A 72,089-nucleotide genomic window follows, 5' to 3' on the forward strand; every position below is an offset into this window, starting at 1 on the left:
TCGTTATAATATATAGTTTGAATGTATGCATATGAAATATGTTATTTATTTTTCATTACTTTATTATATATAAGTTTTATATATATGTAGTAATGAAATGAACATTGCATGATGTATGACATTACTTTAGGTAATGTTACAAGCGTTATAATTTTATAAAGTATGTCATCAATGCAATGTAGGTTTTAATTTATTTCATTTACTTTATAATAGTTATAAATAAATGAAATTAGAAACTAAAATCAATAACTAAGAGTTGCATGCAAACTTAGGTGAAATCATTTTTTAAAATAGTTTTAAAATATAACTAAGATAGACTAAGTTCACAACTTTCTAATAAGATTATAAATTAGGTTAATCTTTTTAAATCGGTTTAATAGGATTAAGTTGATTTCAATAAAAGATTAAATTTGTAGCAAATATATCTATAAGAGACCTTTTGTCTAAGACCGGTTCTGGCTAGGCTGGGGTACTTAAGTTGACGAAAACGGAACACCTCTACCTGGGAACCTACCTGGAAAGGTGAATTAGATATATTCGCTACAAGTATACAATTGTTGATTAAAATTTGTTGAAGTGTTTAACGAATATTAATCAAAATTATTTAAGTTTTCAAAGTAAGTGTTACTTTTGGGCAAACTTAAACAATCACTTAGTAAAAATAATTAGTCGTATTTTTCTTAAATAAATTAAACCCTAGGTTGTGAAAATACTCAGTGGGAGGAAAAGATATATATGATATGTCATTTTTGTTGGGATTGGTGTCCTAATTCTCCCGGAGTCTCGTTGTTTGTAATGTTGCACATTGTTTGATGAATAAAATAATTGTTATTTCATTCTGACATTTATTCTTATCCAATAAACAAAGCTCCTTGGTTATCTTATGTGAACTTAAGCATGTATATGTGATATACAAGTGGATCATGCCTTAAGTGATAACCTAAATAGGTATGTAGTATAAGATATAAGGTAGGATACTTGATCCTGGTGACACTACGAATACGACCCGCTTTGTAGACACTACTACAAAAATTGGATTACTTGGCATTTTTCCAGTGTCAAGTAAATGGTATACTTGATACTTATAAAAGCGTCAACTATTCGAGTGTCAAGTATAGTGTGATAACTTGACTCCGAAATAACGTCAAGTAATATGTTTTTTTTATATAATTTTCGTGTCAAGTAAGATAATACACTTGAGATTAGTGGTATGTCAAGTTTATTCGAGTGTCAAGTATAGTGTGATACTCTTTGACGTTTTTTATGTGTTAAGTATATGTCTTTTTGTTTTCAAATTAATGCCCCAATCGATATTCTCATTTTCTACCTTGCATTCCAACAATACAATTACATCAAATAAATAAACATTATACATTTAAGATCTATCAACTGAATATATTCACTAAAAATCCACATGTTCAACTATGAACACTGCTCATAAATTACAACAATATTTCTCTTTCACATGTACATGCACAAAATAAAATCTCAACTATTGCTTTTGTATACAAAACTCAACTTTCAACAAACACAAAAGTGACAAATTGTTTAATAAATAACCTCTCAACAAAGTACATTATTTTAATCTATACATTGAGTTTTGAAGTCTAAAGATCGAGAACCAAGGGTCAGGCAAACCATGTTTAAGCAAGTCAACCTGCAAAATAGAATAAAGAGCGATAACATCAAATTTCAAAATATATAAATAAATGTTAAAATACAACAACGTAATCCAACCTACGAAAAGTTCAATAATAATGGTTACAAAACGCAAATTCCAACAACTATGTAATAATTCCAAAAGAGTTTCAAGGCCTTAATACCTATCAAAACGTCCAAACATCATTAACTTTGTTGGATAGTGGCTCCAATCCCTTGAAATCTTTCAATTGAACATCAAAAATTGAAAATAACTCAATTATTAGACCAACACTTCAATGGATAACAAATAACTATTAATACTAACCTCCAAACTTACCAAAACCTTGCCAAGATCGGTCTCAAACCTATTGGACAACAACTCAACTCCTTCCAACACTTCAATCTAACACCAAAAAAGTGACAGATATTATTAAGTTAATGTCAAAACTTATTGAGTGTTAAAAAATTTTCAAGTAAAACTACTAACACCAACCAAAATATTGAGGGCAACAATGGAACAAACCTAATATCAAACAGCAAACAAGATATACCTCATATACTTATCGAAAATCTAACCGAAATCAATATCAACCTGTTGGACAACACATTAATGTTCTCTGAATCTTGAATCTAAAGCCAAATCACAAAGAGCATCAATCAATTTGGGTAAAAACACTTATGGGTATTAAAAAATATCCAAGAAAACCACTAAAGTAATCAAAACTCACCAATTTACCAAAACCTTACCCAAAAATACAAGATTCCAGTGAGATGGAGTATAGATCTGACGAGATAGAGTGAAGCCCACACTTGAACAGATCTGTTACAAAGCTAGACCTCAACGAAGACGTGGACGACCTTGACAACAACAAGCGGATTTAGCTGGACCAACTTGACTGAAGCGACAGAAGCGGTTGGGGGCGTTCGGCTACAAATATGGGTAGAGCTGAAGTGACGGAAGCGATGGAAGCGTTTGGCTACAGATCTGGGCGCGACTAAAGCGATGGAAGCGGTTGGAGGCGTTCGTCTACAAATCTGGGTGAGGCTGAAGACTCGCGAACGATGTGCACAGCTAGTCGGCTGGTGCATCTGAACAGACGACGAGGAAGAGGGTTGGCACGGCTTAGCAGACAACGGAATGAAAAACTCAATAACAGTGGCGCGAACAGAGGCGAGGGGAGAATGAAGGCTAACGACGGCTAGGACTCTCGAGCACATGGAAGAAGAAAAAATTGGGGGGAAGGGGAAGGTCGTGAGTGAGATGGTGAAGGAGGAGAGAAAGAGTTTTTAATTTGAGAGTGGGAAATGAAAATGGGAGAGGGAAATGTTATTTTATTTGATAATTTTGGTAGGAAGGAAATCAAATTTGAGAGGGAAATGAAAATTAACGTCTCTGCACGACCGTTGAGTAAAAAATAAAGTCTCTACACGATCCTTTAGCTCTACTACACGATCGCTGAGTAAAACTAGACGATCGCCAATCGAATGCTACACGATCGCTGAGTTCGGCTACACGATCGCTTAGCTCTGCTACATGATAGCTGAGTAACAAAACGTTATACGATCGTCTACCCAATGATATACGATCGCCTACCAAATGCTACACGATCGCTGAGCTCGGCTACACAATTGCTGAGTAACAAAATGCTATATAATCGCCTACCCAATGCTATACGATCGCTTACCAAATGCTACACGATCGCTGAGCTCAGCTTCACGATCGCATAGCTCTGCTACACGATTGTTGAGTAACAAAATGCTATACGCTCGCCTACCCAATGCTATACGATCACCTACCAAATGTTACACGATCGCTTAACTCTGCTACACAATTCCTGAGTAACAAAATGCTATATGATCGCTTACCCAATTCTATATGATCGCCTACTAAATGCTATACGATCGCCTACCAAATTGGAGGCCAATCAAATATCCGAAATATTCCGTCAACCTCTGGTTTTTTAACCCTTTTACTTGACATGAAAAAAATGTCAAGTAAGAGCTTCTTATACTTGACATGTGAAACGTGTCAAGTAAGACCTCATATTACTTGACACGAAAATCATGTCAAGTAAAGGTTCGCGTGAAAATATCCGAAATATTTCGTCAATCTTCGCTTTTTTTAACCCTTTTACTTGACACGAAAAAAATGTCAAGTAAGGAATTCTTATACTTGACACGTGAAACGTGTCAAGTAATACCTTATATTACTTGACACATTCGTTTCAAGTAAAGGTTTATGTGAAAATATCCGAAATATTCCGTCAATCTCCACTTTTTTAACCCTTTTACTTGACATTTTTTTTTGTCCATAATCATATTACTTGACGTTTTTTCCACAGAAACGTCAAGTAATTAAAAACTACAAGTTTCAAGTAATTGAGTTTAATTGGATCTATAAACGTATCAAAATCTGAGCAACAATCTAATTTTTTCGTTAAATATTTGTACCCGAATTGATGAACAACCACTACCAATATTAGTGTTTATTAATGTTGAATATAAATGGGGCGTGGCCAAGTGGTAAGGCAACGGGTTTTCACGTGTAGACATGCAAGTGGGGGTGTCCTATACAAAGAGTTTGTATAAGACCGAACCACAAAATGACTAGACTCTGTATATAACGCCATTGATACTAGAGACTTACATCTCACCTAAACGACCGTAGGTGACACGACCTCAATCCTTAGTGTTTGGGAACTTCTACCTTTGAGGGTGGTCCTTTGATTAGTATGGGTGAGAATGGGAAGATTGCCAACTCAACATGCCTACCTTTTTAGAGACTTGTCTGATCTGAGAGCTGGAAACTCAATCCATAAGATGGAATTCACTCATTTCCCGAAGTAGAAATAAGTAGAGATATCGCTCCCTTAAGGATTGATTTTAGGGCTTGAACATAGTGGCCACAACTTCTCTTTGGAAGAGGGGACACAGTCATAGTAGGACTATGACTTATGTTCATTAGAGGGATCAGTGGTACTTAAGAAGTTAGATGTAACTACAGGGGTGTAACGGTTATTGGCCCAACTATACTTACGAGCGATCTGTGAAGGGTTGTCGCACTGCTGATTGGTTAAGATGGACACATAATATATATATGGTAAGTAGAGCTCTGTTATCGATATTTAGTGGAATGCTTGGTAGTTAACGGATGGTGAATCCTATGACTAAAGAGTTTATTCAGTTATTCACGTATCGTTGGAGCTTCGAGCTACAGGTTCATAAGGTCCCCTTGGTAGATCAATGGATTCAGTTGAGGATCAGTTCTTGGTGTTGATTTGAAATGTTCAAATTAACAACGAGGTAATTCGATTATATATGATATGATCGCTATGATGTATGAGATACATTTAGTGGAGGATTAATGTAAATGAGATTTATATTAAGTGCCATGGAATAGAAAAAAAAGCTATGGTTTATATGTTTCATGAGATGAAATATTAAAACTATAAGTTATAAATATAGTATGATAAGTTGGTTATCATTTATATATATAATAATATTTTATTTATTGGATAATTAAATCTTTTTCTCTAATAACCAATTGAGTGAGAGGTTATTGGTGGTTTTATTGTAACCGTGAGATAAAAGGAAAATTGTTTTCCTAATTTTAGTAATATTGAATTTGTGATTTTTCTCTCAGAAAATAAGTTGTCAAGTAAATATGATTTACTAAGCGACAACTTGACAAAAGTAAACGATCGTGTAGTGTTTGTAGGCGATAGACACGCTGCTAAGCGATGAGCTAAATGATCATTTTGCTTTTGCTAGATGATCGCTTAGCTTTTGCTAAATGATTGGGCATCAACCTATACGATAGGTTTAGTCATCTCCCACTTGCTTAATCGTTTGCACGATTGATGTTTCCTTAATTCTTCTGTCTCAATCCAAGTCAACACAGAACCCAAACTCTGGATTCTTATATCGAGAATACCAAGGTAGCCTTCTTGGTGGCGTCATACTCAATTCAAAACCGTCGAGGTTCTGTGGAGGCCATTCGTGTTGTTGGTGTGTTCGTGACCGAGGCGATCGCTGAGAACCAGTGTGCGGTGTTCATGTTGTGTAGCGGTCGTGTTGTTCGAGCGTTCGTGAGCAAGAAGCGTGGAGACGAGTTGAAAAATGTTTGTAGCATTTCTCCTTGTTCATTTGTATTTTCATGTTGTACTGTATTGATTGCATAATTGCATGTTTTTGTTTTGACTTTAATTGTAATGTTCATACATGATTGTAATTTTGAATGATCTTTTCCTCTGCTCATAGAAATCCTCGTGGTCGATTTTCTTCAATTTTTCACTCATGTTTCTCCATTAATACTCATGCAGTGAGGCTCATGTTTGGCCTTGAGGCACTCTGGGAGCATCCCCCTTCGGATGGTATTTGCATGGGTCAATATCAAGGTGAATGGAGAGAGTATTTATAGTAAGTGGGAGAGGGATGTGTGTCAACATATCTTATGGTCTCTTTCATTGATTTGCATTGTGATACCTTCTTGCACGGCCTCGAGCGATCCTGGGAACTTCCCTTTTTGGATGGTTTGTGCAGTTGGTCAATATCAAGGCGAACTTCAGAAATGGATAGAATCGCCTTAGTTTTTTCCGCAATAGGTTTTTCCCTTCGGTTGGCTCATTGGGGAGAAACTCTATGATCTAAAATGGAGGGTCATACTTACGGAAAATTATTAAGCAAGATAATGATTTATTGACTAAATAAATGATGACTGATTGCTATAGGAATAAGAGTTATTTTGGTGTAATGATTGGTTGAAAGAGTCTCAATTCAGTGAAGGGATAACTAACTACCTTTCGGTGGTTTTTGTCCTAAATCACTGAAGCGTCATTGCAAAATTAGATGTTAAATGGGGTTCATTTAGATTTTGCTAAAACTGATTGGATTTTTTTAAGAGTTATGCTAAAATCTAATGTAGATCAATGTGTTTGTTATTTCAGCAAATATGTCATATAGCGATTTTCCGTTAGTTGTCTTTTCTAGTTTGACTGATTTCAATTACACGGTATAGAAAGAATCTATTAAAACATTTTCGTGGTAAACGACTTCGAAATTGTCATAATTGAGGATTCTCCTTAAGTCCTAACCCTTGAGGTGTGGATGAAGGCTGGTTCGAAGGCCCGAGTTCCCATTTTAGCAATCATACCTGATGCGTTGGCCAAAAGGTTTGAGAACATGGTCATTGCACATGAAATCGAGTGATTGTTGAAGCTTAAATGAGTACGTATGGAATTATGAATACAATATAATCGTAGAAGCTTCAATTATCAAATTATGACCTAACCAATTAAAAAAAAATTGAGCTTCCTTTCTGATTTTTCTTCCTCGAATTTAAATTATCGAGTTATATTTTATCTAACTACTTTTCAAATTAATTATATTAAAAAAAAAAAAAGAAAACTTCTTAATTGTTCTCTCCAATTTTTATTTGAAATTATCTTTTATTATCAAATTTGATTTTATCTAACTAACTTTCAATTTGTTTAAATATCTGTTACAAATTCAATTGTATTTAAATATTTTTTTCACTATTTTATACATATTCTCATCGAATTATTTTGATCTTTTTTTCCTTCATATTTTCAATGTTTTAATGTGTGTGTCTGTGTAAATATATATTGTTACTAGATTCAATTTTATTTTATTTTATTTCATCTTTTTTCAATTTTCATGTATGTTTGTATCATATTTTATCTCACCTATATTATTATATTATTATATCGTTTTTAACTATTTGAAATACATCGTTGGTAATCACTATCTTAAAAAAGGTGTTTGTTCTTGACACATAAGTAAGTATTCAATTTATATATTACATCTTACTGATTTTCTCCACCGATATCGGTATGTTCTGATTATTAACTAATATATATTTACACATACAATGTAACAGTAATATGAAGCTGTGAGATTTAACTAATTTATATTACACACACAATGTAATTATAATGTGAACTTATGAGGTTTTAACCGTCGGTTATCGTGATTACTGATTATAACATTATATTGTATCTTGGTGATATTTTACCACCAATATCGGTGTATTATGGTAATTGAATAATATACATTTACACATACAACGTAATAGTAATATGAAACAATGAGATTTAACTAATCTACATTTACACAGACAATGTAATTGTACTGTAAAGTTATGAGTTTAAACATCCCGAGTTCTAGGTTATGTATCCCTTTAATTTTGTTATTATTATTATTATTATCGTCATCGTCGTCATCATTATTTAGCAATCTAAGTAAAATAAAATAACAAAAATCCTAAATGTCATATTATTCATCTCCTTCACTTAGATGTCCCCCAAATCTATCTCTCTCCTTCTCAATCTCATGTATGGTTCATCAACCCTTGCTTGAATTCCATCTCGTCTTGGCTAGCTTTTGACGACCACTCTCGTGAGGTTGCTGACCATAGTTGCTCGGACACCATGTTTTCTACTTTTGTTTCTACTTTAAACATTATTCCAACAATGATGTTTTGGGATTGGTAGAGTTTAATGTTTAGCTTTTAAGATCCTATGGGCAAACTAGTCACATAGAATGAAAATGATGAAACTTTTTACAACTGGTTTGGTATTCAATGCAATCCTATTTCCAATAGTCACATCGTTCTGAGATTGTAATTTTTCAAATATTCATTTACTAACAACAACTTCACTGGTACAATCAACTTTGCTCTTTCTCACCTTGGAGTAAGTCCATTAATGTGGACATCCATAAGTTTCTCACTACCCCGCCACATGGTCGTCGGCTTCTCTTGTATACATGTGTTTTTGTAGGCATCCGAAAGCGCTAAGGACCATATTGGGTGATTTTTAATTTTTGCTTCTGCAATGTTTAAATAGAATGTATTTATAGTTATAAAATGTTTAGATAGAGCATGTTCGTGGCATTCGAGTTGTTTTTTAAACCGTGTATCTTTGCATTATGGTTTGTACTTAATTTGAATGTTTTTAGGATAGTTTTATCATTTATTAATTAATTTTTTATATTTTTTTTGTTATTTTTATAATTTCGAAATCTTTTTACTATTTTTCTTAAATATAACTTTAAATTTTGCTATTTTTCTTCTCACGTAAATTTTATGGAACTCGTTAGTTTTTGTTAGTATGGAGTTGAATGCATGGGACTAACATGGAGTCTAAAATAGGAGCAACACCAGGGTTTGGAACAACAAAAAAAAAAAAAAAAAAAAAAAAATGATGAAAAGAATGAAGAGAAGAAGATAGATTTTCTTAAGTTAAGCCAGCCGCCATCGTTCACCCCGCGGTCGTCGCCGGCAATCGAAACACCGCTAGACGCCGTTCGCCGTCGCTCGAAGGATAGTTTTGGGTCTCTCTCCCTCTCTCTAGGGTCCGCTTCTCTCTCCTCCACTCACACTTCTTCTTTCACAGATCGAGCCGCCACGTCTCCCCCGACTGTTGATCACCGTAAACCGCAGCTGCTCTGGCGTCTCCACCCAGTCACTGTCGAGACCAACGGCAATGGGCATCTTCGTGACGGTTCGATGAGTTTTCTTGTTGGTTATTGTTACCCATGGCAATCTAACTCCAGTCTCAAGTTACCCACACTATTTTGATAGTAGATTCGAGAAGTTTGAGGAAGTTTAGCGTGCTGTCCAGCAATGTTTAAGGGCATTTGGCGACTTTTTCTGGTTAGTTTTGGGTTCCGGTCAGTTTCAAATCCATTATGGCTATGGTAGATTGAACTCTAACCTCTGATTTTATTGTGTTGAGATCGGGAAAATTCATTGAGGCCAAGGGACAAAATTTTTGGAGTTAAATCTATCTGGATAAGTATTCTAAGCACGCTGTTTTTCGGTTAATTTGACAACTTGTGTTTGGGCTCTTAGTATTGAAGAAACTAAATTAGAAAGTTTGTGCTATAACGAGGTTTTCATAAGCTCAAAGAGACACAGCTATTGGAATGCTTTAGTGCTCGCAACCAAGATGTTATAAGAAATGTTTGTTGATTGAGCAATGTAGTTTATGTGTTGACTACGAAAATTTATGAATGACCTTCATGACTAGTTGTATGTTTAGCATGACCAGAGTGTTAGAAATTATGTTGGCCCTCATGCATGGACAACGTTTTAATCAACTTCAAGAATCAAAGATTTTCTTAAGCTAAATTTACGAGTTAGGAAGGTGGATATTCCAAAGACTATCTTTGAGATCAGGTTTAATCGTTATGAGTATTTGGTGATATGTGTTAGACTCACCAATGCTCTGCAGTTTCTGGACTTTATGAACTGAGTTTTGGAAAAGCTTTCTAGATTCGTTTGTAACAGTGCCTAAAGAACTATATGACTTTGTAGTTGGAGGAAGTGGGAATAGAAGAGATAATAGAAAATAGTCATAATCAAGTGTGGGAAAGGCTGACAGAGTTAAGAGAGACATTCTGGTGGAGAAAAAAAGGACTCATTTTGACCTATATTTTACATACAGGAACTTTACGATAAGTTTTATTGCGTGGCCATTTGTTCTTAAAACCCTGGAAATTGTGTTCAAAATCTTCCTTAGAAGGCGATGAACTCGCAAGTAAACACATGCACACTCATTCTCTCTGATTCTATATTCTTTTATGAAACTTCATTTTAAGATGGCGAAGATTTATGTGGAAACTACTTGTTATATTTTGTAATTTTACTTAATGGTGAAAAATCAAATGCGACATCATGTTTAATTGAGGCCAATCTTTTTGCTTTTCCTTGTATTGTCTGATAAATCCAGCTTCAGTGATCCTGGAATTGTAAAGTTGATATGAAATTCAGAGTTTTGGATTATTTCAAGCACCGCTATTTACTATCTTCTAGGCAAGCATTTGTTTCCATATTGGTGAGCCAACCTCTAGAAGCTTGGCAAACATTAAAGGTTGCCACTTGTTCAACGGTGAGTGTCAAACAAGTTGAAAAGGAGGTGGGAGAAGGGGCTTTAGCACATGCCAATGACTTTACCGAAGTTTTCCGGAGATGGGGTTGTACTGATAATGATATTGCACAAATCTTTGCACGTGGGCCTTCTCTGCGCAGGAGTGACTTAAACCAACTACAGAATAAACTCCACCTGCTACAAGGCCTAGGGATCACATCTCCCGACCTTGTGAAGATCATTAATTGTCGTCCACGGTTCCTCAAATGTTGGATCAACAACAACTTCCATGAGCAGATTGAGTCTTTCTTGAAAATATTTGAATCTAAAGAAGTTCTTGTCAAAGCCATTGTAAGGAACCCCTCACTTTTGACTTATGATTTCCATAGTAGAGTCAAATCTGTAATCTCCCAGTATGAAGAAATGGGTCTTAGTAAAAAGGATTTGATTCTCATGCTTATATCTCGCCCCACATTGATTCCAAGGACTTCCTTTAATGATGAGAAGATGGAATACATACAAAAAACAGGGCTCTCACAGGGTGACAAGATGTTCAAATATGTTGTTACAATCATTGGTATCTCACGACTTGAAACGATCCGTCATAAAGTAGCCAATTTGGAAAAGTTTGGTTTCACAGAAGATGAGATATTTGCTTTGCTTGGGCGATCTCCCCTTATCTTGACTCTATCAGTCGATAAAGTGCAAAGGAACATGACTTTCATCTTGTGCACGTTGAAGTTACCTGCTAAAGTTATTCTCAACTATCCATTTCTGTTATATTTTAACCTGGATGCTGTCTTGAAGCCACGGGTGCATCTCCTAGGGAAGATGGAGGAAATGGGTCTCCATATGCAGATCAAAGGCCATCCACTGCTCAGGGCCCTTAGGATGACAGAGAAGAGATTCTTGAAGAAATTTATTTACAGTCAACCAAAAGATGTTGCTGATGAGTTGATGCAGTTCTATCAAATTGCAAAAGGCATTAAGCGTTTGGGAGAAACCTCAAGGAAGATCAGTTATAGGGGATTCCCTTTCTAAACCTCTCTCTTTTGACATTTTCAAGGTTAATCTAAGAGATATCTGGCTTGGAGGTTAGACCAAATTTATGACGCTATGTTTTGAATTGTAATTGATTCATTAACAAAATGATAATTTTTGTCATGTACAGCACTTCAGTTCCTGCATTGTTGTATCATTTGTCAGCAAGAATAAAGTTCAAAACCCATTTGCGTGAATACCTATTAGATTTGGAAATGTTTCTCAACTTATCCTGTTTGTGCTGTAGATTACCTGTTCTTTATTTGGAGGATGAGCTGAGAACATGTAACTTGTTGTCTTCTAATTGTCATTTATTAACATTGCATTCTCATAAGCTCAGGAAGATTATGGAGGTTAAATTGTGGGATTTTGATCGTTGTAGGAAGATTGGACAGAAGAACCAGTGAGGATTCTACCTTATCAAATATTAAGTAAAAAAAAAGCTTGTTTAGGATTTCATTTATATACATTTTTTATTTTTTACAGCAATTGAACAACAGCGAACTGCTTGGTTCCAATGCCAAGTTTGAAGTACATCTGCCACCAACTTCAGTAGGATTAAAGACGATGACTGAAAATGGCAGCTGACTCTAATGGCCACCAGGTAATTAATTGTTACGAGGCTTGATAGTATGAGTTCGTAGGTTCTTTCTTTTTTATATAAATAATTTTCCTACAAAACGGAAGAGCTAAAGTTCTATGATGAGTAGTCATTTACGAATTACAACCATCTCAAAATGGAAGGAGATTGCAGAATCACATGGTCTTTAGGAATCAAAAGGCCTAATTTCACGGGAAGATTTAAAATGTTTATTGAACTATAACTATTGATGTACGAAACTTCCATGATCTGTACTTCAAAATTTTGTCTTTGTGTTAACCAATATGATCGTCATACACTATATCATATTTTCTTTTGTTCTCACTCTATTTATCAATTATGGTGTTACACCAGTTTATTTTGCATGTACTGCTTTCTTTTCATAATTATTTGGCTTCTAGTGAAAAATAACACCATATTTTGCATGTACTGCTTGCTTTTCATAATTATCTGGCTTCTAGTAAAAAAATGCACCATACCTTGATTTTGGTGGGAGGTTTATAATTCTTTCTGCTGAGTTTGACATTTCCAGCTGCTACTGTTTGATCACCAGCTACTTCAATATGTTGAACTTTATGCACATTGCCGTTCTTATTCTCTTTTCACTTGGCGCAAGGGATACGCTATTAGAATGAATGAGAGCAGCCGTCCCATCTTTGCGATGGACCTTGTTTCTTTCTATCTACGGTTAGCAAGTACATTGTTTCTTTCTTTCTATCAATGTGGTCTGATTCGGACACCTTGCTTATTGATGTAGTCGATTCTAAGCATGTTTGGTTTTTGTTAAAGGATAAATGATGGGACAAAATAGCATGCTTAGTTCGATTATTCTGCCATGTGAGATTGCTATCTAAGTAAAAGATTGAGGCGTTTGAAGTTATGTGCATTATGCCAAAGCATATAAAACCCTTGAGAAAAATACGAGCAGTCAGAGAACGGTAGTAGAAAACTAACATCTCCACAATTTGTTGGCTTGACTATATTTTTTGTTTTATGTTTTATTGATATTTACTTTTTGAATAATACTATTGATTTAGTCCATTGCATAGCTGAATTGGTTGTTAAAATAATCGAAACTTATAAATTTTATTGAATTTCATAGTTATTTATATCTACATTTTCTTATTTCAACAAATTGCTGTCATGGCTTAAAGTATATGTTATAACATGTTAATATAGACATGTATTCCAACCACAGATCAAAATTGAGTGGTAGGCAAACACTATTTATTTATTTACTTATGAAAAAGGAATATACAAATCGACAATATAACTCCCTAATTTGAATTCAATGGTTTCAAAGATGTGATGATTTGCAAGGAAAAAAGAGCAAACATTGCTAACAATATTATACATATAAGAATAATTAAAAAAAATAGCATAAATTACTTCTGAAATAAAAAAAAGGACAAAAAATCATCGGAATTATGCAATTTTGCCTTGTATGTATGAGTGTCATGGAATCAGTGTTTGAGACGACTAACCATGCAATCTTGCTATCAAAGAGCACCAAGTAGCTTGTGTCTATTCAAGACACTTAGATACACGCCTTAGAGGTTTAGAGAGTGTTGGACAAGTGAGTGAGTTTGGAAGAATATTGAGAGGCTTTATTAAGGAATGATGTTGAGTGGGTTGACTATGTTGCCTATGTACAAATGAGGCCCCCTCTTGGGCTATTTATAGGTGCCCCAACTGACCTAGGCCCCCTCAAGGTCGGCCATGGAGGTTTCTAGACACTTCAAGGTGTCTTGGACATGTCCCTAGGCCATTCTAGACCCTTCTACATCTTTCCAAGTACATACATGAACATTCTAGACGCTCCTAGACTATTCTAGACCATTACGGAGTAATCTAGAGTATGTACAAGAGTGTTGATGTTGGGACGTTCTAGATGGTCCATGAGCCTTCTAGAGTTATCCGTGATGTTCTGGTGTTGTCTAGACCCTTCTAGAGCCTTTCGGGACTGTGTGGGGCTGTCTAGCACATGTTGGCACATTCTGGCACTGTCTAGGCCCTTCCAGCACTGGGTGGGGCTGTCCAGAGGCTTCCAGACATGCCTAGAGGCTTCTCGTGGGCGCTGGCATTGTCTCGTGGCTTCCATAAGCTTCTAGGGCCGTCTAGGACCGTCAGACGCCTTCCCGTGTCTTCCCGAAGCGACTGGGTCGTGGGCGCATACGCAGGGCCTGCCGCACGCTTGTGCCTGGGCGTCCGTCTGTGGGGCGCGTGGGCATGCATCTGCACGCGCATGCTTGCGGGCGCGCACAGGCATGCGCATCTGGAACTCGCGCACTTCGGACAAGGGTGTGTGCTTCGTCGCGCGTTTGTAAATTTCCTTGGCCTTGCCTCTCCCGAGCATGTGTGCGTGCTTGGCCACGCACAGCCTTGCGCACATGGGCATTGTCCTTGGCATCTCCTACGCTGTGGTGCCTTGCCACGCCCTTGTATGCCCCATCCTTGGCACGTGGGTGCCGCCCAAGACACTCATGTCATGTCGTGTTGCCTTGCCACACCCTCGTATTCTTTCACCCCAGCACGTGGGTGCCCTGACCAAGACACACCTATCAACCTTGCATGTCCTTTGGATGCCTTCTGATGAGTCTTGACTCCCTCTTGACCATGCTATTGGAGTCTCATGCCCCTTGGTGGCGCGATTTGAAGAACCGTTTTTGTGGGGCGTGACAATGAGTTTGACATTCACTTACATTAAAATGTTCATCAGATGGTAAAAATGATAAGCATTCCTTGTGTCATAGGTTTTTGCCGCTCTTATTGTCATTGCATATGATCCCACAAACAGAATCTTTTACCCTTTGTGATTGAAAAGGAAAAGGTTGAGTCAAAACTTGTGAATGGAGAAAGTTTGAAACATGTCGAATCTTTTGTCCTCACATGACCAATGCCTCCCGCCTTGTCCAATATTAGCTTGCTAATGACTGATGTGCTTGCATGTCTATGGTCATGGTTCGACAATGGTAAGGAGCATGAGTGAATGTTGGAATACTTTGAGACCATAAATATTTAACATCACTCCATTCTAATATTCCAGATGGTTGGGCACCCACAACCATAACATTCCGTCACACATTGACTTTTTTTATAGCACTCTAAGGATGTTTGGGGCATTGAGTTGAGTATTATAGTAAGTTATTAACATAGTTTGTGGGCTATAGTACTTTATAAGTTATAATTGTTTGTGTTTGGGGCAAGACTATTTTAGTTTGGGTAGGAAATAATAAACACTTGAACAAAGAGGGAAAGAGAGGATGCGTAAAGAATAGTAAACTCTATAACTCAAGAGTAAATACTATGATAAAGAAGGATTTAAAATTGTAATATTGTAGTTAATTGTATAACTATTATAATTAGAGTTCCAAATGTGGAGGGAGTCATGAAGTTGAGGGCTTAAACACTCCCTAATAGGTTTTCTACTCTAATTAATATTAATTTTGAAATATTTATGAAAAATCAAAGATAATATTGTAGTTTTTAAAAGAATAGATGTATTTTTAAGATAAAGTTATATTTTTTTATGTATATGATTTTAGCGATGATTTTCTGTTATCGGCGGTCATCTATCAACTCGCTTTTGTAGAACTTAGAAGGTATGCCTACGGTCGTCTACCAACATTTTTTTGTTGGGTTGGCATTCCACCAACACAGCTCGTGTGTAGAAGATTGAGTGGTTGAAAATTTTCATATATTGCATTCACAAGGTCGAGTGGGTAGAAACTCTGCCAACGCAACTTTAATCAACAAATACTAGCAACGGGACACCTTTCCTATATTGCATCAACGAGACAAAGGCCAAGGTTCCTTTTGTGTTGGAAGTTGAGGATGCCTTTTCTTATTGAAGCATTGGATGCACCAATGACCAAAATAGTTATCGCACCTACGCAAGGGCATAGGGCAATGACCCTTATTGCACTTACAAGAATGTGGCAGGGCAGCAGAAGGCGGTGGGAAAGTTGGTCATGGCAGTGCAACTAAAGTAGCAGAAGCAACTTGAGAAGCAGAAAAAAAAATCGTTCATCGTTCATGTAAAGCACAAAGAACAAAGTCTCTCAGATTTGAATGGAAGTAACTAAAAACATGAAGCAACATGTTAGAGCAATGCACAATTCCAATAGTGGTGGAGCCTCGGGATGACCTTGCTTATTGAAGCAATGGATGCACCTACAACCAAGATCGTCATTACACCTCTTACTCACTCTTACATAAGGACAGTGACTATCATTGCAATTTCTATTGCACCAATAAGATTCTAACAGACTAGTGCAAAGGGGTAGAGAAGTTAGACATGGCAGTACGATCAGAGCAGCCGCTTGAGAAGGGAGAAAAAGGAAAAAACAAAGAACAAAGTCTCTCAAACAGATTGAAACAGATTGGAATAAAGGTGACTAAACATATTAACCAATAGATTAGACCAATGCGTAACTCCAAATAGTGGCAGAGCCTCAAATGATCTTGCTTGTTGAAGCATTGGGTGCTCCTACAACCAAGATCATTATTGCACCCATTACCTGCTCTTACAAGGGTAGTGACCATTTTGCACTTTCTATTATACCACCAAGATTCTAGAGGACCAGCGGGAGGCGATAAAGAAGTCGGAAATGGCCGCACTGTTGGAACAGGCGAAAGAGCTTGAGAAGCCTGAAAAAAAATCATTCATGTAAAAAACAGAGAACAGACTCTCTCAAGCAAATTAGAGTGAGAGTAACTAAAAACATGAAGTAATAGTTTAGAACAATGCACAACTCTAAACGGTGGTAGATACAATTAACGTATATACATACATACGTATATATGTACATACCTAAATGTATACATATATATGTATTATGTTGTAAGATAAATTAGTAATTAGGAATATCCACAATTAATTTGTATTCTGATCAATATTAAATTGGTACCAAATTTGATATTACTTTAAGCCTCGTTTGGTAACTTGATATTACTTTAAACCTTGTTTGGTAACCATTTGGTTTTTTTGTTTTTGTTTTTGAAATTTAAGCCTATTTCATCTACATTTCTTACAATGATTTGCATCTTTCTTAATTACAATAATTGAATTCTTAGCTAAATTTCAAAAACAAAAACAACTTTTTGAAAGCTATTTTTTTTAGTTCTCAAAATATGGCTTGATTTTTAAACCATTGATGAAAAGTAGATAACAAAGGAAGAAATTTAGAGCTGAAGTGAAAGTAGTGGTCATAGACTTAATTTTAAAAAATAAAAATCAAAAATCAAAATGATTACCAAACGGGACCTAAATAAATTAATGTATAGAGGTCTTTTATTCATTTTTATTTTAATTTGTTAAAATTAGTATGTGAATCAACAAAATTTGAGTAGACCATAGAATTATAAATATTTAAATAATCATGTGGTATGATTGGATGAAACTGAAATTCTTAAAAATTAATATAAAATGACAAGTTCAAAGGTAAAATTTGATTTTCAAGTTATCTGAAGACATATTTACCATTGTTGGAAAAAAAGAGTTAGAGATTTACAAACTTAAATATTAATTTAAAAAAATTTAACCACAATTGCAATTTTAACCTCCAAACTTCGAAAAGTGTTACAATTTTAACCATCTAATACTTTCTCGTTCACACACACAAAAGATATGAATTTAACATTATAATTTTTTTTGTTTTTTTTTGTTTTTTTTGAGATTTATGAATTTTAAGTATGTTATCCAATGATTAATTTGTACAATCATATCCATTTTTACGAAACTTTATTTTAGTGAAATTAATGAGTTTATAAATTTTTTTACCTTGTCTTCTTCTATTAAAAATCAGTAGGTGAATTAGCTTAAATTACATCAAAGGTTGCGGTTATAATTTTTAATATAACTTTATGGTCAAAATTGATTAATTTGAAATTTTTAATTAAACTTTATGCACATTTATATTTTAACACCAAAATGGATGCTTTTAAAGAAAAATGTTAAACAATCGCTTTTGTTCCCAAACTTTCATAGAAGTAACAATTTAGTCTTTATATTTTATAACGATTTAGTATCTGTATTTTTAATTTTGTAACAATTAGTTCGTAAGCTTTACTATGTAAAAGTTTAACTCTTGTACTTTAAAATTTGTAAAGATAAAACACATTTTAAAGTTTAGTGATTTAGTTTCTAATATAGAAGTTAATGTTAATGTTTAATGATATTTCTTACACAAATAAATTGATAAATTAATTAGAGACTCAATATTTTTACAAAATACAAAATTTACATCATAAAATAATAAAAGATGATAACTAATTGTGATAGTTTTTTTTCGGTAGGGACTATATTGTTACAAATTAAAAGTTCAAGGATCAAATTGTTACCTATTAAAGTTCAGTTAGTGTTACAAAATTAAAAGTATATGAACCTATGAAGTACAGATACTTCAAAAGGTGCAGAGAATCGGTATCAAATACGTATTTGATACTGATACGTCTAGATACGTGGTAGATACATGTCAGATATGTGAAATGGAGTATCTAATATATATATATATTATCTTAATTTTAGATACGCGTATCCCCTTCAAGATACGTGAAGGGGATACAGCAAGCTAAAATTTGCTTATTTTTCCTCTCCAACCCAAAAATCCATTAAGCCCAATAGCCCATTAACCCAAAAATAAGTTAAATAGTCCACTTACTACTTAGTTTTCTAATTTTATTAATATAATTATTAGAAACAAAAGTCTAACTAAAATGAAAAATCGAATTCCTAAACTAAAACAAAAGTAAAACTTAAAACTTAAAACTAAAACTAAAAAAGAAAAGTAAAGAAAAACCCTAAAAGCTAAAAGTCGACCGAGTTGGTCTTCCTTCGACTTCCCTTCGTCTTCGACTATTCCTCTTCACTTCACTTCACCAGTTGGTCCAGTTCACTTCTTCTTCATCAGCCCAGCCGCCGACGACGTCGACCGCTCCAGCCAGCAGATTCCAGATTCCGATTCGTCTCAGGTCAGCCCAGACGACGACAATTTCGATTTTGACTTCGACCGGCCCGCCATAAACATTTGTTCTTCCTTCCTTAATCCTTCTGTTCAGATTTTGATTTCCATTTCTTTTTTATCAAGTTTTCAATTTTTCATTTTCGATCTCTGAAATTTCCATTTCTTTTAGTTTGAATCTTTGATTTTAGGCGTTTAATTTAAATTTTTAACAGTAATATGTTTCCTTTGGTCTGAAATCTGAATCTTTGATGTTAATTTTTAGGTGTTTAATTTTAATTTTTAACAGTAGTAAGTTAAAATTTAATTTTCCAGCTCTGTTCCGGTTTAAATGGCATCTGCATCAAGTCGAAGTCAATCATTTAATCCTTCTATAAACTCATCCTCCTCCATTGTTGAAGTTGATACAAAACCTCTTTGGAAATATGTGACCAAAATTAAAAAATTAGGCGACGGGGGTGGAAATTTCTTTTGGCAATGTAACCTTTGTAATATTTCAAAGAGGAGCTCTTATACATGGGTTAGAGCTCATTTATTGAAGATAAGTGGTCAAAGAATTGGACTTTGTTTAAAATTCACTTCTTCCATTTTGAGTGAAATGCAAAAATTGGAAGAAGTAAAGACTCGACTAGAAAAAAAGGTCCAAAGAATGTTCCCTTACCACCTCCGGTCATGACAATTGGTGGTGTTAATGTTAGTAATTCTCCTATTACAAGCAAATTGGACTTTGAAAAGAAGAGAAAGTATAGTAGTAGTGATGCAAGTGCAATTGAAAAATCATTCAACAATGCATCACGAGACCAATTACATTCACTAATTGTCAGAATGTTTTATTCCGCTGGTTTGCCATTTCATTTATCGAGAAATCCACACTTTAGAGGAGCATTTTCTTATGCAGCAAATTATTTGTTGTTAGGATATTTGCCTCCTGGATATAATATGTTGAGGAAGACTCGTCTTCAGAGAGAAAAGACAAATATTGAGCGATTATTAATTCCAATTCGAGATGGATGGCGTACTAAAGGGGTGAGTATTGTGAGTGATGGATGGAGTGACTCACAAAGGAGGCCTTTGATCAATTTTATGGCAATTGGAGCACATACTCTTTTATTAACTCTCTCAAAAGGAACAAGTTGACACCTCAACGTGCAGAAGATTTGGTATATATTCACAGCAATCTACGCCTTTTGTCAAGGGGTACTCCAGAATATTCAAGAGGAGAGACTAAAGCATGGGACATTGCTGGAGATAGTTTTGAAGATGTTGGTATGTTTGAAGTAGCCAATTTATCTTTAGATGAACTAGAGTTAGAGGCTGATGTTTTGGGAGATCATGGCGGTGGTGAAAGTGATAATGATGTTGATGATGATGATGTTATGGTGATTTAAGATTTGAGTATTTCAAGTTTTTCTATTTTCTAGTCTTTATGTTACTAATTTGGTTTGTACTAAGAACTTTGTGGTAGGACAAAGTGATAATATTTCAAGTTTCTTTAGTTTGTCTTTGTACTAAGAACTTTTATGTTATTAATTTGATATCTTATGTTTTGGACTACATTTTAGTATCTTTCTTTATGGTTAAATTTATATATATAAAAAAATAAAAATAAAAATGACGTATCCTTAGATGTATCCGTATTTTAGTTTTTTAGAAATTGACGAATCACCGTATCTGATCGTATATGTATCGCATATCTGTATCCATGTCTATGCTTCTTAGATATGGACTAAATCGTTATAAACTAAGTACATGTTTGAAATGACTACATAGGAAAAAGTGTTTTCAACAAACAATCCATTGTCATAATTATTTTTTTTAATAGAAATTAAGAGATTTTTTTTTAATAAAATAAATTGCAGTGGTCATCAAGTGAATTAAGTCATTCACAGCTGCTTTCTCGGTCTCCGTCAATTTGCCGGTCGTACATTTCAATGGCAGCCGGAACAGGATGTAGCAGCAAAAGCTTGGATTCGGACCCGATGGAATCGTGCAAGGGAATGCAAATTGAAGGATACCCAATTAAGGGCTTGTCCATTGGAGGCCATGAAACTTGCGTCATTTTCCCAACCCTCAGTTTGGCGTTTGATATTGGTCGCTGCCCTCAAAAGGCCATAAGCCAGGACTTCCTCTTCATCTCCCATGGTCATATGGATCACATTGTAAGTTCATGCCCCTCTCACCGCTTCATTTTTCAACCATCTCATTGTCGTCTGAGCTTGTTCCCATGGCGGGAGACCTTACGGTCGTTTGCGTAGTAGATATCGAAGTGGAATTCTGTTGATTTAGGGCTTAGGATTTGAAGTCTAGTAATTACCTGTGGTTTTGTTGCAGCTATCTTCAATCAATTCAAGTATCTATTTGATTTGAATCTAGTTTTACCTTCCCAAGTTTGTTGGGAAGTTCTAATATTCAAGTCAAACATCGATCGCATTTTGTTCATCTGCAGCTTATCGGTAGCTTTTGTGCTTAATAGGGGGGACTTCCTTTGTATGTTGCTACCCGTGGATTATACAAAATGAAACCGCCAACAATTATTGTACCAAAATCTATAAAGAATGATGTAGAAAATCTTTTAGAGGTACACAGAAGATTGGATCAATCTGAGCTGAGATGTAATTTGATTGGCTTGGAAGTGGGTAGCGTCCCTTATTGAATTATCTTATTTTCTCCAATGAATAATTTGGTGTATTTTACCCAATTTTCGTGTTTCAGTGTATTACATTCTTCCATTCATATATTTTGTTTGCAGGGGAAGAGTTGTCATTGAGAAGGGACCTCAAAGTGAGGGCGTTTAAGACATACCATGTCATTGACAGTCAGGTAACCTATTTATTGCACATATACTTTGATTTTACTATTATCTTTTTTGAGTCCAAGAATATGGAGTGGGAGATTTGAAATTCTGACATCTGAATTGATAGAAGGTAGCTTTTGCCCGTTGATAAATTGTTAGCATATTTGATGATTTTGTTGTTCTTTTTTGTCCATAATCTACCCATAACTATGGCAGGGTTATCTACTTTACTCTGTAAAGCAGAAACTTAAGAAAGAGTACTTGGGACTATCTGGCAATGAGATCAAGAAACTCCGGTTATCTGGTGCGGAGGTGTGTCTTGACTGTTATATTCATATATTTCATGGTTTTCCTCTGATTATACTTTTTCTTTTACGTTTCTCCATTTTTTAAAGTTCTCCTTAAGTACATAGATCTTGGGTTCTCCTTAAGTACATAACTATCTTGGTTATGTTGCTTTTGTGCCAGATTACTTACACAATTACCGAACCTGAAGTGGCTTTTACTGGAGATACCACATCCGACTTTATAGTTGATGAAAATAATATTGACATATTGAGGGCAAAGATCCTAGTTATGGAGGTTCGGTACTTGAAGACTGCAGCATTATATCTCAATCTTATGAATGCGTCCTAGCTAAAACAAAATAGATGTTAGCATTATAATGCTAATTTCTTGTTTGTTTATATAGGGTTTTACATATTCGTGGATTGATATAAGACATACTTGGTAATGATTTTGACATGATTAAACTCATTTTTGTCAAGTAAAAAAATCTCACTGATAATTATGCAATTAATCAGTTTATTTTGATGTTTGATTTTAAACTTTTAATTATAATTTTCCTCTCATCAAAATTGATTTTGAATCATTAACATAGCTTAGAGTAATTTTGAATATGATATAAGGGATTTGGAATGAGAAAAATAGTGTTGGTTATCATCTTGGAAGAGTGGGTTCTATTGAGGTTTAATCCTTCATGCTGCCCACCCATTCTTCTTTGCAGAGCACATTTCTTGAAAATAGAGTTACAGTTGAGCATGCAAGAGAATACGGCCACACTCACCTGTTTGAGGTTCGTTCACTCAACATTGTAACTCCTGCTATTCCCGTATTCATTCAACGACTTTATCTTGTAAATTTACATCCTTGTGTGCTTCTTGTGTTGCTGATCCGTCCCAGATAATAAACCATGGTGAAAAGTTTAAGAACAAAGCGATTCTTCTGATTCATTTTTCAGCTCGCTACACTACAGAGGTATTTCTATGCCAGTTTGTTGATCTCTCAAGTTCATGTTTTTAGTTAGTTTTCTGGTGCGATCCTTCTACTAGGTGACAATCCATCTTCCCAGTTCCATCTTTTATAGAGAGGATTTAAGAGACTAATAAGTCCCAAGTTGATTTTCGGGTATGTATTGGTAAAGCTAAATATATTTCTTGCTTTTTTGGTTAATCAGGAAATTCAGCAAGCCATAGCTACTATACCTCCACCTTTGGCAGGCCGAGTTTCTGCGCTAATGGAAGGTTTTTGAGGTGGGGTGCACCCGTCCAATACACTTTCATATCCACAGGTTATTTAGAAGTGTTCTGGAGATCATTTTGCTCACTTTTATACTTTTTTTTTCCTAGTTCTATTGTAATTTTTCATGGTTTATTTTATTGAATGATTTCATTGCGAAAGTAGTGTGCTTTGAATTGGGTTGTCTCTATTTTTGTGAGTATGACTGACAATTATATCTATTACAGTTCGAAGTAGAAAGATTCAAGTCACAAATTAAGATTGACAATTTAACTTATATGCTTTATTTATTATTATTACTTTTTAAATTGATGTCCTTGTTATTATTTACCATTTTGCCTTTCAAATATATCACATTCGTAAAATGGAAAAGTTTGGTAATAGTTGGGAGAATGATACACATGAAGTTCTTTTTAACAACAAGAAGCACGATTTCTATTCAAAACAAAAATATTGAAAAATAAATATCACTAAGGGTGTGTTTGGTATGTGATAAAAGTAAGAGTTGAGTTAATAATTATTATCTGGAGAGTTAAATTATCTGGGGAGTTTAATTGTCTTTGTTTATAGAGTTGAGTTGAGTTGGTAATTATTGTCTATGTTTGTTGTGCAAGTTGAGTTGAGTTGGTAATTATTGTCTGTTGAGTTGAGTTGGGGATCTGATGCAGTTTTTTTGTGAATGGGATTAGTTCTATTTTTTTTTGGTTTGTTTTTTATTTCATTCTTTTATTTTTTAATTTTATGCTTTGCTATTGTTGATTAATTTTTAAATATATATGTATTTTCTCAAATAATTTATTACATAAATTGAACAATTTCAATTTTTTTTCTTTTAATTTGTAGAACATAATAGATTATTTTTTCATATATTCTTTTCAAAAATTGTAATAATTCTAATTCTTTTCAATCGGTAAAACATACCAATAAAATATATTTCATATTGTTGTTTCAATTAATTGGTATATTGTATATTGTATGTATATATATTGAAGGTAATTATTCCAATTACTAATTGGTATATTGTATGTATATATATTGAATTTTGTTAACTTAACTTTATTATTTCACATATCATACAGTTTATTTTTATATAATATGGATAGTATATTTGGAATTGAAATTGGACATAGGATAATTACCTTTCATTTGATTATGATGGTGAGAATGTGATGTAGTACAGTAACATTTTTCATAAGATCACAAATATTATGAACCGACCGAACATGTGACCGTTTCCAAAATAAATTTACAAAATATATGTTCTTTTTACAAACACAAAAATTACATGTCATGACGTATGCAAAAGTTATCATTCTTTTCGACATGACAATCCAAAAGAACTATAAACAAAATATAGGGGTGTGGTCAGTCTACATGTTTCTTCCTAGTAGATGGAGGTAGTATCTCTTCCGTGCGTGTTTTGGTACTGCAAGGAAGCAATCTGTCTCCTGAATGTCTGTGACAAGGAAGTCATAATGTCTGTGAGGTCAATAAGGGTGACTTGATCATCCTTATCCAGGCCATCAATGCTGTATAACTCCAGCTCATACTTCTCCTTTTGCCACGATACAAGTCTACCCATGTGTGTGCTCTGCATTTCAATAGTCGATCTCATGATGTCGATCATTTCAGCTTGGAATGATGGCCTCTTCCTCTTACTGCCTCGAGATGACTCGACAGGTACACTTACCTATAGATTGCTCTGCTGGCTTTTCATCTATTTCATCTTGATTTAATGGTGATTCTGTCTGGCGAACCTCAGGTGTGTGATAGTCCTGTGATCCAAGTTGAATCTCATTTTCAAACTCTATGAGTGCATTCGTCGCCATCACGTATGGGTCCTCACTTGATTGTCCTACTGCTCTGTCTTTCCCAAATACGATAGAGAGGTCATCGTAATGTGGGAATGACTTGTTCAACATCCCCTTCGCATTGAGATGATTCTACATTGATACACATACACATTATTAATATTTATATTATAACACGTACCCGTACATTTTTTTTCTAGAATCTTACTCGAACCCAAAGATCGAAAATCTCCCTCTCGACCTGGACACATTTGAACTCCTCGTTCTAGCCAAATCCTGACTGACTTAACATGAGGATCTCACTCATAAGGATTTCGCTCATGAGGATCTTCATGAGTGAGATCCTTATGAGCGAGATCCTCCTCATGAGCGAGATCAAACATTTCTTTCCTAACGATGTTCACCTTACCAACGAGATTCAGCCCACATTTCTAGCGAGATTCCCTTCTAGAGCGAGATCCTCATCACAAAATTAGCGAGATTTCACTTGTTGAGGGTTGAAGTTTCGACTTATGAATGTCGAAACTTCAACCTTCTATTGTTTCCAATGTTCGACCTATGTATGTCGAATTGACAACCCTAATATACATATTGTTTTCAAGTTTTTCTTTGTGTGTCGAGTTTTCAACGTTCGACCTCTACATTAATCGAATCCTCAACTCTCGATTTCTAGCCTCGATCTCCCAAAACAACAATATTTCTCTAATAAGTTTCAAAACAACCTTATTTCCCTAATAAGTTAAAAAAGAAGAGTTTTGAGTGGTAGGTTTTCTTTATGGGCTTAACAAACATGGATAATAATAACTCATACTCATTTATCAAACACCTAAATCATGAGCTAATGCTGGACTTCAAAATCTAACTTCAACTAATCCATATTAAGAATGCTTGTAAACTTCTAGAACATATGTCAACTGTTACTACTTTGAATTTGTTTTAGCAAGTAACATTAATTAAGTACAGTCTATTCAACAATTAATCCAAGAAAATAAAAAACTTCAATGATTAAAGTCGTAGAACAAGTTAAAAGAACCAGGAAACAAAAAACTGAACAATGGTTAATCGAATTGTTTTTTCCTTTTTACTCTCTAGGAAAAAAGCCGTTTACAGAAATGATCTCCAAATATCCTTAAAAAATACTGTATCGCTGCGCTTAAATAAACCATAAAAAAACATGGTGTAATACTACTACAAACATTCAATTTCTACGCACGACCAAATTACACTTCAGTTCTCAAATTTTCTGCTACACTAGCGACAAAACAACATTGTTTCGATTCCAAGGCTAGAGAACTAACCAATTCCCCCATGGTTTTCAGCTCCTCATGAAAATCTGGATGCAATACCAATGAAGAAAAGTTAACGTCCAGCACTAGTCCAAGATATCTGACGATATCATCAAGCTTGGGAACCCAATCACAAGCCTTCAAACCCAACACAATAGATGCTTTTGGGCAAGAAACTGCTTGAGGATATCTCTCATATTTCTTCAACCATTTTCCCAAATATCGAATCAAATTAATCATCTCTTCTCGATTCAACTTACTGAGTGCAGACGAAAGAATTACTTCATCAAGATTGGGTGATGCCAACAGATAATGCAAACACAGTTCCTTGGTTGAGAATCCATCATGTGCTACCATGAGCTGAATTGCAGCCTCCTTTGCCAGATTGGACTTCTTGCCTTTGAGACTTTTATCACTTGCCTTCTGAATGGCTAGCAATGTTTGGTCCTCCCATTCCTTCCTCACATTAGACATACTGGCATAAGCCTCTTTGGAAGGACAAAGAAAGTACTTCAGAATGCAATGTAAATCAGCAGGACCAAAATCTGATGCTTGCTTGATACAAAGACAAAGTAGATCTGACCTCTTCTTCGCCACAAGTTTCAAAATCAAATTTGAGTAAGATGCATGTTTGACAAGCTTATTGACAACAAAAGTCTCTACCAATTCCCAGTCCTCAAAAGCAATACATGTTTCCAAAACTAAGTCTCCAACGACTTTACTCATCAAGAACCCGAGTTTCTCAATCAGAACCTTAGTGTAACAATTGTCCAATGAACTAACACTAATTGCAATTCCGACCCTTTCCCTCATTTTCTCCAGAAACACATTCAAAATGTTTATAAACTCAGGCCTTGAGAAGTTTCGATTTCTGAGCTTCTGCTTGAGATTTTCTTGGAACTTTTTCCCCAAATCAATCACCTTGGAGTCAGTTTCCGAAATTTGCCATCCAATAATAGGATTAACAAGGGAAATGGGATCTGGTTCATCAACTTTTGATTTCAAACTGGCCAGAACATCGTCTGGATTGAGGAGAATGGGGTAGTCAGACTGGGAATCAAGCGGATCGGAGCAGGCAGAGGCTTGCTTGATGACTTCAAGTAAAGTCATAGCGAAATTCAAAGCAAGACAAGTTGTAATCTATATGAAGCAAAAAAAAAAAAAAAAAAAAAAAAGGTTAAATTATGAAGTCTAAATTCTCTTTATGAAACACGATGCTTCTTCCCAATTCCTAAATTCTATGATAATTGATAGAGCCCAATCAATTAAAAAAAACCCGGCAGGATTTCAAATTAAAACTATCCTAGTTTCAAATTTACCCTACTTTGAAGTTGCTTGAACCGAAAAGATAAAAGGAAAAAAAAATGACAAGAACAGACCTTAACGACAAGCGACTGAGAGATGGAGGGGCTGGGGCAGGAAAAGGGAGTTTCGGCGAGGCGACGTGTGATGGTGGGGGCGTGCCGGCGAGCGGCGGCGTCAACCAGGGAGAGAAGAGAAGAAAGAAAGAGGGCCGGCCGGTGGGTGTGTGCGGCTGCAGCAACAATATGAGAGAGTAGAAATCAGAGAACAAAGTAAATAAGTGGAGGGGAAGAAGAAGAGCCGTAGGGTTTGGGGTTTTTTCTTTCAATATATATATATATATATATAAGAAAGGAAAAGCCTAAAATCAGAGAGTATCAGATAAAATGTAGCTCAATCGAAAACCAAAAAGAATGCGGAATTAAGTTAACAAACCTCGAAATGCCTATGGACGTGAACTGCTGCTCACGGCGGAGAGAAACGACGGAATCGTTAAGATAAGCCGTAACCCTAATTAAGCAGGAGAAAGAGCTAAATTTGGCGCTCTATTGAAGAAGCTTCTCCTGTAAAAGATGGGCCGGGCTTTTAGGCCCATAAAAGAGAAAAAGAAAAAGAAAAAGAAAAAGAAAAAGAAAAAGAAAATTAGCCTACTATCGCTCTTCATCTTCTCCTTTTGGGTGGTTTCAAAGTCAAAATTCTCTAGCGGTTCTCTATTCTCTCTTGGCCAGATCTGCATCGAATTGCCGACTGGTAAATTTCTGCACGTCCTTCAGATTTTATGCACCTGAATTTTCTTAGAATTACGAGGGTTTCTTTAACTTTTTGGGAAATATACATATTGATTTTTTTGGGGATGTTAATGAATTTGGAGGTTTTATTGAAATATACACGCACCATAACGCTCATTTATTCTCTGATGATGACTATGAAATTATAGAATGTTTTTGATTAATTTGTTGGGATTTTTAGTGGCACGGGCTTTTGATAGTTGAAAAGAAATGAGCTATTGAAGAAGGGATTTGTGTGATTTTTATAACATTGAATTCGCCATTTTTATCACGGTGGTACTTGATGGAATTTTAAGATGGGATTTGGGTTTTTGGATTATATTAATTTACAACAACGAGAATGATTTTTGTTTCTTAAATTCATTCGCTTTGTTGATCTGATGATTTGTTTCTTATACTTTTTAAAGTTAGACGGCTGTTTTTTCCTATTCTTCTCTCTTTCTCAAATTGAGAAGGATTATGAACTTAGCTGATGGTATTTGCATATTCGTGTAATTTGTAGTCTAGGTGGATTTTTTGTCCTAACATGGGAGTATGAAATGATTTGAAGTTGTAGGGAACTTCGATAATATTTTCAGATGAACAGTTTTACGTTTTATAAGACCACGAAACTATTTTAGTGAAATAAAAGTATTTTGGATTGTGCCTCGAGTCTTTGTTTTTTGGTTTGCAAGAGGGTTTGTCCAATTGAAGTAGGAATTAGGATGACCTTTTGGTTGGAATGGTCTTACATGATCTCTGCTCGTTTGCCTTAATATATAGTGAGTGCTGGTTAACGCTTTTTTAGGCTAAATTATAACTAATTTCCTTGAACTTGAATTTTGTCATTTGTTTCAAAAATACCCCTATACTTTTAAAAGTTGCAATATTACTCTTCAACTTTCATAAATTGTTCCAAATGACTATTGGAATAAAAATCCTTTGGAATTTCATATTGACTTAGAACCTATGAAGCATAGATACTTCATGTGAGGTAAAGAATTCGTATCAGATGTCGATACTCCCAGATATTCTCAGATATGTATTTGACCCGCGATTTGGAGTATTTGTTTTTACGCTGAGCAACTCATCTAATATTTCCCAATTCAAAATTAAGTGGCCTATTTAAAAAGCTCACTACCCCAGTCCAAAAATAAAAGGAAAAGAAAAAAAAACCCAACCCTAAAATCATCTAATGTTCATCTTTACGTTTGAGACCCACAAAGTCCTGCAAAATATAACTCACTTGAATATCTTGAACAATGCAATAGAGAAGTTCTTAATCTGTCGTCATACTGATCGACTTCTTTTTCGCTGATCAATATGAGTCCCTTTTCTATTGCATTCTATTGACTATTATTCTTCAACATCTCTGATGTTGCTTTTTGTACTGTATTTTGATATTTGTATTGTATTTTGTACTATTGTCATTAACTTGACATTTTATGATTTTTCGTGGATTTGATTACATTTAGTATCTTTATGTTAAACTTACATATGTCCTAGATTTTTTGAAGGAAAAAAAAATGTATTTTCAATGTATCAATATTCTATTTTTCTTAAAATTAACTTATTGTCATATCCTATTGTATTTGTATCTGTGTGTCTATACTTCATAGCTTAGAACTGTGTGGCGATGCCTAAAAAACGATGTAGTGACGAATTTTCATTCTTTCCAAATTTTAAAAAATTTATACTCCAAATATTTCTGCATTTGAAAGTATAGGGGCGGTTTTGAAACAAATGGTAAAGTAAGTAAGAAAGAGAGATGTGTGTGTGTGTGTATATATATATATATTATATGTTTTTTTTTGTGAGTTGTATGGTTTTATTTTTAATCCTCATCCGATGTAGATGCTTTGTATGAAAGCATATGATCATTATTAATGGCAAATCTAGAGGGAAATTTAAAGCAACTAGGGGCCTTAGACAAGGTGCTCCATTATCTCCCTTCCGTTTTATCATCATCATGGATGGTCTCAATAGATTCCTCACTTTGGTAGCTGAAAAAGGTTTCAGTTGCGGATACTCTATTCCAAGTTCACCCCTCAACATCAACCATCTTCTTTTTCCGACGACACACTACTTTTCTCCATCAACGATGACAGGAAGATTGAAAATCTCATCAATTTAATGATCCTTTCTGAAAGTGCTTCTGGCCTTAACATCAGTAGGCATAAATCTGAATTTTTGGGTATCAATTGTGGAGAAGAATAGATGGAATGTTGCTACAAGATTTGATTGTAAGGTGGGGCAATGGCGTACTACATACTTGGGTCTGCCTCTATATGGCAAACCAACTACAGTAACTTTTTGGCAGCCGGCTTTGGACAAAATTGACAAAAGGCTACCCTCATGGGAACATAATTTCCTCTCAAAAGGAGGTCGACTAACCCTTTTGAAAGCAACTTTTTCCAATCTACCTATCTACTACTTATCCCTCTATCGTGCCCTTGGAAAAATTATCGATGCCATTGAAAAATGTTTTAGAAGCTTCCTATGGTCGGGCCACTGGGACAACAAGCTATCTCATTTGTTAAAATGGGATAATTTAAAGAAACCTCTCGATGGAGGGGGACTGGGGATCACAAACATAAACAACAAAACAAAGCCCTCCTTGCTAAGTGGATTTGGCATTTTCATTTGGAGAAAGAAGCCCTCTGGAGAATATTAATCAAAGCCAAATACGGGTCACAACACTTTGATCTCATGGCAGCCGATTACAAACGCATCTCAACTAGAAGTCCATGGAAATACATTCTACATCAAAATGATCTTGTCTATAGGAATATTCGATGTGTTATTGGAGATGGCTCCTCTATAGCTTTTTGGATAGACACATGGCTTGCTGGTTACACTTATAAACAAACTTTTCCCAAGCTCTTTTGGCTGTCTGATTCCAAAACTGCTTCTATTAAGGAGGCTTGGAATGCTACAAACTGCTCTTGATCCCTAAACTTCAGAAGACATCTCAAAGATGATGAGATAGAGGAATGAGCTGCTCTTACCCATCTTCTTCCAAGTTTAACCTTACTGATAGAAAGGACCACTGGACATGGAAACTCAACCATATTGGTTTCAAGACAAAGTCATTATACTCTTCCCTCATGTCCAACTCACACTCATCTTCGGCCAACTTATTTAGAAAAATGTGGAGCTGTCCCTACTCGAAGAGAGTTAAATTCCTCCTTTGGGAAATCACAAAGTCATGTCTAAACACTATGGATAGGCTATAGAAACGTTGCCCATGGATCAACCTATCTCCCTCTTGGTGCTGCCTCTGTCGAACAAACAATGAAACTATTCAGCATCTTTTCTTTGACTGTCCTTTTTCTATAGGGACATGGATGGAGGTCTTTTCTGCTTTTAATTGGTATGTTGCTTTTCCAAATGACATGCAAATCTGGCTCCACCTTTTGATCAGCTGGACTCCTTTCAAAGCTGTCAAAGATCGTCTTTGGTTAAACATCATTTGTGCTGTTTTATGGAAGATTTGGGATGAAAGAAATGCTAGAATCTTCCGGGATAAGACCAAGACAACAAAGGACATTATTGATACTATCATTCACAATACTTTTTTTGGGTGCAAAGATTTACGGGCTATACATAGTCATAGTTTTTCTTTCCTTGTTGCAAATTGGAAACACCTTTTGCACACCCTATGATTGGGGTCTTTATGTACCTTTGGATATCTTTGGATATTTCATTTAATCAATGAAATTGTTTCTTATCAAAAAAAGTATGAAACCATATAGTTTTAGTTTATCTCTAGTTGTCATAGCTCGTAAATGTGTTTCTTTAACCGTTATTTTTGTCTCAACATTACATGGTGTTACATGAATTTTTAATATTATGGTCCGTTGGTCTGTTCTTATTTATTTTGCAGAAATCGGAGAATGGCTTCATTCCGGGCATTCTTGAACAGCCCTGTTGGTCCAAAAACTACTCATTTTTGGGGACCTGTCGCCAACTGGGGATTTGTGGCTGCTGTATGTCTCACTTCAATTTAAGTATCAGTTCTATCATGCTTACCATGTTGCCTATCATTTGATTGTTTTTCTTAGTTCTTCTCTGCAATTGTCTTGATCCTCCTGGTGGATTCAAACAGGGGTTAGCAGACATGAACAAGCCACCAGAAATGATTTCTGGCAACATGACAGCAGGTTGAACCTATCTATGTTAGAACTCATTTATCTAGTGTCTTTTAGTTTTGTCTAAGTGGTAATATCTGCCCTTGTCATTGCAGCAATGTGCGTCTATTCAGGACTGTTTATGAGATTTGCATGGATGGTGCAACCCCGCAATTACCTACTTCTTGCTTGTCATGCATCGAATGAGACTGTACAGTTGTATCAATTCTCACGCTGGGCAAAGGCTCAAGGGTAAGTAGTGAACTAATCAACTTCATTGAACTTTTATGATCGTTTCCTCTATATGCACGTTATTCTTGATAACTCCACTGATGTCTCCCTCGCGGGGTGGTCTTTAGCCAAAATAAGTTATCAACTAGCGTTGGTTGTTGGGAAAGCAGTATCTGGGCTGGTATTTGGTATCATGTTTTTGGACGAGAATTTATCAAAAAAAATTGTTTTATGTCACACTGAAAGTTCATTTATTTTAGCACTATCTAGTATATTTAGTATTAGCATGTACATTAACGTGTTACATTCCAGCTTAACTGTATGAGTATGTGCATGTAAATTGTGGCTATGATAGTTTTCTCGTTTATTCTGGGCAAAGTAATAAGCCTTTTTTTTTCTTTTTTTTTTTTTGGTAACATAACTACATTCCACTAGGTACTTGTCAGAGAAGAAAGACAAAGCTGCATCTCAGTAGCTTGATGCTATATTCCTCATCATTATTTTCTACGGATTGTAATTCGACTCATTGATAATCATTGTGTATGTTATTTGAAAATATGTCGAGGAAACTACTTCAGTAACACCAAAATGGAATTGGGAACTTTTCTCCCGGGAAGCAATAAATATTTCAGATTTGCCCATTCTGAGTAAACAAATACAAGAATGCAGTACATGAGTTACCTTATAATCCTCAGTAATACTGATTAACCGTCATACAAGGCATCTAAGGGGATGTCAGATATTAAGGTTTAATCAGTATATGTGTTGTTGTATGGTATAGTTGGAGTTTGTTTAGTGGGAATGGATGATCACCTGGCTTTGTAAATAAAGGACTGGCAGTAAGCAATGGAAGCGATCTCGATTCTAAAGGATCCTTCAATGTCTTGACCTCTCTTTATAATTGTTGAGGGGCGTTCAAAGTTCACAAATAAGCCTGTTCTTTTGTTCCTGTGATAAATGGTTGGTGAAACTACTAAATAAACATTTACTTATGAAGGCATCCATTTCTGCTCTTTTAGACAGGCTTGGTCACTTGAGGGTGTTTGGGGTACTGAATGGAGTGAGGGGAAAGTTGGGGTCTTACATTTGAGGGTAAAATTAGTTTTTGAACCATTAATTGTTTGAGATGGGTGTCCTTTTTTCTCCTCCCTTTATTTCATGTACCCTTTTTCTTTAAATAAATATATAGTAAATAAAGGAATATGTGGTTCTCACATCTCAATCATCAGATTCATCCAACTTGAACATATTTGCAGAGACTGTACGAAAAGGGAAACGATATGCCCTTTCAATTTGTGCAGAGATTAGTTTTGGTGAAGGGAAAAGGAAACAGCAAGATTCTGATTCATAATGAAACAATATAAAGAGAGAAAGTGCTGCAACAATTAGGCGTAGTATGGATGTGTAGTTTTGCTTGGAAAGGGAATAACGAAACAAAAAAATAATAATAATAAAATAAAATAAAATAAAATAAAAAGGATAATTTATTTATTTAATTTTTTTTGGCAACTTCAGTGGAAATTCTGTTTATTATACATATATCTATAGGGGAAGAAGGTCGCACTGACAGGAGAGGAAGAAGAAATGTGTTAGGTTTGAGGGAGTGTGTTCGGAAAGGAAATATTTTGGTAAAAATTAAAGTAAAAACACTTTTTTGAAATTAGAAGTACAAATTGATTTGTAGCCATGATTTAAAAGTAGAAACTGATTGAATGTTTTTCTTTCCGCTTATACATTTAGATGAATAATTTTGTAAATATTTGCAATAATCTTTTTAATTAGTTTAACATAAATATCATATATCGAGATTAAGTTATAAGTTTACTCACTATAAGATTTGAAAATTGTGATAAATAAATTCTTAAACTTTTAATTTTGATTATAGTTCCTTAATATTTAATAGATCTTAAAAATATTAAAAATGTTTAAAAATAAACAGTTTTATAAGAAAAAGTTGTGTCCATAGTATTAAATTTTCGTCAATATTCCACGTTTCTATGGATTTGACATCGATATGAAGGATGAATTGATATTTCTATTATATTGTAAAAATGTCTGCAGATCACAAAAAAATAACCATCAAAATGACATTAATATAAATATAATATAAATAATAGAGATGTTAACTGGTTTGAAAATTATAAATTGCTTATATACTAATTCAAATTTATTTTTTTGAATATTTTTTTTATAATTTTTCTAGAAATATCTATCGAAATCAACATTTTATCGATATTCCTATCAAAATTTTCATAAAATTAAGACTTTGATAATTCTATCTACATGGACATTTTAAATCTTGGTTATGTCTAATTGAACCTTAAAGATTAAATTGTGTAGTTAATAAATACATTAATTTTAAAATGATGTTTGATAATCATATCTATTAAGCACAATGTTAAATTTAATGTATAAAATAACATTTAACTTTTCACATTTTTCAAATATATAAGATACGTATTAGGTGCAAAATTGATATTTTAGGAATCTATTAAACACAAAAATCGGAAATTCAGGGCTTATTAGACATTTTCTTTTAAAGTTTAGAAACTATTAAACACAAACCTAAAAATTTATGGTCTAAATTTCTAAACTTATATTCATTTGTACCTCCCTCACATGAAGTTCTCATCCTCACTAGAGAGAGATATATGATTTCAAAAGCAAGATCTCTTTAAGTTTGTTTGGAATCACTTTTCAAGTGTTTAATTTTGAAAAAAAAAATGATTTGTTTGGCAAATACTCAAAATAGGTTTGAAGCACTTTCAAAGTTCATTTTAAATAATTTTTACAAAAACGGTTTATTTTATAAATTTATTGAAAAACATTTTTTTTCTTTAGTCAATTCAAATGGATATTATAAGTGATTTTAAAATTATTTTTTTTATCGTGATTAAAGCCACTTAAAATCAATTTTAATTTCTAAAATATGTTTGTAATATTACTTTGATGGGATATATATATATATATATATATATATATTTTAACATCACAGAAACTTTTTGACATTTTGAAGACACTCATCGCATAAATGGTATGGCCTCTCCAATAATTTTGATCAAAATCTCCTTCCCAGCTACAGAGAAAAGAGAGCATTTCCATCCGTGGACTGCCTTCCAAACTCTGTCAATAAGAAATCTAAAATCCTTGGATTTTTGCGAGAGAGAGCAGAAGGAAGGCCGAGGTAGTTTCCAAGATTGTCCACTCTGGAAACGGCAAGCATGTTGCTAAGGAAGTTGCCATGATCAGTGTTGATGTTTGGGGAGAATAATATTGCAGATTTGGAGAAGTTGATACAATCTCCACAGGCTAGCTCATAGCAGTGAGGATGTTTTTTAGTTGTATGCAGTCACCTTTAGAAGCCATGCAAAAAATTAAGCTGTCATCAGCAAATAATAAGTGGGAAATAGAGGGGCAGTTGGTAGTTACTGTGAGGCCTGAAATAGCTCCCAAGTTATTATCTTCTTGAGGAAGAGCAGATAAACCTTCAATAACAATTGAAAAAAAAAAAAGGATAGAGAGAAAGGGCATCGCCTTGGCGGAGACCCCTTTTTGATGCAGAGAAACCTGAAGGAACACCATTGATTAAGATTGAAAAAGAAGTAGATGAGATACAATTTAGGATAATGTTCACCCAAGTAGTGTCGAAGCCAAGCTTCAATAGCACAACCCTTAGAAAAGGCCATTCGATTTTGTCAAATGCTTTACTAAGATCGAGCTTGATGGCTGCAACTCCACTTTTCTTTTTCTTCATATTCATAATATGTTGGATACATTCATGACCGATGATAATGTTTTCGGTTGTAGCTCTATCAGGGATGAAAGTGGATTGTGATGGTGAGATGATGTCCTTAAAAGGGGTTTTAATAGGTTTGCCAAAGACTTGGCAATGATTTTGTACTTCATTTCACAGAGGCTTATTGGTCTGAAGTCACCAACAAATTGTGGAGTATCAACCTTGGGTATTAATGCAATGCGTGTTGAATTCCAGGATTTTAGACTTTCCCCTTCATTTAGGATTTTTAAACAATCATTAGTGTGATTTGGCCAACACTGTCCCAAAAGCGATGGTAGAAAAGAGCAGGAAATCCATCAAGACTAGGTGCTTTCGTAGGAGACATTTCTTTGATAGCTCTGATTATTTCCTCTTTTGTGAATGGAGTAAGGAGGGTGTTATTCATTTCCTTAGAGACTTTTGGTCGAATAAGAGATGTGACATAATTGATTGCTTCAAGAGTAGGGATTACTGGAATTGAAGAGTTAATTGAAATGGGTAACAAAGCTGTCTTCCGTTTCTAAAATATCAGTGGTCCATTGTCTGTTCGGTTTGGTTTGAAGATTCCTTTGATTTCATTCATCTTTCTATGAGGAGAGACTTTTTTATAAAACCATTTTGTGCTATGGTCTCCCCACCTTAGCCAATCCTCACGAGATCTTTGCTTTCAATTAGAGATGTCCATAGGGTGTGACGGGGATGGGGAAGGCTTTCCCCATTCCGCCCTTGTCCCCCTATTTCATTTTCCATCCTCGCATAATTTCTCGTGGGGATCGGGACGAAAATTTCCCGTAGGAAATTTGTGAGGATCGGGTTTCTTGTGGGAAAAATTTCTCCAATTAATTTTTTTTCTTAATTTATTCATTGCTTAACAAATTTTTAGATTTATTCTCAACCATATAAACATTTAAGAATTTTCTATACTAAATTGGTCAATTCCAATATACGTTTATTCCAATAAAACACTATAAATTTATCCTATAAAAATAATAACACTTTATGTGAAAAATATAATTAAACTACTCAATTTTTAGAAAAGTTTAAAATAAAACTATAACTAAAATTGAGTTCTAAATTCACAGTATACATGTTCTAAAAAAAAAAAAAAATTAAAAAATCAACTCAAAGTATACATATAAAGTGAGATATTTGTGAGTTATAGACTCATAATCCCCCAATGTATAAAATGTCAGAAGCGAGAGATTCGTAAGTTATAGACTCAAATTATCACATATATACATAAAAGGTAAGATTTATAAATTATAAACTCACTGTACTATGAATCACACACACAAACATATATTATATATGCATGCAGGGCGGGCAGGGAGTCAGGGCGAGGCCAGGGACATGGACGGGGAATGTATTCTCTGTCCCCGTCTCCATTAGTCAACAAGGAGAAAATTCTCCTTGCTCTCTCCCCTATTCTCTGCTTAATTCGAGGCGGGTCCCTGCAGAGTAAATGGATACTCCTACTTTCAGTAAATTTCTTCTTCCAACCTGAGTTTTTCCAATTCAAGCTCAATTCCACGTATTTTATTGAAGTCGACTACAAGGAAGGAGTTATATGCATCCTGTAAGGCCTTTTTACAAGACCTAATTTTGATTTGGAGAGATTTGTTTTTGTTAGCACCCCAATGTTTTATAGCTTTTAAGCGTTTGTCTAAATTATCAACAGGGGATGTTGGAGTGCTGTTGAAACACACACAAAATGTGCATTATTTGCCTTAGATTTAGGATGGTTTTTTTTATATGATTTTATAAGATTTGATGTGTTTGCCAGTGATTTTTAGGTTTTACTTTCGAGAATAGAATTATACTCAAAGTGAGCAAAAAAAAAAAAAAAAAAAATCAAATTATGCCTAAAGAAGTCAAAATCGAGCAATGGATCAAAGGGAGAGAAGAAAAGAAGGAAAAACACATGAAGATGTGATGATCTGCCGACTGTGATATTTTATCTGTCATTAAAAGGACAACGTAACGCACAGGGTAGCTACACTGCCCCATTACCCTTAAAGGTAGTAGCTACCCTAATTGAAGCGTTGCTATGCTAGGGTGTAGCGTTGTTACGCTACGACTTATGATGGAAAAAGGTTGCGTGCGTTAAGGATGTAACATTGCTACAAAGAAAGGATGTTGCAACGCTGCAGTCGACCATTGCAACGTTGCTTTTCCATAAATGAAAAATTTTGCATTTTAGGAAAGATCTTAGGCTCCATGTTTTCTTCATCTATTTATTTTGGTCGATCTTCAGCATTTGGAGAGGGGAATTACTCAAAAAAGAAGAACTACACCCGAAAAGAGACATCAAAGACGAAATTCTGAACTAAAGAGAGAGTTTATGCTAAAAAATTAGAGAATTTGAGGGATATTTTAAAGGTTATTCGAGTTCCCGAGGTGACGATTAAGGCGAGCTTGGAGGATTTAAGAGATCAAAGAAGTCTTCGAGAGAATTCTTCTTCGGTTCTCTTTTCTTTCTCTAAATCTTATGCTTGAATTGATGTATGAAAATATCTTTGTACAAGCTATGAGTGGCCAAACTTGTTTGTTTTAGGGTATTGATGAAGTTGTTATGAATTTAGGTTGAGTTTAGTTCTTTTCATGGATATTGTTGAACTCTTTGCTTTCTAATGATATCGTATTTTATTTTTGTTGATTGGCTGAAAATGATTTGCTAGGTTGAATGTTTAATTGAGAGATGAACGTTTTATCAGATCTATATCATTAAATCATTATTAATCTTTTATGTAAATAGTTAGGTTAATAGTGAAAGTTGTTGATGACAACTCTTAATGCCTTGTTGCTTAATATGATTTCATGAGATATAGTTATCAATTAAGTTCATGCGAATAGGTTATCTTTTAGAGAAAGTAATCTTGAGTTAAGTTTCTAGACTTAGACATAATATTCGTACATGATTCCATGAATTGACTAGAGTACATCTAATGAAGTAATTAACGAATTCAAAACCATAGAACACTCTTATTCTCATATTTCAAAAATACTTTTATTGCTTTACAGAACTCAAAATTCAAACTCGATTTCGATTCCTAAGTTAAAATTGAAACAATTCTAAAATAGTTAAACAATAGTTGTTAACTTGATCCCAGAGGATGATAATCGACCTTACAAGCCATTTTAATATTATAACTTGACCATGTACACTTGCATGTAACACAAAATCACCGCAACATCATTTATGATCTTTTTGCAGCCATTGTGGAGTGTTTGAGATTCATCAAATTTAAAGAATGGGTCTGTGGTGAGATTGTAACCAATTAAGAAGAGAGACTTCAACGTGATCAAAAGGTTATCGAATTCAGAGTTGCCCGTAAATCTGTCGAGCCTTTCCCAAGTCAGATCATCACCTCTTCTGCTGCACCAAGTGTGGATATTCCCAATGTACTTAAGATCATATAATGATCAATCATTTAAGGCAGATCTGAAGGATCTAGAGCTTTCCTTGGTTTTAGAGGTCCCCTAAATTTCTAATTATCCTCTAGGATTTCTTTAAGTCTCCACCAATGAGCCATGCTGAATCATCCATATTGTGAAGACGGTGGAGTAATTCCCAAGTGTTTGCTGGATATCCATAGATTCCTGAGGATTCATTGCTACAATCAGTGTTAGTAAATAACATGGAACCACAGATTGGCTAGCCTTTACTTTATGCTGCAACCGCTCGGGATATCTGGGATGTAGTGCAGAAATTATACTCAAAGAGACAAAATGCATCTCAACTATATATGTTACGTAAACAGGTCCATGAATGCAAACAGGGAATGATGGATGTAACGTCCTACTTTAACAAGTTATCCCAGTTCTGGCAAGAGAGGGACCTATGTCGTGAGATGATATGGGATTGTCCTAGTGGTGGAGTACAACATTTCAAGATTGAGGAAACAGATCGAGTGTATGATTTTCTTGCTGGATTGAATTCTAAGTTTGACGCAGTGCATAGTCAGATATTGGGACAACAACCAATACCCTCCTTCATGGAAGTTTGCTCAGAGGTTCATCTGGAAGAAGATAGATCAAGTGCCATGAACAATTCCATAATCTCCTCAATAGATTTCGCTGTATTTACTACAAAATCCTCTGGATCCGAGAATGATAAACAGAATAATAGACCACATCTGATTTGTAAACATTGTAAAAAGCTCTAACATAATAAAGACCGGTGTTAGAAGTTGCCGGTGTTAGAAGTTGCATGGTCGTCCACTGAACACTAAACGACGTTAGTCATATGAGAAGTCGAACTCTGGAAAAGCACTTGTGAGTGATTCAACTAGTGGTAATTCTCAACCTCAGGTGAATACTTAGACTGATTCTGGTACTGTTGGGATCAGTGCTATTACTCAATCAGACACAATTCATTCTTTTAGTCTCATTAGTATTAATGCTAAGAAGTTGTGGATTCTTAATTTTGGAGTTACGGATCATTTGACCGGTGCATCTGATCAATTTATTTCATATTGTCCGAGTATTGGTAATGAAAGAATTAGAATTGCAGATGGGTTCTTTGCTCATGTTGCAAGAAATGGTCACCTTTCCCCGTTTGTGGGTTTAATCTTACTGGATGTGCTACATGTTCCCAAAATTTATTTCAACTTATTGTCTATGAGTAAAATTACGAGAGATTTAGGCTGTCAAGTTATTTTCTCACCTGATACTATTTTATTTCAGGATTTGAGCTCGAAGACAACAATTGGCACTGGCCGACATGATAAGGGGCTATATTTCCTTAATGCTGATGCTTCCTCTGTGAATAGTTATAGGGCTAGTTTTGTCTCTTCTTGTTATTCTACTTCTAAAAAAGACTATATGTTGTGGCATTACCATCTGTCATCCTAGTTTTTAATATATGTATTCATGCTAAAAAACATAGGGTTCCATTTCGATCTCAACCTTACAAACCACTTAAGCTTTTTTCCCTTATCCATAGTGATGTTTAGGGTCCCTCCCCCAACACCACCTTTACTGGAAAACAATGGTTCGTGATGTTTATTGATGATCACACCCGACTTACTTAGGTTTTCCTTCTTATTAATAAGTCGGAGTCATCATCTGTGTTCCAATAGTTCTATACTACTGTGGAAACTCAGTTTAACACAAAAATTTCTATCCTTAGAAGTGATAATGGCCAGGAGTTCATCAACAATACCCTTCGAGAGTTTCTAGCGTCTAAAAGGATTGTTCATCAAAGCTCTTGTATGTATACTCTTCAATAGAATGGGGTGGCCGAACGGAAAAATTGCCACCTGGTTGAGGTTGCTTGGTCTCTCATGTTGTCCACTTCTCTTCCGTCGTGTTTATGGGGGATGCTGTCTTAATTGCAACACATCTGATTAACCGAATGCCTTCCCGCATTCTCAGATTCCATACTCCTCTTGAAAGTTTCAAAGAGTCACATCCAACTACTCGCCTTATTTTCGATGTCCCTCTTTGAGTATTTGGGTATGTTGCTTTTGTCCACACTCACGATCCCAACCGTACCAAATTTGCTCCTCGTGCTAAAAAATGTGTCTTTGTTGGCTATCCTCTCCATCAACGTAGGTGTAAGTGTTATCATCCATCTTCTCGAAAGTACTTTGTTTCGATGGATGTCACCTTTATTGAGGATCAACCCTTCTTTCTCATTAGTCATCTTCAGGGAGAGAGTTTTAGTGAAGAGACTAATTGGTCCACGCCTTCGATCCTTTCTGATTCCCTTCCTGAACCTATCTTAAATATTATCGACATTGTCTCTGACTTACCTACCAAATAGGTCCCATGAATAAATACTAGAGGAAGAATCTCAGAAAGAAAATTGTGCCACTTGTTGTTTCTCCGACAATGGTCCATGAGTCTGACCCAACATCAGCTCAAGGTACTCATACTTCTGTCTCTAATAATCTCGATATCTGTGTTGAGAATGATAGTGATGCTCATACTCCTGTCCTTGATAATATTGGCACTTGTGCTGAGAATGATATGTGTACTATAGGAGAAAATGGCAAAACTAATGATAACAACAATGATTGTACCAAAAAAGTTGTGGTTGATATGGCTGGGAATGAATGAGTTGAAGCAACTATTCCAGCTAGTGATACTGTTACAGGTAAGGATGAGTTAGTGGAAAAGGCACCAGAGGATGAAATTCTATAGCTGGAGACTGAGTGTGAAATTACTAATGAAGGATTAGACAGAGTAAAAGGCAGAGATGCCTCCCTTGATCTTCCTATTGCCTTAAGGAAAGGAACCAGGTCTTGCACTAAGTATCCAATGTGGAGTTATCTGTCATATGGTAACCTTTCACCTGAGTTTAAAGCTCTTACTACGAGCCTAGATACAGTAACGATATCAAATAATATACAAGTAGCAATGGAAATCCCTAAATGGAAATTGATGATATGTATTTAATCTTTGCTACAAGCTCATGTTGCCATAAACTTGTAACGCTAAATGTTATGAAATGCACGCAAGATGATGTGATCTTATTATGTCATACAACGCATGGATGAATGGAATTTATGCGATATTACTTCTAGATATGCGTTATTAATGGATGTTCTTATAGTATGCTGTGTGTTGTCACAAGTTTCCTTATGTTGGAACCAAGTATAATTCCACCACAAGTTTTTCGGTGTGATCCGAGGTCGAACACAGGGATTGTTTGAGGTTATTGCGTTATGTTTGTGATACATGCGATCAGGTTTTTCAATTTATAAAAGTGTTTGTGTACAAGTATATAAAAATGCGATAACGTAAAGTAAAGCGGTAAAATGCGATAATAAAATAAAGTGCAGTAAGGGGAACGAAAATAGATAAAAAAAGTGGTGATGGAAACGATCGAGACATTCAATATTTCTATTAAGCGTCTGATACATGACTTAATGAATGACGAGATAAAGAATATGAAATACAATGATGAAAAGAGTTAGAAACAAATACAAACAAGCGCCAACGTCTTGACACCAATTTGGATGGAAAGTTGCTTGCCGGTGTGTATGGATCGTGCGGAAGGATGAGCTTCCCTCCCAGGCTTGCTCAACCGGTAGCAGGGATCTGAGTATAGAGCTTCGTGGCGAGGATCTGGTAGATTAACACTGAGACTCACCTCTCGGCCTTATCTTTTCTTTTCTCGGTTTTCTTCCAATCAGCACTCAACTCAGCCTCTCTCTCAATGACCTAATATCAATTTGGCCCGTATCAAGTAACGTATTTTTCTTTGAATTCTATGGGGGTATTTATAGGTGAAGATCTTTTACTCTTGGCTCGTGGTCCCACTTTTTGTTATGGAAATTCCGAAGATAGAGGAATAAATATTCCTTCTGTTATGCAATCAGACCATCAAATCTGCACAACTGTTAGTTGTACACATGTCACAATCCTCCGCGTTTGCGTTGCTCAGCTGCATCTTTCGATTGGGTGCTCGCATGCGGTATTGTTTTTATTACCGCATGCGATTGAAATTCAGCTCTGGATCGACTGTCGCATTGCGCCGTTATTGCTTTGATCATCGCTTCATTGTTAATTGACGGGAACAATGTGACATAGATGTGTTGGTCAGTTCTTCTTGAGCCTTGATCGCAAACGGTGACTTGGTTTCCTGCAAAACAGAGTAGAAATCTTATTTTATTCCATCTTAATGATGTTAGTGGGTGTAATTGCGATAATTCATAATTATTGTATTTCTAAGCTAATTTTCATACAATCGGCGCATATTTATTCTCTTTTGGCTGCAATATCTAGATAAGGCAGCATAAATAACTTGTATTTCTACAAGTTATCAGAAACCTGCAGTTATGGAAGAGATGAAGGCTCTTGAGAAAAACAATACTTGAGACCATGTATCTCTTCATGAAGGTCATTGGACAGTTGGATTCAAATGGGTGTTTACTATAGAATATAAGTCTGATGGGACGCTTGATAGGTACAAAGCCAGGTTAATTGCTAAAGGATTTACTTAAACCTTTGGAATAGACTACTCTGAGACTTTTTCTCCGGTAGCAAAACTAAACACAATTCGGGTTCTTCTTTCCGTGACTGTGAACATAGACTAGCCTCTCTATCAGCTAGATGTGAATAATGCATTCCTCAATGGTGAATTAGAAGAGGAAGTCTACATGAGTCATTCTCCAGGTTTTGAAGCTCTGTTTGGTCACTAAGTGTGTAAGCTAAGAAAGTCTTTATACGGGTTAAAACAGTCTCCAAGTGCATGGTTCGACAGGTTCACTACCTTCATTAAATCTCAAGGTTATACTCAGGGACACTCTGATCACATGTTTACAAAAAGGTCAGTATCAGGAAAGATTGTCGTTTTCATTGTATACGTGGATGATATTGTGTTATCCGGGGATGATACTACTGAGATTGACAGGTTGAAAGGGAAAATGGATGAGGAGTTTGAGATTAAAGACCTTGAGGGATCAAGGTACTTTCTTGGGATGGAAGTAGCATGATCAAAAGAGGGAATTTCCGTCTCTCAGTGGAAATATACGCTTGACTTACTAAAAGAGACAGGTATGACTGGATTCAAACTCGTTGATAACCCCGTAGAATTCAATACCAAGCTTGGCGAGTCTATTAACAGGATTCCTGTTAATAAAGAAAGATATCAATGTCTAATAGGGAAACTAATTTACCTATCCCATACTAGACCAGACATATCCTACGCCATCAGTATGGTTAGCCAGTTTATGCAAGCACCTTATGAAGAACATATGAAGGCTGTTGAATGCATTCTGAGATATTTAAAAATTACTTCTGGTAAGGGTTTGATGTTCAGGAAAACTGATAAATGAGGTTTTGAAGCTTATACTGACGTTGACTGAGCATACTCTATTGTAGACAAAATGTCAACATTTAGATATTGTACCTTTGTGTGGTGAAATCTTGTCACTTGGAGAAGTATGAAACAAGGGGTGGTCGTTAGAAGCAGTGGTGAAGTAGAATACAGGGCTATGAGCCTAGGAATATGCGAAGAAATCTGGTTAAAGAAAGTTCTGTCAGATCTGTGTCAGGATTGTGATCAACTGATGAAGCTCTGTGCGAAAACAAAGTTGCAATAAGTATAGCAAATAATCCAGTTCAACATGATAGAACCAAACACGTTGAAATCAATAAACACTTCATCAAAGAAAGACTGGACAACGACAGTATCTGCATTCCATACATCCCTTCTGGTCAACAGGTTGCAGGCATCCTCACAAAATGACTTATCAAATAGAGTTTTGATTTTTGTGTCAGCAAGTTGGGTCTTATTGACATCTATGCCCCAACTTGAGGGGAGTGTTGAAAATAAAAAAGGCTTTTATCTTTGACCCTAAGGGCGTTTTAGTAATTTCATCTTGCTCTAGTCTGTATTAGGGTTTCCTACATCTCTATTAATATCTATGCCCTATTCTTGTATGATATAAGAATAATATAAGAACCTGGCTCTGATACCAATTGAAGGATCTCATACCAAGAGTTCCATGAGTGCGTTCGGATCGCTCCGATCTCACCGTGATCGAAATACAAATTATATACATTCAACACATACAGTTATGCAAATAAATCTAATTATCGGCATGCTCAGAACAAGATAATTAACAGGGAAAGGGTTCCATACCAGTTGAAGACTATCTTTGAACTTCAGAACCCCAATGCAGTGGATCCCTCCAACAGATTTACCAACACCCGGTGGGAACGTCGACTGCAGCAGCACGATCAACGCGAACACGAATGCCGCAATGGGGATGACACGACCACTAATGTGCCTCGGGTATTCTCGGAGTGAAAACCCAAAGGGTGGGCTTTGGTGAATTTGGTAGAGGACGGAGGACAAACGAGTCGTGTAGGCAATAAGCAAGTGGGAGAGAAAATAGTGCTATCGTATAGCAAAAGCGCTTATCGCATAGAGGAGCTACACGATTGTGTATGAAATGTTGAGCGATTGTTTAGGAAAAATGTATACGATCGTTTAGTTAAAATGCGAGGTGAGCGATCGTTAAGGCGGAGAAGCAACTATCGTATAGGCTCTCGAGCGATCGTTTCACGAAATCTTTTTGGGCGAAAGAATTAATATCGATTGCACGATTCAAAATGAAAACTTTTTTTCATTTTTAACCCATCAGTTACCTAACCAACATTGCCCACTACCCATGTCCGAACGTGGAAAAATGATTAATTATCATATAATCAATCAATTAATTAATTAATAAATATAATCATATTATATTTATATCCTATAGTTTGATATCACATATATAATCGAACTTCTCTTGTCAATTTAAACATTTCAAATTAACCTAAATACTGGTTCTCGACTTTATCCAAGCTACCTAGGGGACCTAATGGACCTGTGGCTCGAAGCTCCAATGGTTTGTGAATAGCTGACTAAACTCTTTAGCCACGAGATCCACCATCCGTTAACTGTTAGGCATTCCACTAAAGACCAACAGCTGAACTCTTTTTATCACAGATATATTTCTGTGTCCATCGAATATAACCAATCATGAGTATGATGACCCTTCACAAATGCTTGTAAGTACATCTGGGCCAAATTACCGTTATGCCTCTGTAGTTACATCTCACTCCTTAAGTACCACTGATTCCTCTAATGAACAATACAACATAGTCCAACTATATGTGAACACCTTTCGAGCCAAGAGAAGATGTGTGGTGCCACATCGGTCAAGCCCCGGAATCAGCCCTTAAGGGAGCCATCTATCTACTTACCTCTGCCTCAGGGAAGGAGTGAATTCCATCTTGTGTAGTTGAGTTCCCAGTTCCCAAATCAGACAAATCCCCAAAATGGTAGGTTTGAATCGGCGACCTGGCCACTCGCACCCATACAAATCAAGGGACCACCCTCAATGGTAGGAGTTCCCAACTCACTCAGGATTGAGGTCATGTTACCTATGGTCATCCTAATGAAGTGAAGTCTCGAACATGAACGGTGTTATATAACGAGATGTTAACACTTCGTGGTTAGTTCTTATACAAACTCTTTGTATAAGATGCCCCCGCTCACATGTCCCCAACATGAATGATCAGAATCAGACCATCTGTGACAAGTCACAACACTTGTGACCATTCCACAAAGCGGGCTACATCTGTAGCGTTACCAGGATAAGGTTTCCCTCCTATATCCATATACTACAGATCATTTTGGTTATCACTCAAGACATGATCCACTTGTATGTCACCACATACATGCTTGAGTCACATACAGATAACCAGGGATTTTATGTTTATTGGTTTGTGGTAAAGCAAATAAAATAAGTAATTGAGCAAAAATACAAGATGTGAAGTAAATATCATATATTAACAACATAAGCGTTCGTACAAGCTATTTACAAACTACAGGACATGAGAATTTAGGGCATCAACCCCAACAAAGGGAACAACCTCTCTACTATCCCTGAAATTTGGTAGGAGTGAATTCCATCTCGCACGCTATATCCCAAGCTATCTATCCGTTCTTACCCCTTAAATGGAGGTTTATTGAGCTGGCGCTGTTGAGCCAACTCTTACCTATGCAAATTTAAGGATAATCCCAAATAAATAGGAATTCATAGTTAGCTAGGTCAAGTTACCTAGGTCATCGCTTTGAAATAGTCGGTCTTAAATAGTAAACAACATTATAAAGTAAGAGTGACTAACTTCGTGGTTCGATCTTGTACAAACCCATTGCACAGGATGCCCCCACTTCTCATGTCATAACATCTACAAATTATCACATCGTCTGTAGCACTTTGCAACTCCTTGTAACAACTACTAAGTGGGTTACATCCAATAGTGCTACCGGAATAAGGCATCAAATCTTATCCATATACTATAGATCATTTTGACTATTTACTCGAATCTGAACCACTTTTATGCCTCCACATAAAGTTCAAGTACTCATGTAATAGTCATGGATCTTTTAGTTTATTGGATTTATTTCTAAAACGAAATAAGCAATTCATATATTCAATAGCAACTTATTGTATTTTCATAATAAGTTTTATTGTTTACAAACCACGAGTTTAGGACATAAAACCCAACAAACTCCCACTTGAACTAAAACTCTAGTGGTAACATATATACTTGAATATATAATACTGAGTTTTTGAGTTTTATAGAGAAATACAATAAATTAGGGCATCACATACCCACGGTTTAACTTTTTGGTATCCCATACCCGATTTTTTTCCTACTTGCCCTAGGTTATTTACCTCGTAGTCCTAGTCTTACTAGGTGATTCTCAAACATTTTAGCCGAGAGAATCATTGTAAACATATTAGTGTACAATATACTTCTTATTAAACTATATGGGGAATGCATCTTATTTACATAACACTTGTTTCTCAATAATGGCTAGGAAATCATACATTCCTCCCATTATATCGAGGTACTCTCAACTCTTTAAGTAAGATACATCTGATTTTTCTGAAACTACTTTTGTTTACAGTGTCAACTTTTATCAATCTCTTTATTGATATATGCAAGCTTTTATGGAAATAAATAATACATGGTAATCTTGAACAATATTCCAATAATTAGAATGGTGTTAGGGAAAACAATTAAGGCAATTAGAAAGTTTTCATTGGATTTCATGTTCTATCAAATAGACCTAGAAATCTCAAACTTTCTATACCATGTCCAATCGAAGTACTTTGGTTTTATTTTATCTAACAAGTTTTGTACACTAAGAACTTTTCAAGTGTTGTAAACTTATAACTTAGGTTAAATAACAACTTACTTTTATTGATTTCTAGCTATTTTTAAATATCTAAATATTTTCAAATGGCTTTTAACTAGGTTGGTTCTTAACAGAAGTTGCTATGCAGTAGAACAAACATAACTTTCGCTAATGAACATTTCATTTACAAAAATATATACAATTTGTTATTTAGAAACAAGATAAACTAAGTTTTATTACAATAACAAAAGCTAATAAGATCATCTTCAGACAGCAACATCTCTCACTAGTCATGTTAAGAACAGCAAGCAATCTTCAGGAGTTAGTTTGCCTGTTTTGCTTTCTCTGCAGCAAGGTACTGAGGGCAGTTTCTCTTCTAGTGCCCTTCCTCATTGTAATGGAAACACTTTCCTTTGTTTGCAACGTTAGCCTTGCCTTTTCTATCAGCGATTTTCTTCTTCCCTTTTCCTTTGTTCTTCTTAACAGGAATACTTTTACTCTTTGAAGAGGAAGCAACATCAGGCTTTTGGAAGACGTTCCTCTCTTCTCAATGGCAGTAACATTTACTTCTAGTTCCAGACCTTTAGCTCTAATTGTCTAGTAAGCCTGTAGCTCATTGAGAGCAGTAGCCAAGCTATATTCTATTTTATTCATAAGTGCGTTCGTGCATAACTACAGAAAACTCTTCGGAAGAGATTTTAGAATAAAACCGACTTGACTTCTCTCATCAACGATAGCCTCATTTACTTCCGCCACATTGAAATGGACCATCATGTCTAGGACATGTTCTCTAACAGAGGCCCCTTCTTTCATATGGTAGTTGTAAACGTATTTAATAACATCATGCCCTAGTGAGAAGGACGGTTGTCTGAACATCCCACTAGAGATTCCATAATCTCTTTGGCAGTACCTATACTTTCATGTTTCTTTTCCAAGACATCAGATATGCTAGCAAGGATATAGGCACGTGCTTTGTCATTCGCCCTGATCCATCTATCGTACGCATCCCAAACAGTTCAGTTTACATTTGACCCAGGAATGGGAGGACAATCCTTTGTTAAAACGAACTGTAAATCGTCTATCACCAGTATAGTATGATTTCCAAGTTGCATAATTATCCCCTATCAGTTTATCAGATGCTAACAATTGTACTAAAGAACTCGTCATTCTAAAAAATATAAACAAATTTTATGAGTGAATTTCTTTTTAAACCCAATCAAGTTTTAGAAAAGTAAAAATATACCCAAGATTATTTTTGCAACGATACTACAACAAGACATTCTTGACTAAATATTATCTCCAGAATAACTCATATTTTAATAGTTATTTAGCTACCGTTTTTGGTTGGAAATTATTAACTCTTTAGTTATTATGTATGTGGAACCCTCTAGTTTTAGACCTCAAAAGCCGACCCCAATAATGCTCCCGAAGTTGGAAAGTCAAAGTTGAAACCGACTTTAGAAATCCTATCTATTTTTGGAGTTTGAGTTGTTCTGAATCCTATGTTAAACCCTCCAAGGGGATAGCCGTCATTAAATGACTAGCGAGGTCGACTTAAAGACGAAGTGTAGGCGCAACACGGAAATCTTACGGTTCAAACCAACAGAAGAGACCGTAGGATATGTTGACCACATCCTTCACCAACTTACTATGAGCTACTTCCCCCATCTGCTTTGGTCTTGACCTCATAACGAACACTTTTCGAATGGAGGTCACTCCCAAGGTGACACGAAGTGCTCCACAGATCTAACGGTGGGAATTATCTAGGGATGTGAGAATTAAAATCAATATATCGTATATTTGATTTTCCATTGAACAACTTTCCCTCATTCACCACGATTAATTCATGCAAACACTTTTCGAATGGAGGTCACTCCCAGGGTGACACGAAGTGCCGCATGAACCTCTTAGTGTGAACATCTTGAGAACGTGAAAAATTAAAATCAAAACGTCACATTTGATTTTAAGTTGAACAACTTACCCCATTCACCAAAATCTTGATTCATGTAAACACTTTCTGAATGGAGGTCACTCCCAGGGTGACATGAAGTGCCACATGAATTTCGATCGTGAACTCTTAGGGACGTGAGAGCTAAAAATAATCATATCATATATGTTTATTAATTTTCCACTGAAGAGTTCTAACATATCATATACGTTATTTGATTTTCACTGAAGTGTTCTAATAGCATATCATATATGTTATTAAACTTCTACTAAAGTGTTCTAATGTTAAACGGGGTATACATTTTCTTAGGCTTATTCCAGCTAATTAAACAACCTAAGTTTAGGTGTTTATCCAAGTATAACGTTTATATTTGGATTTAACCTACGATGTCTAGGTGTTAAACCAATTTTAAAACCTCACATCGCTCACATATTACTCATAAAACCAGTTAACAACGCTAAATTATTTGGCCATAATTCCCAGGTAGGAGGTGTTTGTAGACCGTCAACTTAAATACCTCCAACCTGGTTGAGTTTACTGGTTGAGTTTGTAACTTGAATTTTACAAGTTTAACAACCTATTTTAACTATTAAAACGAGTGGTTAACCTATGTGAGCATGCAACTGTTCTTTGTTATGGATTTTAAATGTCTAACACAATTTTATAACAGCTTACAAAATTTTAGGCATGCTAAACATCCATAATATAAATCAAAGGCATTCAATATTTAATATAAAATTTATATTAAATAAAAGAAACCCTAAACATGCATACTATATATTATAACATTTTATAACATAATTTCAATGCCTGTAACATGCTTCCTATGATGGGATTTTAAATGTACATGACATATTTCATGCACATACAATATTTTTTTAATTATAACATACATCACATGTATAAATAGTTAAACACAAATTGATATGATTTTAGTTTTGGCATTTTCAAGCAAACAAAGGCCTAATTATTACAAAAACCAGCAAGAAATGGCTTCAAAACGCTTCTGAACTGCTTGAACCACTACACACCAGACCCGAATGGCTTGAACCGGACGTGAATCGCTTGAACTGGACCAGCCAAAACCTTTTTGAAGCTGAACCAGACCAGACAAGAAGAGAACCGGTCAAACCGACTCAAATCTCGCTCACTCGAATGTCAAACAGGACCAGAACTCGTTTCCTCCCTCAGTCAACGCTCGTCAAGTTGGTCAAACTCATTTGGTTCAGTTGAAACTCGATCCTCGATGACTGGTTGAAAGAAAACTTGATCCTTGCTTGACTATGATCAGCGTCGCGATGCTCAAGGGCAGCGTTGCAATGCTGCCTGGACAAAAGCTCACGATCCAGTTTTCTGCAACTCGGCCTTCTTCAATTGTTTCTTCAATTACAACTTAATTTCAACTTTAATGACTCCAAATAAATTACAGACTCTTGAGCACACACATAAGCTCATCAAACAAGAGCCAATTACAAATTTAACAAAGGAATCAAAGAGAATTCAAATGCCAAATCTCAGAAAATCATATTAGTGCACCAGTTTCATATAACTCATGAAAATACACCCACCACACCAAAATTAAACCAAATTGAATGCTTAAATGATGCTCTCATACCAATGGAGTATACCAGCATGCAACAGAAGCATCAAGAATCAATAAGCATTCTAATTCATTAATTTTGGCTATAATTAAGCATGCTTATAAACTAATAAGAGGGTTTCAAGACATACCTTTGTCGAACCACTTGAAACTCGATTTCAGCTGCAAATCTTCTCCAAATCTTCTTGTGAACCACCTCATGCCTTCTCTACTATTCTCTTGGAGCCTTAGATTGAGTTGTGAGACTCAAAATAAGCTTGAATAAAGGGAATTTGGAGAAGAAGTTCACTGATGCACCATTGAAGAACACCTTCTTCAACCTTAAGTTCTTCAGCAAAAAATTTTCAGGTGCTTTAGTTTGCATGCCCGATTCTTAACCCAATCTCCTCTATTTATTGCAAGACCATCATGCAAAATAGGTTGTTGCATGAGGAGCAACTCATGTTTAGAGATTGACACAAGAAGAAGGTGAGAAATAAGTGAGCTACCCAAAGAAGAAAGTGGAGTTCTCCCACTTTTCCATTTTCAAATTTTCAATTTTGTTTTATAAATTGATTTCCAAAATCAATTTTGTTTCAAAATTGATAACTTTGTTAATTTTACAAAATTAATTCATTAATTATATTTCTAATAAAATTAATAAATAATTAATTAAACAATTTAACTAATTCGAATTAATTCAATATCAAATATTAAATTAATTTTAACAAAAAATCCACCACCATGAATCCTTATTCATGAATTTAATATTTAAATCATATTTAAATATTAATTGATTCTCCAATTCCGTTTAATTCTAAAACTAAACACGTAATTATATCAAATATAATTACTAATTTCCTTAATTCTAATTTGAACATTTCAAATTAATTTATCACGCTACTTTAAGGCTAATCCATTTACGAGCTAGTAGGGGACCTTGTGGACCTATAGGTCATGGGCTTCAACAATCTGAGATTAATTGGCTAAACTCTTTGCACTGAATTAACCCTCATTCATTAACTAATGGGTCACTCTACTAAAGCCTATAGTTGTACTCCCCTCACTATAGATATATTATGTCCAATCGATATAACCATGATTAGTAAGTTAACCCTTCACAGGTTGTTCGTAATAGTGGTTGGGTCAAATGTCTGTTTTACCCCCGAGATTATCTTTTGTTCTTTAAGTCCCACTGATTCTCTAATGAACAATTGATTTGTGATTCGATCAACAAACGGAGTCCTCCTCGGGCCAATAAGAGGGTGGGCCCCTTGTTCAAGATTCGGAGTCACCACTTAAGAGAACAACCGCTCTACTATCCCTAAAAGTTGGTAGAAGTGGATTTCATCTTGTATCCTATGTCCCCAGCTGTCTACCTGTTCCAACCCCTGAAATGAAGGTTTATTGAGACGACGCTATTGAGCCAACCCTCACCTATGAAAATCTAAGGATAATCCCAAATAAACAGGAGTTCATAGTTAGCTCAGGATTAAGGTCAAGTTACCTAGGTCATCACTTTGAAATAGTCAGTCTTAAATAGTAAACAACGTTATAAAGTAAGAGTGACTAATTTCGTAATCCGATCTTGTACAAAACCATTGCACAAGACGCCCCCACTCCTCATGTCATAACATTTACAAATTAGGATCACATCGTCTGTAGCACTTTACAACTCCTTGTAACAACTACTAAGCGGGCCGTATCCAATAGTGTTACCAGAATAAGGCACCCAACCTTATCCATACACTATAGATCTTTTTTACTATTTACTCGAACCTGATCCACTTTTATGTCTCCACATAAAGTTCAAATACTCATGTAATAGTCATGGATCTTTTAGTTTATTGGATTTATTTCTAAAACGAAATCAGCAATTCATATATTCAATATCAACTTATTGAATTTTCAGAATAAGTTTTATTGTTTACAAACTACGAGTTTTAAGACAAAAAACCCAACAACCTCTTGTTCCTTAAGTCCCACTGATCCTCTAATGAACAATTGGTTTATGATCTGATCATCAAACCGAGTCCCTCTCGGGCCAACGAAAGAGTAGGGCCCCTTGTTCAAGACCCAAAGTCAGTACTTAAGGGAACAACCTCTCTACTATCCCTGAAAGTGGGTAGGAGTGGATTCCATCTTGCACCATATGTCCCCAGCTATCTACCCAGTCTTACCCTTGAAATGGGAGGCTTATTGAGCCGGCGCTATTGATTCAACCCTCACCTATGCAAAATTAAGGATAATCTCGAATAAACAGGAGTTCATAATTAGCTCAGGATTAAGGTCAAGTTACCTAGGTCATCGCTTTAAAATAATCAGTCTTAAATAGTAAACAACGTTATAAAGTAATAGTGACTTATTTTCCAGTCCGATCTTGTGCAAACTCATTACACAGGATGCCCCTACTCTTCATGTCATCACATGTACGAATTGGGATCACTTTGTTTGTAGCATTTTACAACTCCTTGTAACAACTACATAATAGGCCGCATCCGATAGTGTTACCAGAATAAGGCACCCAACCTTATTCATATATTATAGATCATTTTGACTATTTCCTCAAACCTGATCCACTTATGTCTCCACATAAAGTTCAAGTACTCATGTAATAGTCATGGATCTTTTAGTTTATTGGATTTATTTCTAAAATAAAATAAGCAATTCATATATTCAATAATAACTTATTGAATTTTCAAAAATAAGTTTACTGTTTACAAACCACGAGTTTTAGGACATAAAACCCAACAATGCTCTACACTAGACCAGACATTTGTTATGTAGTGGGAATAGTCAATAGGTACCACTCTAATCCATGGTTTGACCACTGGACTGTGGTTAAGAACATCCTTAAGTATTTTAGGAAAACGAGAGACTACATGCTGGTGTATGGAACTAAAGATTTGATCCTTACGGGATACACTGAATATGATTTCCAGATCAATAAAGATTCTAGGAAATCCACATTAGCTTCAGTGTTCACCCTGAACGAGGGTGTTATGTATGGTGTAGCATCAAGCAAGGATGCATTGCAGGCTCCTTTGCTGCTTGTGAAGCAACAAAGGATGCAGTTTGGCTCAGGAAGTTCCTAAGTGATTTGGAAGTCGTTCCAAACATGAACTTGTCTATCAGCTTATACTGTGACAACAGTGGGGCAGTAGCCAACTCTAAAGATCCTCGCAGTTACAAATGAAGAAAACATATTGAGAGGAAGTATCGTCCGATACAAGAGATTGTGCAACGAGGAGATGTGATCATCACAAAGATCGCTTTGGAGCACATCTCTGATCAATTTACAAAGGCTTTCTCGGCTAAAATGTTCGGGAGTTATCTAGAGAGTCTAGGTCTGCAAGACATGTACATTGTATAATCTAGGGCAAATGGGAGATGTGTAATAGGTATATGTATGCTCTAGTTAATATTTATATATTTACCATTTCCGTTGTTTTAGGTTTTTGATATTATGTACATGCCATCAACTAGAGTTTTAGTTCAAGTGGGAGTTTGTTGGGTTTTATGCCTAAAACTTGTAGATAGAAAATGTAAGTAATTGATTGTCATCAATAAAGTTATTGATATTATTTCAATAAGTTTTATTGATTGTATTGTATTTATTTTGTCTTAATAACCTTGAATCCAATAAATTAACATCCTAAATTTCTTATGAGTCTTGAACCGTATGTGGAGACATACAAGGATCAATATTCAAGACACAACCTAAAGGGTCTATAGTATAGGGATAAGGCTGGGTACCTATCCTAGTGACACTATGGACACGACTCACTTTATATCTGATACAAATACAATGATCCAACGTGTTCGTGTAGGTGACATGCCAGTGGAGGTATCCTATGCAATGAATTTGCATAAGATTGGACCGTGAAATAGTAACCATTAGATGTAACTCTGTTGACTAGTTAGATTTCTATTTCAATAGGATGACTTGGGTAACTTAGTCTTAATCATAAGTGTATTACGAACTCCTGTTCACAAGGGATTGTCCTTTAATTTGTATGGGTGAGAGTGACTAGTTCGTCGACTCAATATGCCTATTATTTTTTAGACAAGACCGAGTGGGGAGCTGAGAACATAATAATACAAGATGGATTTCACTCATTCTCGATTATGGGGTAAGTAGATGAGTGTTTCCTTAAGTAGTGTCTCCAGAACTTGAACAAAGAGCCCTACCCTCAGTGGCCCGTTAGAGGTTTTTATTTAATGGTTGGACCATAAACAGTTTGTTCATTAGAGGAGCACCGGTACTTAATGACATAAAAGTAATCCAAGGGTAAAATAGTAATTTAACCTAACTAATGTTACGAACACTCATGAATAACTAACTTGTTGTCATTGATCTATATTCGTGGACACAGAAATATATCTGCAATGAGAAGAGTGCAATTATGGGTCTTTAGTGGAGTGTACCCATAGTTAACGAATATTGATTAATGTGGTTAATGAATTTAGCCAATTAATCTCATATCGTTGGAACTTCTGATATGTAGGTCTATTAGGTCCCTTCCTAGTTCGTAAAGGGAATTAAGGTATTTATATTTTGAATAGAGTTTGAAATGTTCAAATTCACTTAGGAAAATAGTATAATGTATAATGATTCATTATAATATAAAGTTTATAATTTAATTAAACTTTATAATATGAGTTCAATTTTGAATATGATACAAAATTAATTTATGAGATAATTAAATATTTGAAAGAGTTCAAATATTAATTTAATATGAATTGGATTCATATTAAAACTATAGGTTAAAATTAATGCGTATTAGATGCACGTTAAAACTATAGGTTATGAGAGAAATACAATTGAATATGATTCAAATGTAGGTTAAATTAAATATGTGATATTTAATTTAGTAATTAATGAATTGGAAGATCAATTAATTATTTAATTTAATTTAATTTAATTTAATGAATTAATACTATAGCTTATGCGAGAAATGTTTGTTTAAATATGATTTAAATGGATTTATTATTTAAATTGGATTTAATTAAAAATTAATTAATTAATCTTAATTTAATTTAATTTATTAAATAAAATAATAATAAAAAAAAATAAATAAATAACTCTTATACGTGGGAGTATAAAAAAGAACGTGGATCACTTCCCACGTTTAATTCTCAATCTCTCACGCCTAAATATACCTAGAGATGAGAGATGAAAAAAAAAAAACGGATGTGATCACAAATCTATCACAGAAACATTCTGGTGAAGAACTCTTTCAAGAAAAATCACACAATTCTTGTGATTTTACTTTCCCAAATTTGAGATTGGTTCCCACAAACCATTAACCTCAATTTGTCAGAGAATAGGGAGGTTCCCAAGTGGTGACGTTTGTATATTCCATCCTAAAGAGAATTGGTCTTTTCATCTGAGCTGTTAATGAAAGTAGGTAACGTTTTCCCGTTCTCTGTAAGATTAAATTCCTAAAAGATAAAGCATGCTTAACCTAATTTATACAGTAGGTTGAGGTTTTTTATATCTCTATTTTATTATATATGTTTTGCCCGTGTACTGGTATGTTGGATTCTAAATGAATTTCGAGTTGGGTTTTGATTCTTCTACTGCGTTAGGATCTTATCCTTGCAAAGATAGGACAACTAGTAATACTCCCACAGTACATTATAAACAAAAAGCCATCTGCTACCCTTGCATATGAAAAAGGGAGAGTGATCACTTACAATACAAAGTACAGGGAAAATAAACTAACATAACTAATGAAATACATAACATGAAAGCTCAAAAGAGGATGGATTGGGCATGTGGCCACGGGCAACACGCCCTGGCAAGCATGACCGTTACAGGCTCCCCCACTCAATTGGTTGAGGACCTCATCAACCGGCTCTATTTGAACTCAACAATTTGATGAACAACATTCATTAGGTCTTTCCCACACTTCCAATTGATCTCTTCATCTGGAAGGTCTTTCCACTTCACTAGGATTTCCTGTTAATATTTTTGTGGTCGTCCAATGCGGCGCATTCATTCAAAAATTATTTCTCGACTTCTTTCTCGATTGTGTTCTTCATCGTGACAGGTGGACATGTCACCATGTTGCGTTGTTCATCATTGGGATTGGGTGATAGGGCTTCAGATTGCTAACATGAATGATAGGATGAATCTTCATTCATGAGAGCAATTGAACCTGATAAGAGGTTTTCTCGATTTTCTCAATCACTTTGACTGACCCTTTATACTTTATCATGAGGCATTTGTAGGAATGATATATCACACAGCGGAAGACTACAAAATCAATAAGCTCTTAAACTACATTTAATTTGAGTTTTAAGCATGTTGTACATATGATATTCAAGAGGGTTTGAAACACATATTACCTTTGAAGATTCCTCCACAAAATCAGCTGGAAAAACACCAAGTTCTCACTTGAATCACCGAGAAGACTACCATCAAGATCTTTTCTATTATGCTCAAGCTAGAATGTATGGTGGAAACACTTGAATCAAATTGAGTTGATGAGGTACGAGAGCAGGGTTACCAATGTAGAACTTTTTCTAACTTTTTCCAATCTCTCGCTAGCCTTCGTGCATGAAGCTTCTATATAGGTAAAAACCATGCAAATGTATCAAGTTGCATGTTGGGCAGCTTCAGCTTTAAGATTAGCAATGGAATTTAGTGATTCTCCAATACAGTTAGTGGATTCTTCCCAAAATATGGAGAAAAAAAAACCTACTAACTAAAAATGTTTTCAAAAAACATTATTTTCTAAATTAGTTTTATAAAAATTAAATCAAAATAATTAATTAGAAAAAAATAATTTTTAATTTAAATATTAATTTAATATCTAAATATTAAATTAATACAATATCACCAATAAACAATTTTTATATTCAAATCATAATTTAAATATTAATTGATTTTCTAATTTTGTTTAATTTCAATTAAATTAAATGTTTATAATTGTATCATATACAATTAATCAAAAACCCTAAATTCATGCATCAATACTCAATTTGTTATTCCAATTTAATGAGCTAGTGGAAGGACCTAATGGACCTACAGATCATGTGCTTTAACGATCTGTAATTAATTCATTAAAACTCCTTTATCGAATTAATTACTATTTGTTAACTATCAAAACACACTACTATAGCTCGATAATTGCACTCTTTTCACTGTAGATATATTCCTATCCATATAAACTATAATCAGTAAGTCGATCTCACAGGTCGTTCGTAATCACAGCTGGGTCAAGATTATCGTTTTACCCCTGTGAATACATCTTATTCCTTAAATTCCCACTGAACTTTTAATGAGCAATTTGATTCATAATACTTATGAATCAAGTCCTTTCTCTATCATGAGAAGGCGGTCTCTGATTGTTCAAGATCTGGAATCAGTACTTAAGAGAACAACCTATCTGCTAACCCTCAAATGGGTAGGAGTGAATTTCATCTTGCAAGGTTATGTCCCCAGTTATTCATCTGGTTTTATCCCAAAATGGAAGGCTTATTGAGCAGTGTTGTTGGACTACTCTCACCTATGCAGATCAAAGGATAATTCCAAATAAACAGGAGTTCATAGCTAGCTCGAGATTAGGATCGAGTTATTCTAGGTTACTTAAGTATGAAATAGTCAGTTTTAACAGTAAACGGTCGTCGTAAAGAAAAGTGACTATTTCTTGGTCCAATCTATATGTAAACTCATTACATAGGATGTCTCCACTCACATGTCTCTACACAAATGATCTACAGATCAAATCATTTGTATTACCTATACAAAATAGTCCGCACCAATAGTGTTACTAGGATGAGATACCCAATTTCATCCATATACTAATAGACCATTTAGGCTATATACTATTAACTTGATCCTGTTTATGTCATCACATAAAGTTAAAGTATTCATACTATAGCCATGGATATGTTTATTGGATTTTTATACTAGAATGGAAAATCAACAACTTTATTGAATAAAATACTCAATAATATTTTATTGATAAATAGAATGTTTAACACAAACTGCAAGTTCTAAGACATTGCCAACAATATCCCACTTGGACTAAAGCTCCGGTGAGAACAAATATATACAATACAATGTTGAGAAACATAAAGGGAAAACCAATAAACTAGGTATCATTAATACCATAGATATTCTCCAACTTGCCCTAGATTACGTTGCTCGGAGTCCTAGTCCAACCAGGTGGCCCTCGAACACTTTAGCCAAGAGTGCCTTTGTAAATGGATTAACAAGGTTGTCTTCAGAGGCTATCTTCGTGACGATCATGTCTCCTCGGTGTACTATCTTTCTGATGAGATGGTACTTTCTCTCAATATTTTTTCAAAGTTTGTGACTCCTTGGTTCTTTCGAGTTGACAACAACACCACTATTGTCACAATAAAGTGTGAAAGATAGGTGCATATCTGGAACTACTTCCAAATCAGCCAAGAATTTGCGTAGCCATACTGCTTTTTTAGCAGCTTCACATGTGGCCACGTATTCTACTTCCATTGTGGAGTCAGCGATACAACTTTGTTTAATGTTTCTCAACACTATAGCTCCTCCATTGTGAGTGAAAACTGATCCTGAAGTAGATTTTCTTGAATCTACGTCAGTCTGGAAATCAGGTATCCTATAAGGATCAAATCCTTAGGTCCATACGCAAGCATATAGTCCCTCGTTCTCCTTAGATACTTGAGGATGTTTTTGACAACAGTCCAATGATTGTGTCCTAGATTGGATTGGAACCTGCTGACGATTCTAACTGCAAAGCATATTTCAGGGCGTTATGTAACACTGTGTACATCAAACTTCTAACTTCAGATGCGTATGGAATTCTTGTCATTTCCTCAACATCTTGAGGTGTTTTAGGACATTGACCCTTTGACAAATGAATTCCATGTCTAAAAGGTAACACACCTCTTTTGGAATTTTACTTATTATATTTTGACAATATCTTGTCAATATAAGATGCCTGAGATAGTGCTAAGGTTCTATTCTTTTAATTCCGAAAGATCTGTATTCCTAGAACATATTAAGCATCACCTAAATCTTTCATTTGGAATTGTGTTGCTAACCATCTCTTTACGTCAACAAAGAAGCTTGTCTCATTCCCAATGAGCAAGATATCATCAGCATAAAGAACTAAGAATGCTACAGTCTTGTTGGCTATCTTCTTATATACACAAGGTTCATCAACATTCTGTTCAAAGCCATAAGATTTGATCGCAATATCAAATCTTATATTTCAGGATCTTGAAGCTTGTTTCAATCCATAAATGGATCGTTTAAGATTACAGACTTTCTGCTCATATCCTTGTTCGATGAATCCTTCTGGTTGAGACATAAAAATACTTTCATCAAGATGGCCATTCAGAAAATCTGTCTTGATATTCATTTGACCTATTTCATAGTCATAACATGTGGCAATGGATAGAAGTACTCTAATTGATTTTATCATCGCAACAGGAGAAAAAGTTTTTTCATAATCAACCCCTTCCCTTTGGGTAAAAACTTTTGCCACGAGTCTGTCTTTATAAGTTTGCACCTTGCCAATTTGGTCTCGTTTTCTCTTGTAGATCCTTTTGCAACCTATAGGTTTAACCCCATGTGATTGATCTACAAGTTCCCAGACAGAGTTGAAGTACATAGACTCCATTTCAACATCCATGGCTTTTATCCACTGTTTGCTATCAACATTTTCCATTACCTTTTTAAAGGTTAATGGATCCTCTAATCCATCATCATGTATGATGTTTTGAGTCTTTGTTATAGCGTTCAATTTGTTGAATAACCCTCCCACTATATCGAGGCATACTCAATGATTGAGATGGATGCGATGGGACAACAACAGTTGTTGATGAACTAGCTTGATCAACAACTCTTGTTGATATTTTTGTAACATCTTTGGTCATTTCTTGCAATATTAGTTTACTGCGAGGTAGATGATTTTTTATATGATCTTCTTCTAATAATGTAGCGTTTGTCGATACAAATACTTTGTCTTCTTGGGGATCATAGAACAATCCTCCTTTTGTTTCTTTGGGGTATCCAACAAAAAAGCATAATTTCGAACGTGTTTCCAGTTTCTTAGGATTTGTACCAATACGTGTGCTGGACAAGCCCAGATACGGAAATGGTGTAAACTAGTTTTATGTCCTTTCCATAATTCATATGGTGTTTCTGAAACACTTTTTGAAGGAACAATGTTTAGAATAAATACTGCAGTTTGTACTGCATACCCCCAAAAGGATTGAGGTAATTGAGCATAACTCATCATTAATCGGACCATGTCTAACAAGGTTCGATTTCTCCTTTCTGCAACACCATTTTGTTGTGGTGTTCCAGGTGCTGTGAGCTGGGATTGAATTCCACGATCTACTTGATAATTCTGGAATTGTAAATCCATATACTTACCACCTCGATCAGATCAAAATGTTTTAATTTTTTTACTTAAAAAATTTTCTGTCTCAGTCTTAAATTCTTTGAACTTTTCAAGAGTTTCAGACTTATGACTGATTAAGTAAATGTAGCGATATCTAAAGTAATCATCAATAAAACTGACGAAATACTGATAGCCTCCTCGTGCTTTTATATTCGTCGGACCACATAAGTTTGAATGTATAAGTTTGAGAGTCTCTTTGGCACGAAGATCTTTGTCAGAAAAAGATCTTTTTGTCATTTTTCCCTCAAGACATGATTCACATGGAGGTAAAGAACTATCTTCTAACTAATTTAGATGATCGTTTTTAACTAATCTCTCAATCCTATTGAGATTAATGTGACCAAGTCTAAGGTGCCATAGATAGGCGTTAGGAGAAATTTTTCGTATCTTATTTTGAGTCTTAACCGTTTCAAACATCTCTATATTTAGAATGACCTTTGCTTCAGTTGGTTTTAATATGTACAATTATTTTCGTGTCTTGCAAAACAAATATGAACACCTCTTGAAAAAATAAACACTTCATTAAATTCAAAAGATATTATGTACATATTTTCTAGCAGACAGGTTGGAGATTAAGTTTCTTTACATAATATATATTCCTAAGTAAGATAAAAGACTCTCCCAAAAATAGCTTGACATCTCCCACTGCATGAACTGAAATGACGTCACCTGTTCCCACTTTGAAAGTAATTTCCTGTTCAGAAAGTTCTCTCCAAGAACTAGTTTCTTGTAGAAAAGTGCAAACATGATTAGCGGCGCCTGAATCTAATATCCAGGTTAGGTGAGTATTCTCCACTAGACATGTTTCAACTAATAGTAAATCTTATTTACCTTGTTTCGTCTTTTCTGCTTTCTTTTCAGCCAAATACTTTGGGCAGTTACGCTTCCAGTGCCCATCCTCTCCACAATAGAAACATTTTCCTTTGAGAGTTTTGTTTCTATTTTTCTTAGCAGTGGTTTTCTTATTCCCTTTAACCCTTTTCTTCATTTATACGGATTTGTCTTTCGAAGAAGAAGGAATAAATTTTTGTTATCTGTGGGTCCATTTCCAGACGTTGACCCCTTAAAAGACTTTTTAGGTTTAGAAATAACATTTACTTCTTTCTCCTTAAGTTTCATCATAGACTGAAATATTTGTACCTCGTTTAACAACGTGGTTAAATTATAAGTAATTTTGTTAATGACAGCATTGGTTTTGAATGGCAGATAACTCTCTAGGAGAGATTCCTCTATCATGCTTACTTGACTTGTCTCATCTATCATCGCCCCAAGAGCCTCAACAACATTAAGATGGACCATCATATCGAGAACATGTTCTTTAATGTTGGTTCCATCTTTCATGCGAGTAATGTAGACATACTTAATGGCTTCATGTGAACAGAGGATGACGGTTGCCCGAACATCTCCTGAAGTGACGCCATTATTTCATGGGCGGTGGGCATTACCTCATGTTTCTTATTAAGTACATCAGATATACTTACTAAGATGTATTAGCCCTTACCCACTGATCATAGATGTCCCTAACATTTTGATTCGCTGTTGTACTGGAAACCGGAAGACATTCCTCCGTTAACACAAACCTCAAATCATCCACAACTAATATTGTATTGATGTTGGATTTCTAGTTTGAATATCCTTCACTGTTAAATTTATCGGAAGCAAGCAGTTGTATGATTGAATTCGACATTGCTGAAATTTCATTAAACAGTTATGCATCTAAATCCAATTTTAGCAAAATAATAAAGTACCCAATAAATTTTTATCTATTTGCAATGATATTTTAATGATTTAGAATAGTTGCTATCGAGGGGCAGTCAATAATTCTTTCATCGAAGCAAGATAATTCTTGACCAAATACTATATCAGAATATTTCTTTACTCCTATGGTTCTTTTGGTTATCGCTTTCGGTAAAAATCTTTACTATCAATTAGTAATTCTTGTAAGTGTGACCCGCCATTCTCATTGAAGCAAGACAATTCTTGACCAAATACTATATCAGAATAACTCTTTACTCCTATAGTTCTTTTGGTCATCACTTTTGGTAAAGATCTTTACTAACAATTAGTAATTCTTATAAGTGTGACCCGCCATTTTCATATCTTATAGAACGGTATGAATATACCCCCGAAATAGAAAACAATACCCAAGACAGAACTACAAGACATTATTCATTACTGAAGCTTGGGTTGTTTCGAATCTTATGTTACAACCCTTCGAGGTGATCGCAGTAGTTAACGACTAGCTAGTCCACCTAAAAACAACAACAAGTGCAACATAGGAATCTCACGGTTCAAACTAATAGAAGAGACCGTAGGACAATGTTGACACATTTCCTTCACCCACTTACTATGAACTGCTTCCCTCATTCACCTTGTTATTGAACAATCAAAAACTTTCCGAATGAAGTAGTCGCAGTAAAAGCAACACGAACCTGAGTATGGATCTTACGCAGTAAACTCTTGAGGACGTGAGAGCTAATAACTATATGTCATATATATTGTTAATCTCCCACTGAAATGTTCTATATGTTTGGGTATCTATTTGTTGGGAATGTCCTAAAACTCGCAGTTCATGTTAAACATTTTATTTTATCAATAACAATGACCTGTTGATTTTGCATCATATTATGAAAATCTAGTAAACGCATCCTTGGCTATAGTTTGAATGTTGTGACTTTATGTAGTGACATAAACAGGATCAAGTTGACAGTATATAGCCTAAATGGTCTAATAAGTATATGGATGAAATTGAGTATCTCATCCTGGTAACACTATAGATGCGGCCCATTTTGTAGTTGTTACAAGAAGTTGTAAGGTGCTACAAACAATGTGATCCACAAATCGTTCATGTTGAGACATGAGAGTGGGGGCATCCTATTCAATGAGTTTGCATATAGACTGGACCACGAAAATAGTCACTTTTCTTTGTAATGATTGTTTACTGTTAAAACTGACTATTTCATTTATTATATAACCTAGGTTAAGCTCGATCTTATCCTGAAGCTAACTATGAACTCCTGTTTTTTCGGGATTATCCTTTGATCTGCAAACGGTGAGAGTAGTCCAACAACACTGCTCAATAAGCTTACCATTTTAGGGATAAGACCAGATGAATAGCTAGAGACATAGCCTTGCAAGATGTAATTCACTCCTACTCTATTTAGGGTTAGCAGATAGGTTATTCTCTTAAGTACTGACTCCAGGTCTTGAACAAATAGGGCCTCACCTTCTCATGTTAGAGAAATTGATTCATAGAGATTATGAATCATAATTGTTGATTAGAGGATCAGTAGGAACTTAAGGAACAAGATGTAGTCACAGGGGTAAAATGGTATTTCGACCTAGCTGTGATTACGAACAACTTGTGAAGGATCGACTTACTGATTATGGTTATTAAGTGGACATAATATATCTACAGTGAGGGGAGTTCAACTATGGGCTATAGTGGAGTGTCCCATTAGTTAACGAATGGGGGTTAAATCGGACTAATGAGTTTAGCAAATTAATCTCAAATCGTTGGAGCCCATTATCTGTAGGTCCGCGAGGTCCCCCTACTAGCTCGTAAATGGATAAGCTTTAGGGTAGCTTAAGAAATTAATTTGAAACGTTCAAATTAAACGGAATAAGAGAATATATATTTAAATATATGAAGATTATTGTGCAAAAATTAATTTGATATTTTAAATTAATTATTGAAATTAATTTAAGAAAATCATTTTTTGAATTAAAATGGTTTTAAATAATTTTTTGTTTTAAAAGAAAATGGAAAATCGTTTTGCATGGTTGCACAAAATGGAAAATGAATTTTCTCCATTATCTTCATCTTTATGCTCACACAAAAGCCATTATCCTCTCTACTTTGATTCTCTAAGCATGAGTTGCAAGTCATGCAGTCCATCTCTTTGCATGTTCATTTACTATATATAAAGAAGATTGGAGTCGTTGGAGATGAATTAATGAAGAATTTTGAGAGAAGATTTTTTGTGAAGAAGAAACTGTCTTCTTCAATCGACTGTTGTGAGCTCTTCTTGCTTCTTCACATATTTAAGCTGTTATTGAGTCCCAAAACTCTACCTAAAACTCCAAGAGCATAGTAGGGAAGGCTTTGAGGTGGTGCACGGTGATATCAAGTGAAGACAGCAGCTGTACAAACGTTTTCTTGGATAGTTCATTAAAGGTATGTTCTGAAAACCCACTTTTAGAAGAGCATGCCTTAGTTTTTGCCAAAATTAGTGAATTAGAATGCTTATGGATCCTTGATACTTCCGCTGCATGTTATTTAACTCTTTCACTATTTACTTAGGTTAAAAACGACTAAATTTTAGATAACTTAAGTCTTTATCATTTTTATCCAAGTATAACATTTATATCTGGATATAACCCTACGATGTCTAAGTGTTTAAACTAGTTTTAAACCTCAAACCACTCACACAAGCTCATAAAACCAATTAACAATGCTCAATCTTTTGGTAATAATCCCCAAGTAGGAGGTGTTACGTACACCATCAACTTAAGTACCCCCAACCTTAGACAGGCTTATGAACCTATTTGTTTTTGTAACCAAATTTTATAAGGTAACAAACTATTCTAACGGTTAAAACTAGTTGTTAAACTTAGTGAGCATGTTGTGTCTCTTTGTATGGATTTTAATGTCTAATTCAATTTATAACAACTTACAAAAAATAGACATGCTAAACATTCATATAATGCATCAGAGGAATTTTAATACAACATTTATATTAAGAAAAAAAAACCCCTTTTCATGCATACTATATATTATAACAATTTATAACATACTTTCAATGCATGTAACATGCTACCTACGGTGGAGTTTTAAATCTACATGGCATACTATATGCATATACAAGATTTATTTAATTATAACATACATCACATACATAAACAATTAAACACAGACTGATATGTTTTTTTTTTTTTTAATTTTTTGTTTTGGTTTTGGCATTTTAAAGTGAACAAAAATCTAAATATTACATAACAGCTTCAAAACTGCTTCTGGACTGCTCGAACCGCTCCAAACTGAAACAACTTGAACTGGGCCTGAATTATCTGAACCGGACCAGCCAAAACCATTTGAGGCCGAACGAGACAAGACCTAAAGAAAAAAAAAACAGTTGAACCTACTGCTCTCGCTAGCTCTCGCCAGTTCTGGTGTCGCTCGGTTCAACTCTCGCTCAAACTCGATCTCTTGCTCCATGCTCGATCTCATTTAAACTTGATTCAAAATCTCACTTAATCCGATCTCTCTCTTGAAATTCCAATAAAATCTCGCTTGAACTAGAAATCTCGCTCAAATTTGATTCAAAATCTCGTTTGAACTTGAAATATCGTTACAAAATTCTATCAGAATCTTGTTTGAAAACGAAATCTCGCTTGAACTTACACCAACATATCGCTCTTTCTAGTAACAGAAGTCTCGCTCTCGCTGGAAATGAAAATCTTGCCCGAATTTCAACAACAAGATTTGATCAGATGCTGAAAAACTGGAATCTGCAGCTCGACCTTCTTCACTTCTTTCTTCAATTATAGCCTAATTTCAACTTTTAATTACTCCCTATGAGTTATAGACTCTTAAACATACATTCAGGCCTATCAAACAAGATCTAATTAAAGGAGAAACAACATAATTGAAAGGATTAAAATGCCAAAATACTGGAAAAAACTGTATCAGCATACTATTTCATGCAGTTCATGGAAAAACACCCACCAAACTCAAATTAACAATAGTTAAGAACTTGAATGATATGAATCTGATACCAATTGTAGGAATGATCTATCACACAGCAGAAGACTACAGAATCAATAAGCACTTAAACTATATTTAATTTGAGTTTTAAGCATGTTGTACATATGATATTCAAGAGGGTTTGAAACACATATTACCTTTGAAGATTCCTCCACAAAATCAGCTGGAAAAACACCCAGATCTCGCTTAAATCACCCAGAGGACTACCATCGAGATCTTTTCTATTATGCTCAGGCTAGAATGTGTGGTGGAAACACTTGAATATAATTGGGTTGATGAGGTATAAGAGCAGGGTTATCAATGTAGAACTTTTTCTAATTTTTTCCAATCTCTCGCTGGTCTTCATGCATGAAGCCTCTATATATAGGTAAAAATCATGCAAATGTATCAGGTTGCATGTTGGACAACTCCAGCTTGAAGTTTAGCAATCGAATTTGGTGATTCTCCAATATAGTTAGTGGATTTTCCCCAAAATATGGAAAAAAACCTACTAACTAAAAATGTTTTCAAAAAACATTATTTTTTTAATTAGTTTTATAAAATTAATTCAAAATAATTAATTAGATAAAAATAATTTTTAATTTAAATATTAATTTAATATCTAAATATTAAATTAATATAATATCACCAATAAATCAATTTTTATATTAAAACATAATTTAAATATTAATTTATTTTCTAATTTCGTTTAATTTCAATTGAATTAAATGTTTATAATTGCATCATATACAATTAATCGAAAACCCTAAATTCATGCATCAATACTCAATTTGTTATTCCAATTTAATGAGCTAGTAGAGGGTCCTAATGGACCTACAGATCATGAGTTCCAACGATCTGTAATTAATTCGTTAAAACTCTTTAATTGAATTAACTATTTGTTAACTATCAAGACACACCACTATAACTTGATAGTTGCACTCTCCCCACTATTAACTTGATCCTATTTATGTCATCACATAAAGTTAAATTATTCATACTATAGCCATGGATATGTTTATTGGATTTTCATAATAGAATGCAAAATTAACAACTTTACTGAATAAAATACTCAATAATATTTTATTTATAAATAGAATATTTAAAATGAACTGTGAGTTCTAGGACATTCCCAACAGCATTGGTCTCGCTAGCCTCGAAATTAAAACTATTCTAATCATAGTTTGATCAGCACATTGTTGCCTGCTTGGAACTTGCGAGGTCTATGTTTTGTATCAACCCACTTCTTCATGTGTCTTAATGCTTTCTCTAAGTATGCACGTGCTACTTCAAAGGATTGTTTACACTCTTTAGTGAAGTTATGTGCCTGAGGGCTCTTCCCTGCATAAGGGTGGTCTATAATATGAGGTATAAGAGGTTGTTGGCCACATACAACTTCAAAGGGCATTTTCCCTATGGACGAGCTTTTTTGGCTGTTGAAGCTAAACTGGGCAACGTCTAACATCTGAACCCAATTTTTCTGTCTTGTATCGATGAAGTGTCGCAGATATTCTTCGAGCATGTTATTAAAATGTTCTATTTGCCCATCGGTTTGTGGGTGGTAATTCAACAAGATGTTCAGAGTCGAACCCAACATTCTGAATAATTCTGTCCAGAACATCCCAGTGAATCATCTGTCACGGTCACTAATGATGCTCACAGGGACACCCCACAATTTCACGACATGCTTGAAGAATAATTAGGTTGTCATTTCTGCAGAACATAGTTTTGGAGTTAGAATTAATGTGTCATATTTCGAGTATCCATCAATGATGATGAGTATTGATTCAAACTCTCCAACATTTGGCAGATGTGTGATGAGGGATACCTTCTGCCATGGTTTAGTGGGCACAGATAGGGACTCTAGTTGGCCCTCTAATTTTTTCCTTTAAACTTTTTCTTGCTAACAGACAAGGCAAGTTTTGGTGAATTGCATGACATCGTCTCTAGAGCTCAGCCAGTAGTAGTTTTGTTCCAATAGAGTGTATGTTCTTTGCCAACCATTGTGTCGGCTCATAGCGTGTCATGACACTCTTTCATCAATAATCACCGCAACTCTCCTAACCAAGGAACGTATAGAAGGTTTCCTTTGGTGAGGAGGAGGTTGTCGTCGACCCAAAACTAACGATTTTTCCCTTCAATTGCACAATTGCATGGGCAGCTTTTTCATTCGTAAGGTAAGCCTTAATTGTCTCTCGATTGCTACCACTCAAACTACTGGTTTTTAGATGGGAGAGCGTGCATGGGGCCTTCATGCTCGCTCTTTTGACTGAGAGGGTATGTTGTTTGGTTATCCTTACCAGGCCTATGTTCAAACTGAAAGTCGAATTCAGCTACACATTCTTGCCATAGTACTTGTTTTGATGATAACTTATGCTGGTTGGTAAAGTGGCATATTGAATTGTTATCAGTCTTGACCACGAACTTGGCACCTAGAAGGTATTGTCTCCAAGCCCTCAAATAATGGACAATTGCTAGAATTTCCTTATCGGAAGCAACATATTGCTTCTTAGCATCATTCAACTTAGGACTCTCATACGTAATGGGGTGTCCATTCTAGAGCAGAATGCCCTCTGAAGCAAAATATGATGAATCCATCTCAACCTTGAAGGGTTTGGTGACATCGGCTATCCCGAGGACTGGGCCCTTCATCATGGCCTTCTCCAAGCCCTCAAAAGCGACCTGACACTTTGAAGTCCACATCTAACTCGTATCTTTCTTCAACAAGTTCATGAAGGATCCTGTCTTTTTAAAAATCCCTCCACGAATCGTCGATAGTAATTGGTGAATCCAAGGGAGGATCGCAATTCAGTTAAAGAGGTCGACACCTTCCAATATCGGATGGCAGTAATTTTTCCATCTTTCATTCCAATTCAACCGCATTCAATCATGTGACCAAGGAAGTTAATTTGTTGTTTTGTAAATAAGCACTTTTCTCTCTTCACATATAATTGAGTCTCCCTCAACTGTTCGAAGACTAATTGTAGGTGGACTCT

The 72,089-nt window shown here is 35.2% G+C and overlaps 4 protein-coding genes across 16 annotated transcripts; 3 read left to right on the plus strand and 1 right to left on the minus strand.

Annotated features, from left to right (window-relative positions):
• Positions 1-8,809: 8,809 nt before the first annotated feature.
• Positions 8,810-13,309, plus strand: LOC120073205 (Mitochondrial transcription termination factor family protein). 5 transcript variants are annotated; one of them, XR_016528080.1, is made up of 3 exons: positions 8,833-11,626; positions 11,821-11,976; positions 12,060-13,309. XR_016528080.1 is itself a non-coding variant. In XM_090311433.1 (2 exons), the coding sequence occupies exon 2, from the start codon at positions 10,425-10,427 to the stop codon at positions 11,571-11,573; it is 1,149 nt and encodes a 382-aa protein (XP_090167559.1). In that variant the 5' UTR covers positions 8,810-9,316; positions 10,395-10,424; the 3' UTR covers positions 11,574-11,770. The 5 variants fall into 5 exon arrangements, 3 of the variants coding, with proteins under 3 accessions (XP_090167559.1, XP_090167561.1, XP_090167560.1); XR_016528081.1 differs by having other exon boundaries at positions 11,914-11,976; XM_090311433.1 differs by lacking the exons at positions 11,821-11,976; positions 12,060-13,309 and having other exon boundaries at positions 8,810-9,316; positions 10,395-11,770.
• A 5,575-nt stretch (positions 13,310-18,884) lies between these two features.
• On the plus strand, positions 18,885-23,725 carry TRZ1 (tRNAse Z1). Of its 5 annotated transcripts, XM_039026084.2 has the most exons (10): positions 18,989-19,146; positions 20,053-20,402; positions 20,996-21,295; positions 21,610-21,772; positions 21,886-21,956; positions 22,147-22,242; positions 22,399-22,512; positions 22,937-23,005; positions 23,113-23,187; positions 23,387-23,725. In XM_039026084.2, exons 2-10 carry the CDS (start codon positions 20,397-20,399, stop codon positions 23,459-23,461), a joined length of 969 nt encoding a protein of 322 aa, XP_038882012.2. In that variant the 5' UTR covers positions 18,989-19,146; positions 20,053-20,396; the 3' UTR covers positions 23,462-23,725. The 5 variants fall into 5 exon arrangements, 4 of the variants coding, with proteins under 4 accessions (XP_038882013.2, XP_090167564.1, XP_038882012.2 ...); XM_039026085.2 differs by lacking the exon at positions 20,053-20,402 and having other exon boundaries at positions 18,885-19,146; XM_090311438.1 differs by lacking the exons at positions 20,053-20,402; positions 22,399-22,512 and having other exon boundaries at positions 18,971-19,146.
• A 2,592-nt stretch (positions 23,726-26,317) lies between these two features.
• Positions 26,318-28,426, minus strand: LOC120073314 (uncharacterized). 5 transcript variants are annotated; one of them, XM_039026082.2, is made up of 3 exons: positions 28,283-28,426; positions 27,925-28,079; positions 26,318-27,685 (listed from the first exon to the last, which is right to left on the minus strand). In XM_039026082.2, the coding sequence occupies exon 3, from the start codon at positions 27,653-27,655 to the stop codon at positions 26,480-26,482; it is 1,176 nt and encodes a 391-aa protein (XP_038882010.2). In that variant the 5' UTR covers positions 27,656-27,685; positions 27,925-28,079; positions 28,283-28,426; the 3' UTR covers positions 26,318-26,479. The 5 variants fall into 5 exon arrangements, with proteins under 5 accessions (XP_038882010.2, XP_090167562.1, XP_090167563.1 ...); XM_090311436.1 differs by lacking the exon at positions 27,925-28,079 and having other exon boundaries at positions 28,283-28,333; XM_090311437.1 differs by lacking the exon at positions 28,283-28,426 and having other exon boundaries at positions 27,921-28,169.
• On the plus strand, positions 28,212-33,616 carry LOC120073316 (mitochondrial pyruvate carrier 1). Its single transcript, XM_039026087.2, has 5 exons — positions 28,212-28,597; positions 32,501-32,603; positions 32,723-32,777; positions 32,861-32,996; positions 33,411-33,616. The coding sequence occupies exons 2-5, from the start codon at positions 32,511-32,513 to the stop codon at positions 33,448-33,450; spliced, it is 324 nt and encodes a 107-aa protein (XP_038882015.1). The 5' UTR covers positions 28,212-28,597; positions 32,501-32,510; the 3' UTR covers positions 33,451-33,616.
• Positions 33,617-72,089: the final 38,473 nt, after the last annotated feature.

This window comes from Benincasa hispida, chromosome 3 (genome assembly GCF_027475165.1).
Source record: "Benincasa hispida cultivar pf3 chromosome 3, pf3_genome.v1.1, whole genome shotgun sequence".
NCBI lineage: Eukaryota > Viridiplantae > Streptophyta > Magnoliopsida > Cucurbitales > Cucurbitaceae > Benincasa > Benincasa hispida.

Bases quoted from the DNA above. Each gene is read 5' to 3' on its own strand.
- LOC120073205 (XM_090311433.1), top strand. From the start codon at position 10,425: ATGAAATTCAGAGTTTTGGATTATTTCAAGCACCGCTATTTACTATCT.
- TRZ1 (XM_039026084.2), top strand. The intron at 21,296-21,609 runs GTAAGTTCATGC...TGTGCTTAATAG, and splicing joins ATGGTCATATGGATCACATT to GGGGGACTTCCTTTGTATGT. The intron at 22,243-22,398 runs GTGTGTCTTGAC...CTTTTGTGCCAG, and splicing joins TCCGGTTATCTGGTGCGGAG to ATTACTTACACAATTACCGA.
- LOC120073314 (XM_039026082.2), bottom strand. From the start codon at position 27,655: ATGACTTTACTTGAAGTCATCAAGCAAGCCTCTGCCTGCTCCGATCCG.
- LOC120073316 (XM_039026087.2), top strand. From the start codon at position 32,511: ATGGCTTCATTCCGGGCATTCTTGAACAGCCCTGTTGGTCCAAAAACT. The intron at 32,604-32,722 runs GTATGTCTCACT...GGATTCAAACAG, and splicing joins ACTGGGGATTTGTGGCTGCT to GGGTTAGCAGACATGAACAA. The intron at 32,997-33,410 runs GTAAGTAGTGAA...ACATTCCACTAG, and splicing joins CGCTGGGCAAAGGCTCAAGG to GTACTTGTCAGAGAAGAAAG.